The sequence below is a fragment of the Vicia villosa genome, linkage group LG3 (genome assembly GCF_029867415.1).
Source record: "Vicia villosa cultivar HV-30 ecotype Madison, WI linkage group LG3, Vvil1.0, whole genome shotgun sequence".
NCBI lineage: Eukaryota > Viridiplantae > Streptophyta > Magnoliopsida > Fabales > Fabaceae > Vicia > Vicia villosa.
In genome coordinates, this window is record NC_081182.1 from 202,779,180 (window position 1) to 202,840,127 (window position 60,948).

General features: G+C 33.1%; 2 protein-coding genes and 2 long non-coding RNA genes across 5 annotated transcripts; 3 read left to right on the forward strand and 1 right to left on the reverse strand.

Moving 5' to 3' along the window:
• The first annotated feature begins 19,441 nt into the window (after positions 1-19,441).
• LOC131657146 (uncharacterized) lies at positions 19,442-20,967 on the forward strand. Of its 2 annotated transcripts, none has more exons than XR_009300512.1 (2): positions 19,442-19,987; positions 20,074-20,967. It is a non-coding gene; the product is annotated as an uncharacterized LOC131657146 (long non-coding RNA). The 2 variants fall into 2 exon arrangements; XR_009300513.1 differs by having other exon boundaries at positions 19,442-19,978.
• Positions 20,968-22,128: 1,161 nt separating this feature from the next.
• LOC131657148 (uncharacterized) lies at positions 22,129-23,073 on the forward strand. The gene is made up of 3 exons (XR_009300514.1): positions 22,129-22,242; positions 22,507-22,782; positions 22,890-23,073. It is a non-coding gene; the product is annotated as an uncharacterized LOC131657148 (long non-coding RNA).
• A 27,517-nt stretch (positions 23,074-50,590) lies between these two features.
• Positions 50,591-52,385, forward strand: LOC131593323 (protein LHCP TRANSLOCATION DEFECT-like). Its single transcript, XM_058865787.1, has 2 exons — positions 50,591-50,962; positions 51,978-52,385. The coding sequence occupies exons 1-2, from the start codon at positions 50,684-50,686 to the stop codon at positions 52,230-52,232; spliced, it is 534 nt and encodes a 177-aa protein (XP_058721770.1). The 5' UTR covers positions 50,591-50,683; the 3' UTR covers positions 52,233-52,385.
• Positions 52,386-52,522: 137 nt separating this feature from the next.
• LOC131593322 (uncharacterized) lies at positions 52,523-56,951 on the reverse strand. Its single transcript, XM_058865786.1, has 8 exons — positions 56,664-56,951; positions 56,439-56,551; positions 55,606-55,684; positions 55,197-55,225; positions 54,426-54,519; positions 54,099-54,188; positions 53,758-53,956; positions 52,523-53,059 (listed from the first exon to the last, which is right to left on the reverse strand). The coding sequence occupies exons 1-8, from the start codon at positions 56,808-56,810 to the stop codon at positions 52,605-52,607; spliced, it is 1,206 nt and encodes a 401-aa protein (XP_058721769.1). The 5' UTR covers positions 56,811-56,951; the 3' UTR covers positions 52,523-52,604.
• Between the last annotated feature and the right edge of the window lie 3,997 nt (positions 56,952-60,948).

Genomic DNA, 60,948 nt, shown 5'->3' on the forward strand with positions numbered 1-60,948 from the left:
TACCACTAAGTTTGAAAATCTCAAGATGAAAGAGGATGAAACCATTTATGAATTTTACATGAATGTCCTTGAGATTGCAAATAACTTAGGAGCCTTAGGAGAAAAAATGTCTGAAGAAAAACTGGTAAGAAAGATCCTCAGATCATTGCCTAAGATATTTGATATGAAGGTGACTGCCATAGAAGAAGCCCAAGACATCAGCAACATGAAGCTGGACGAACTCATTGGTTCTCTACAAACCTTTGAGTTAATTATTTGTGAGTCTATTGAAAAGAAGAACAAAAGCATAGCTTTTGTTTTCAACACAGAAGATAATTCAAGAGAAAGCAATGATGGAAGTGATGAAAATTTATCAGAAGCCATAGCCATGCTTGGAAAACAATTCAACAGATTTATTAAAAGGGTTGATCAGAAGTCCAGATCCAATGTCAATAGCACTTCCAATGACATCAGCAAGACCTATGATCCAAGCAGAAGATTCAAAGCTAAGGAGAATCCCAATCAAGGAAAAGGGGTTCAGTTTCATGGATGTGAAGGATATGGACACATTAGAGTTGAATGTCTTACCTACCTCAAGGAGCAAAAGAAAGGACTGTCTGTCACTTGGTCTGATGAAGAATCTGAGTCTGAAGAAGAAACTGCAAAACATGTCATAGTTCCAACAAGATTCTATGCCTCTGATGATGATTCCAGTGATGACGAGCTAACCTTTGATGAACTTATTGCCTCATACAAGAAGTTGTGTATCAAGAATGTTGAAGTCTGTAAACAAGTGGAGAAGCAAGAGATAATCATAAGAGAGCTAGAAATTGAGAAGAATAGACATCTTGCAACCATAGACTCTCTCAGTAGTGAAGTAAGCATGTTGAACTACAAGCTTGATCAAATGACCAAATCCTTCAAAATGCTGAATAATGGAACTGATACTCTAGAGGAAATTCTGAAGGACAAAGAACAGGAGATATGTCTGGGGTAGGATTTGTGGCTAAAGAGGAATTCACCTCTGGGTTCAGGAGATCAAAACCTAAAACTTGTGTAACTAACCAGATGTGTAATACGGTGAACTGACTTTTATTTTTTATAAGCAACAGTGTTGCGGTGAGCAAGAGTCGCCACCGACTTTTATTTTATCCAATTAGGAAAGGTATAAAAGAACAGGAAAGACCTTCTTTGAAAAGAGATTGAGTTCGGGGCTAGGTTATGAAAAGGGAAGGTGTAAGCACCCTTTTCATCTGTAGTTATCTACGGGCTCTTAGTTGCTTAGCTCACTTTGATTTGTTTGGAATGTTTGAAAGAGTGTCGTGTGTGTTTAGAAAAACAGTTTAATTTTGAAATGTCTGAAAAGACAATGTTAAAAAAACATGGTGTGAAAAGCGTTTTGAAGTTGAATTGTAGTGAGCAAGCACTTAAGAGCTTCCTACCCTAAGTTCGGAAGATCTTTCCCATACTTTAAAGTTTTCCTTGGGCGATAGTACTATCCATACCATTTGAGGGTAGGTAGTCCTATACATTGGATGTGCGGGTCATCGAAGGATCATCGAATCGTCATAAGGGCCATCCATACTATAAAGAGGGTAGGAAGTCCTATGAGATGTGAATAGTCATAAAGGCAACCAGTAAGGATACCTTAGCCATCGAAGGGACGATCACCATTTAATCGAGGGACTAGATCATTTATATCGAAGGCGACATCAAAGGGACTGTGATCTTTAAATTGGAGGGACGTGGTGATTTTGAATCGAAGGCAGCAGGCTAAGGCATCCCTACGTTCGAGGGACTTGACTATTATTTTTCGAAAGGCAACGTAGAGGGGAAACCCTAGAGGTGTGTGGGTGCATCAATCACGTGTGTTGAATTCAATTATGTTATCTTGACTTAGGTTACCTAGCGATTTAATTTTAATCTTGAACATACAATCATAAGCCATACATCTAAGCAGTTTATAGGTGCGGAAAATTAAAATGCGGAAATTAAATCCTACACTATTACAAAAATACCCATGCAACCTATACATCGACTTCTAGAATTTAAATAAATAATAAAATAAAAGGCGGAAATTCGAAACAAACACACGACATTCATTGGAGTATGAGGTGAGAGGAAGAATCAGGATAGGAAATTAAAATTTAAAAGTTAGAAACCAGACTAATTCTAAGTTAATTTAAATTGGTTAAACTCTAATTGATTATTAGCTAAAAAAACTAATTAACTAATTAAATCTATTATCTAAAAATAATAATTGGTTAAGTAAAAAAATATGTCAAGAATTATTTTAATTAAAAGTTTAGAACTAATGTTTTTTGATTTATTTATTAAAAATAACTAACCTAATTCTTAAATTAAATTAAGGTCCTAATTAAAAATTTATATTGAAACTAATTAATTAAAAAAACTAAAGTTAATAAAAGCCTAAATTATTAATTTCACTAAACTAATGGTTAATTGGCTCTTCTTGGTTAGTTAGTGATTAATTAATTAATTAGTAAAAAAAATTAATAAAAAACAAATAAACAAAACAAGATTAAAAGAAAAAAGAAGAGGGCGCCTGATTGGGTGTGGTTTCTTTCTGAGTATCCATCATGAGGAAGCGATCCTGGGACCCTTGGATCTGAGTTTATAGAGATCCCATGGTAGATGGCTGATGGCACACCATAACGCTTTGTGGTGGCGCTACATGGAACTGTGAAAAGAAAAAAACAAGAAACAAAGAAAATAAAATTAGTGTGGGATACTGGGATCGAGCCCAGGTCCCTGTAGTGAGAGGTCTTCATGCTTGTCCATCTGTATTGTTGTTGATTCGCTGCAAATTGATCAAACGAAGAAAACAAATACCAAAATAAGGATTAGTAGGGAAAGTCAAAGAGCTCAGTACTGGGCACCTGCGATTTTTCTTAGGAATTTAGCTGCGGATTTTGCTTCCGATTCACCGGCGAAATTTCATATGGCCATGGCTGCAAAACTGAAGCTACACAAAAACACGTTAATGAAAACATAAAGGCAACCCAGATCCATTAAATGAACCCTTCTGAATCCAATGGCGGTGTCCGTTGGGTCTAAAACGGCTTGGAAGTGTGAAAACGAAAGCGAAGTTTTCTTGTGCCCTAGCAATGGTGTATTACGATCCAGGCCCTAAAGCTTCATGTTAATGATTCTAAGCTCTTCCAATTATCATTAGGAACATGTTAGCATCGTAATTTTGTACAAAAATATTCTGAATAATCAAAAACGAAAAAAACTTAACATGAGGAATATGATGAATATGAAGCATGCACTTGGAGTTGTTATGATCACATGTTATGATCCATACCTATCCTTTGGAACCTCACAAGAAGAATGAAACCTTTTGTTGGGGTTGATATCAGCTGCAAACAAGAAAACGAAATTGGATTTTATGTGAGAGTTTTTGAACTTTGAATGAAACTTCGGAGGCTAGGTTTTTTTTGCGGCTAGGGTTCCTTTTCTCGCTTCTGAACATATTGTGAATATATATTGCAAGCAATTGGATCAAAAAGATTGGAAAGAATCAAGCCCTTGATTAGAGAATATTTGATTTTTTCTTGTACCAAATTTTCCAACTTTGGTTCTAATCTATTTTCCACCTTTTCACGTGTTCTCTCACACCTAATAATGATTTTGGATTTGATTAAATAAATGGAGAATTAACCAAATAATATTTTCCCATTTAATTATGATTATTTGATTTAATTTGAATTTAAAAAGATAAATTCAAAAATAAAAGAAATGAAATCACAAAAAATAAAAGGAATTGATTTGTGGACCTCTTAAATGATTAGAATAAAAACTCAAATATTTTCATATTTTACTTGATTTATTTAGATTTTAAATGAATAAAATCACAATAAATAAATAAATTTATAAAAACAAGTGAATGTCGTTATGGGCCTTTATTTAAGTTACATTCATGCTTGAAGTTCAACACCTGGGCCCATTAATCCAAAAAATGCTAAATTGTTCAATGAAAGTATCCTTGCTCATTCTGGAAAGTTCATGTTCATCTCTTTGGAAAAAGATGCCTTTTAGTTGACTTTTGACCTTTGAGCCATTGACTAAGCATTCCTTTGAATCAGGGCTTGAAATTTGGCATGAGTATGATTTGAATCATACGGGAAGTCATGGAGTTCACTTGAGGCATTAGAAGTTGATTTTCTTTGATTAAATCAGAAACCCTAATTTTGCATCTTGTTGCTTAGGAGGGAGTAAGTGTGCTCAGTTCATATATTGTCTTGAGCAATTGAGAGTCAGGTGAGTTAAAATATCTTGGAATATGACGGGCAAATTTTGGGGTATGACAAGATGTCAACACCAATGTCACAACATCAAGGAAACAGAAGAAGGAGTCATTCAAAGAAGAAATTCCAAAGATGGAGGTGTCATCACTGTGGAAGATTTGGTCACTTAAAGTCATTATGTTTCAGACTAGTTGGATATCCAAACTAAACTCATCAAGCCAAACCTTAATATGATACCTGTAACAGAAAGCAACAGTGGGTGGCTAAGAATGTTGTTCTAGTAGAACAGACTTCTCTAAGAATGCTTGCCAAAGAAGATTGGTACCTTGACAGTGGTTTCTCAAATCATTTGACTGGGAGAAAGAACTCACTAGTAGACTTCAAACTTGAGGGAACCATCTATGTTACTCTTGGTGATGGAGAAATAAGAAAAGTCAAAGGTGTTGGAAGGACTGAAGGTCAGGGTGTTCCTAATCTAAATAATTTCTTACTTGCACAAGGACTTGATGCAAATCTTATAAGCATCAGCCAACTATGTGATGAAGGATTCAATGTCAGGTTCACTAAAGAATAATGTATTGTTACTAATGAAGAAATCATGAATGGAGTCAGATCTGAGAATAATTGTTACCTATGGGAGCCTAAAAACTCAAAGTTTACTTCTACTTGTCCCATGGCCAAAGAAAAAATTAAGGGTATGCATCAAGAAAGAACTATCAAGTTAGAGGTTCCTGTTCCCAGAACAAAGAACCAGATATAAGAAATGGATGAGTCTGACGATGAGTTTTATATTGAAGAACTCACTAGCGATGAACTTGTTGCTGGATATTCTGAGGTGTGTCTACTAAATGGAGAATTGAGCAAAAGACTGACAGTGTATAAAAATGCTTATGCCCTATTACAAGAAGAAAGAGTAAGTCTCATGATAAACTTTGTTGATCTGGTGAGAACACTGCGAGACACAAAGAAGAGAAAGAAGTTCAATCAATGGCCTCAACATCCGGGAAAACACACACCTGTCTCAGCCAAGAGATGCTATCAATATGGTAAGATAGGTCACTTGAGGTTCTCATGTCCTGAAACTCATACACCTACCAAAAGAAAGATCTCTCAACAGAAAAATCTGGCCAAGATAAAGCCACCTCAGCGGAAGTCATGTGTGGACGCTAAACACTCAAGCTGTGACAAAAATTAGGAGGAGGCTATAAAGAAAACAGGAAACTCTAGAAGAAGGAAACATAGACAAGATGAGAGTCGCAAAAAGGATAAGTGCGTTCCTGCTACAAGCAAGAACACGACAATAATGTGGGATATTGTAGAAGAAGGTGAGACTGCTACCTCAGTAGAATATGAAAATGTCAAAACAGGTGTCTTAACATCAAAGTATGCTGAGAACTCAATTGTGTGCATTAAGACAGACAAATCCTCTGGAATTGATGAACGCTCATCAGTAAATATCCAAAATGTTCTTCATATGGGCAAGTTAGGAATCTGCATCTTTGAGGAACCATCTTTGAGGAACCATGGGGAGAAGACAGTTGTTTGCTTTGGCAACTTTTATGGCCAAACAGGGGGAGAAGTAGTAATGTCACCCCAGAATAACAAGTATGTGGTGTTTGTGTGATTAATAATTCTGATGTGCTTATTTTGTGTTGATCTGTTTGTGCTGCTCTTGTGGTGTGGTTGGTTTAGCTATGTGTGCATACTGGTGGTGTATGTTGTCTGTACTGCATTAGTTCTGGTTGTGTTTGTTTTGTTTTTGCTGCAAGTGTTTCTCTGATATGGTGTGACAGGTTGTTTTAGCCAAAAATTTACCAAAGGGGGAGATTGTAGATGTTTTTCATGTTGGCTGCATTTGTGGTAAAATATACATGGGTGTTTAATGTCTTGACTGATGTCATGACATGATTTATATTGTGTTATGCATGTTGCATATGTGTTAAGCTAATACAGGTTCTGTTAGTGAATGTCATGACCGATGTCATGACATCCTTGTCTGACAGCAATGGTTGTTATATTTTATTATTGTGTTTCCTGATTTCTCTAAATCTACAATCTAGAAAACCTTTTATTGTGTGCTGAATATTTCGTCTAGAAGATTTCGCTGACAGCACATTCTGTAACAACCTGATGATGGCGTGTAAATTAGGTTAACTTGGTTAACCCTAATTTGATGCTTGAAAAGCCAAGGCCCAAGAGCTGCATATAAGAAGACTCCAATCCTAATTTGGAACGCAGAGAGAGAATTGTTAATTGTGAAGAGCCGTAGTTCTGTAGCTGTCTCTTGTACTCCAAGCAATTGTCTTTTGATGATTGTATTGGAATAGGTTGTTTATGTATTTTGTCACTCTAAGCTTTTAAGCACGAGTGTGTGTCTCTTGATTGAAGCTTTTAAGCAGATCAATGTGTGTTTTTGAAGTGTGTCTTCCCTCTCAATTTGTTTAATGTTTATTTGTAATCAGTGTTGTGATTGAGGTGGAGTGAGTGGAGATACTCAGGTTTAGGAATAGATTGGAATTACATTAGGCAGGTCTTAAGTGAGGAGTTGTAAACGGGAGAGTTTAACTCCAAATTAATACTGCTTATATTGGATTCCTTCCCTGGCTTGGTAGCCCTCAGAGTAGGTTGTTTGAACCGAACTGGATAAACAATTTTATGTGTTCTTTATTGTTTTTATGTGTTTCTGTTTTAACGTTTTGTGCTGTGTAATTGTGGATGTCATAACATCCAATACGACATCAAGCGTGAGTTATTAGAATTTTCAATCCAACCCAAAGAACAAAAATTTCTAATCCCAACAAGTAGTACTGAAACAGTATGTTCCGAAAACGTAAAAACGAATGAATTATAACCTTGTAAATTTGCACAAAACTCAACCGGCACAACTGGATCTCTAGAATGATTTAGTGCAGCATTAATGTGGACATTGAAAGCACATATTGAGCAAAAGTCGTCAATATTGGGACCTGTAAACAAAAAAATCTATATCGATTAAATATCCAATTTTTGAAAATGAAATGAACAAAACTAAAAGACTCTTACACATTCTTGAACTGTGGCAAAGGTACCTAACCCCTCTTGGAAAGGGTACGGTGTGAACCATAAGTTGCAATGTTGCTGCTAAACATGAACTTCCTAAGTTTTCAATTCTAGCCCTCTTTGAATTACAAAACAAAAACATCAAGACAGACAATAATTGAATTAGAAGAGTGTTTCGTTTTTCACTTTTTCACATTGTTGTTGCATGAAGAAAAAATGGATTAAAGAACACTAATGCAAAAAACAGAGAGAACTCACCACACATTTGGGTTTGATTGCCATGATTGATATTGGAAGAGTGAGAAAGTAAAGAAATGATCGAGGAGTGAGTGCGTGAGAAACGATAGTTGAAACGACTTCAGTTCTTATGTATTGTTCTAGATTCCAAGCAAACAATATAAACGAACATGTAACTAACTTTTGCTCTTGATTACACAGCTGTCAAAAAAACATTTTATTTTATTTTTAATTTGATAATACTAATTTGGGAGAAACTTGGTTAACAAACAAGTAGAAATATTTTATTGGAAATTGTATTTTGATCTTATAAAAAACTTAAAATTATTTTTTATTATTTTTTCAAACACAAATTTTTTATTTGTGAATTTCTTAATATGTGCATCATAACCATTTAAATGGATTAATTTAATAGAAATTGAAATAAAATTCAAATATTTTTAACAAATCAACGGTTGTGATTCACTCACAGTAAAATTTATTTACACCTTCAGTGTATTTTAATTAAATTCTTTAGGGATCAAACAATCGTCTTAGCCTGTAAACTTCTTTTTGGTCGGTCCAAAAAAGAGGAGGATGGTGTCTGTAGTACACTCTGATGTCAAAGTAAGGTTCTGAGTGAAAGCAAGTGAGTAGAATGAGAATAAATGAATTACCTAACCCTCTTGTGAAAGAGGGTATTTATAGCCTCCAGCGCTGAGCCAAGATCTGTTGTTTTGAGCTGGATTATTGGAGGTCGAAAATAATATACTGCCAGGATCATAAGTGGTAGGGCAGAGTCAGCACATGACTCTCATTCTGGATGGACTGCCTGCAGGATTCGGAGAATGAAGATCGAATATTCTGTTGGACAGTTGACCACGTGCTCTGCATGGGGAACCTGTGTTAAGGCTCTAACGGTCGTAAGCGAATGTATGTTTTATTAGGCCTTTACGCTCGATTGGGCCATGGCCGATGGGAGGCCTGCTCGCGAGCCCAGTCCAGAATAGGAGCCCATAATTCATTGCTTCTATTCAAAGGAGAAATGACTTTGAGTCAGTTGGGATGTCTGGAAGTACCGAGGAAACCCTGAAAACACGTTGTTTTAGTCGTGGGCATTATCTGATAGCTTTACTTGATCTGGGTAACTTCCTAATACCGTGGAGGTCTAAATGAGCACGTGAATCGATGAAAATGTTGCAATTGTGTCGAGGCGACGGGCTCGGGTATTCGTGAGTTCATCTTTGGGGATTTCACAAAATCGTGTCGAGGATAGGAACTCGGGCATGTAGGAGCTCTTCGGAATCAGGGTGAACCCACTCGAAGAGCCATCCTCAACTGCACACGAGCTCATTATTCGGACGATCGTAAGCCAAGTCGAGGAGAGGAATCTCTGGTTGTACATGTCCTTCAAAAATGTGCTTGCGGGGAGCCATGAGCTCGTGTATGGTTAAGCATCGATTCTGGGATGTGAAACGTTTGATTGACCTTGTAGTACGTTAGGAATAAGGAATGTTGCCTTTGGATGGCGAAATGTCACAATTTAATGTGCCACACGTGATGGCTATTAAGTGCGCCATCATGGCCTAAGACAACCTAGGGTCTAAGAATTTAATTGTAATACACTGACAGTATAAATAAATTGTACACTGTTAATAAATCCCTATTGAATCCCAACGATTAATTTATTAAAATTATTTGATTTTTATTAAAGTAATTCATTTAAATGCATAGTGTAAATTTGTGATAATGCATGGTGTAAATTTTTTTTATACTCATAATACATACTGATTAAGGGCCCGTTTGTTTTGACTTTTTTCAAAAATGATTTTTATAGGGTTACCAAATTTTGTAAAAAAAATTTTTACAAAGAAACTTTTTATAAAAGCTTCAAATGAAAATTTTGTTTGAATAGTTATTCTTAAAATGTGATTTTAGGTATTTCATCTATTTATGGGAAAAAAAATTGGATATCAAAATTTCAAAAAATTACTTAATTTTGAAGCTATTTCAAATAGATTTTCATAAAAATCATTTTTGAAATACAACTTTTTGAAAAATTTATGATTTTGACTAAGTTTTGGTCTTCAATTATGTATGTTTATGTTATAGGATGTCAAATTAAATGTTTCATTTTAGAAAAAACGAATATAAAAAAAATTGTAATATTTTAAAAATCGGTTTTAGAAAATCTATTTTAAAAAATACAAAAAAAAAAATCCATTTTTTTAAAGCTGAACATACGGATCGATATTGTAAAGTTTATATTGTCGAAATAATAAAAAAGCAGCGCCCTTTAAAAGAATCAAAATAATTAATAATAGTATATATAATATGTAGTTGAATTTGAATCATTTGAATATAATAAGACAAACAAACCCTAGATAATTCTTAAATCAAAACGAACATAACAGAAGCACATAGCCAGTATTCATGCACTAATTATTACAGAAAACAAAATCACACACATGATTAAAAGCAAAGGAAACTAACATCCGGTTTTTATAACAAACACCTAAGCGAAACACACACGAAATAACAATAGATCTAATCAATCTTCTCCATTTTAATTATCTTCTTCAGCTTGTTTGATGACAGTTCTCCATCATGTAATCCGTCCAAATCAGTGGATTCACTTGATGCAGCAGGAAGATGCCTCTTACCACCAGGTGCGACAGCATCAGGCTTGTGCTCAGATGTAATTTCCAGGTTCTGCAAGATCACGATGAAGACTATTAGTTAGGAATATTGATATAAATGTAAGTAGGTAAGTGTGTTGCAGTGAAACTTACTGTAACCAATTCACAGTCTTCATTGGCATCTGTTTTAGTCTCATCAACACTCTTTTTAATCTATATATAGTTAAACACAGTTTTCAGTATAATATAATCACAGGAAAAGTAAAAAAGGCATACACAGTTTAAAATTTCTACCTCCAGAGTCTCAGGTATTACAGTTTGGATTGGAATAGGTTCCTTGAGAATTTACCAAAGAAAATCAAAATCAGGCAAAAGATTGTTATAATATGAAGTCCTCTTTTATAAAACAAATGACAGTTTATAAGAGCTGACCTCATCTGTTCCCCATTTTTCCTTAAGTTGCTGGATAATAGGATCATTTTTTATAATCATAACGACAGAACAGTTCTTCCAGCGTGGATGCCACTTAACCTTCATAGCCATTTCCAACTTCAACAAATGATCAAATGCTAACGGAAAGTCCAATGAATCAGTAATTCCACCATATTTAAACAACCGGCCATATTAGTGCACGCAGAGTATCGGAAAGTACATTCTAATTCGTCTGCACAATATAAATATAACCTGAATAATAGTGTTACGAAGTTGGGATACAGATAAACCCAAAAGGATTTCACATTCTCTGTTCCAGAAGACAAAATTGCAGCTTTTGCCCCCCATGAGTAACCTCAATCTCAATCTTATACCTGAACATCATAAGAAGTCGTTCCGTTAAAAAAGCAGACAACATAGAAACGTCACAAACATGACAGAAACAACATATATTAGGTGAGAACAACTAAAACCTAAGGCAAAACAACAGCCTTTGAGAATAATTTTTGCACAGGAGTCAGCTGTTGATTTTCAGAACTCTGGGAGGAATATTGGGAATTCCCTCCGAGTTGTTCTGACAGGGTTACCCTGTTCTCCTCAGGCATTCTGCAGAGCATGGATCATTATCAAATTCATACATGAAAAAAATAATTGCACATAATGGATTATACTATCAACATACCTATCAATAAAGTCTTTCATGACAGGAAAATCAGCATCAACACATAAAAGGGTCACATTATAGGTGTTTGTCACAGACAGAGGATACTTTCCTGCAAATTCAAATTATACCATGTCAATGGATTTATCACAGATTTTGTAGTTTTAGTATTAATTTAAAAAATAAGTCATGGAATAACCCTAACTTTGTTAAACCTGATGAACTGATCCCCGTATGATTCCCATAGAGTACAGTTCAACATGTTGTTGCTAAACCATGATCACAACACATTAGGATATATCACACGATTCATATATCAGGGAGTCTTATGTATAAAAAAACAAACCTGTGGTCACGCAACATCATGCTAATTTGCTGCTTCTTTGCGCCCGACTCAGTCTGTGCATAACCAATACTATCCACCATTCCAACGACATCTGAAATAAATTTATTAATTTCACACGGCTAAAAGGCATCCAAACATGAGATAATAAAACAGCAAAAAATATACTCACGAATCAGAACATGTTTGTCAAACCTCCCTGTTATGATGTCCGAAAAACTTGTAAATAAAATCGATTTCGGGGGGATCTCATGTTATGATATGGCACCACCTTAAAATTAGATACAGTATAAGTATGCCCTAATAAGCATTTGTCGGTGAACACCGACACATATGGTGCTAGAACAACAACATGAATATCATCTCCCTGCACCAGAAACCAAAAAATGAATCAAATTATACAAACATAGGTAAATGATAAACATACTGAAACATAAACAGGGTAATCACCAATTTGTCAACAAAGATCATTTCAAAATGTTCCTTGTTGTTGGACACAACATTCCATCTGTGGTGAATCCTAACAACAATCTTCCAAAGCTATTTTCCTTCATTGATCTCTGTTATTCTCTCAACAGGCCTTGACATGATAATGCAAATTCACACTGCACTGAATTATAACCGCATAAGTTAGCAAGCATGGAAAGAGAAGAATGAAAGTGACTGATAAATAGGCAAGCCATTTAAACAGGTCATTACTGTGCATTGTGCAGTTTGGAACGTGGATAGGCACACAATGATGGACCTTACGTAACTGCAACAGCATGAGAAGCTGGGAGGGTGAAACTCCCACAGCAATAACTGCCGCAGCCCACCATGCAGATGAATGATCAGAAAATCAGGGTTAACCTCCAAAGCTGATGTGGAATTACCATGGAACAGATGCTGATGTGGATAGCCTAAGAATTGCTCAAATGGTAGACTTTTCTTATATGATAGATATTTCTATTTTTGGTAACATTACTATATATATATATATATGTTATGTTATTTATTATGTATTTTATTTTTTTAAACTAAATCATTATACAAAATTAAAAGTTATAAATGTGATTTTCTCGATATAACCTTTTTCTTCTTCTTTCTCGATGCAACGTTTCATATTCTTGCAATTTTTCCTTCTCAATGCAACCTTTTACTGTTCATCTTTCTCGATGCAGCCTTTCTCGATGCAGCGTTTTTTTTTCTTCAAATTTTTTCTTCTCAATGCAACCTTCTAATGAATCTCATCATGAGCGGCCTTCGGATTTAGGGTTTATAAATAGGTAAAAAAAACCTTTGCCAATTCACGCCTCCCTCCTGTTCAGTTCTTGCAATTCGAAATTTGTTGATTTCCCCTTCTCTTTTGCTAATTCACGTCTCCCTCCTTGCAGTTCTTGCAAATTTTGTTTTATTTTTGTCTTAAAAACTTGATTTTGATTGATTATATAAACTTAAAATGCAAATTGTTTATTTTTAGTTTGATTTTTACTATGGGAGTCTTATGATTGAAATTTAGGATTTTGTTTATTTGGGCTTTAATTTTAATATAAAAATTTGGTTGATATGTTTGTTAAGATGGATGTTTTGATAATTGTATAATGTTTTGAATGTTTGGTTATGGTGTACTGTGTATTTTGTAGGAAACATAACTGAAATAGGGGACATTAATGCAGAATAATTTTTGACTGGTTTCATGTGTTTTGTGTGGTTGTGGTCAAGTGTTGTGAGGATGATCTTATGTTGAAGGTGCTTTTGTTGAAGGCTATGAGTTTGTGACAATGCCATCTACAGAGAATCAGAGCTCTTTTGCTTCTTCATCTTTTTACTCCTTTGGCCCGTTATTTTGTATTAGGCATGAACAGGTTCATAGCTTCTTCATCGTTTTACTCCTTTGGCCCGGTATTCTGTATTATGCATGAACAGGTTCATTCTGTGGAAGCAAATCATGATTTGGGATAACTTGTGTATTATGCATCTATCATTTTTCTATACGGCTTTTGATTTGGGATAACATATATGTTGTCTTAGGTGTCATTCAGTAGTTATGGTTATTGGTTTGTTGTACATGGATATTAACTTGTGTATTATGGTGGATGATGGCACTACTTATGCGTTAGTCTTTTCTTTAATGATGATTTTTATTGGCTGTTCCAAAAAAAATTACTCTTTGTGTGAATGCAGATGACGGCAAATGTTTTGTTAAAGGGTGCAGAAGAATGATGTTTTGCTAATGGAGTAATGGTATGGACTCATGTGTATCGTTTATAGCCATTATATGTATCACTATTGGTGAATTGTCACAAATGTCTTAATAAAGTAATATAATTATTATTATTATATAGATAATATAGAATATAGCATGTCACAAATGTCTTGATAAAAGTAACCTTGAATCATTATAATTATATAATTTATTATGATTATTATTATATAGATAATATTGCTTATATGATAATGAAAAAGTTAATATCACAGTTGTTCATAGAAACACCTTCTGGACAATGTTTATCTAAAGAGACCTGAGCTCATAAGTCATCATGAAGTTTGATCATAAGTTTAAAATTTGATTTCGTATATCATACATAAATATCTTTTCACATCAAAATAAAATAAAATAAACAAATAATAAATGTAACGGTTAAAATATTTGCAATTTTAAATATGGTAATTATTAGATGTGTTTTTTCCTCCCAATTCAAAATAATTTATATAAAATTATGAGATTTAAATATTCTTAATTGCTTCACAATTATATTTATATACATAACTCTAAATTAAGGAATGAATTGACATTGTATAGTTATATTTGGATATTCAAATATTTCATTATTAATTTCAGTTTTTATTTTTATTTTTCAATTTAATATTTTTAATATTATTAATATTTTTAATATTATTAATATTTTTAATAATGTTGATTTACTATAGAAAATAAAATTTTGGCCAAATGATGTGTTTTCATTTTTTATAACACAAAATTAAAAACAACTATTTTCATTCACATTTTCTTATAAATGATTCAATATAAATATTTTCTATTTTAAATTTTATTGAAAAATTCAATGTTTGGGAAAGAAAAATTCTCATAGAATAAATTAAATATAATAAAGGAAAATGAGTTATTTGACAAGTTTTACTCTTGTTAAATTCTCATACCTATTACTATTTTTAAGTAATACAAATAATATGTTAAATATTTAAGTAATACAAATATATCTATTAACAATAAATACTTTATTATTTGTAGAATTTTTTTTATGTATACTACCAATATCAAAGACATATTTTAATAAATTATAATGTTACTATAACTTTATTTATAAATTATAAGTAGTTCTAAAATATATTTTTTTCTTAAAGAAATTTTAAGTCATTATTTCCCGTGCCTGTAAAATATTATTGATTTTGTTTGTAAAATATTTTTTTAAATTGCTTTATTTAAGTCATTATTATATATGATTTTTTTAATCAAATATTTGAAAATATATTGAATTTTAGAAGTAATAAATTTTAGAAGAAATGATAAAAAAAAATAAATATTCATTTTAATGGAATAAAAAATTTTCAATTGATTACGTTTGAAAAATTGAGGATATGTTGATATAATTGTTATTGATATAAAAATTGAATGTTTACGAATCAAAATAATTGTTATTGATATATCAATTATAGTAAATTTTAAAAAATTAGTTTTATATATTGATATAAGTAAGATTTATGAAATTGATTTATATCAACTATATTGATATAAGTAAGATTTATGAAATTGATTTATATCAATTATCAATTATATATTGAGAATAAAAATTGAATGTTTACGAATCAAAATAATTGTTATTGATATATCAATTATATTAAATTTTAAAAAATTAGTTTCATATATTGATATAAGTAAGATTTATGAAGTTGATTTATAATTAATGTGTAAATTATTTTCATTTAAAAGAATAATTTGTTGACATTGTAAACTATTTCTTTATTAGTAGCTTAAATCCAAAAATAACTCAATATATATTATTTGACATATTTTTATTGAGTTAGAATTTGCATTGATGATAATCCTTGACAATAAATTAAAAAAAAAAATTATAAGTTTTTCAATATGACACCGACAATAAAAATAAGAAATTGAATTGTAAATAATATTCGACAATAAATAGTGAAAAATTTGTTTCCATTTATTCTTTTTAGGATGTAAAATATTTTATTTACTTAAATTATTTGTAAATTTGTAATTACAAATTTATTTGTAAATTATAATTAGTTCTAAAATATTTTATTTACTTAAATAAATTTTAACCCGTGCTTGCACTTTTGTATTTATTATTGTTATCTAAATTTATTTTAAAGAGTTAAATAATAATATAAAAGATTAAAATAATTAACTTATATTTTAAATTACAAATGCAACTTATCTCAAAATTATTTATATAAATATATTTTTAATTATTTTTAAAAAATTATAATATGATTTATCTTGAGTGATTTTTATATGATTAAATTATTAATAAACTAAATAATTTTATAGATAAAATAGTATTTTTTATTTAACGAGTTAATTTTTTTTAAACTTACACAAATTTAATAAATTAGAAAAGCTCAAGGGTCTGTTTGGTAAAAATAGCGGTTGACTGATAAGCTAGCTGGTAGCTTATAGCTTATAACTGGTGGCTGATGACTGATGACTTATAACTTATAGCGGATGGTTGAGACTGATAGCTTATAAGCTAATTGAAGTGTTTGATAAAATTAGCGGTTCAATTAACTTATAAATGTAAAATGACATAAAAGATATTTAATATATATTTATTTTATTTTAAATTAAAATAAATTATAATGGTTAAAAATGGATTTTAATTAAAATAATAAGGATAAAAAAGGAAGAAAAAATAATAAGCTATAAGACATAAGCTAAAACGCTATTTGAAATAGCGTCTGGAAAATAAGCTATAAGCTAGTAAAATAAGTTATAAGCTCGTGATGAAAAGACCGTTACCAAACGGGTCTAAATTATCATATGAGCTTATAAGACATAAGACATAAGCTATAAGCTCGAAAACATGACTTACCAAACAGAGCCCAAATTGTTTTATAACTTAAAAAAATTAGTTAAATTAACTTTTTTATGTATACCATTAATAATAATGATATTTTATCTATAAAATAGGGGTTTGGATCCTCTCGTTCACTAATTTCTCTCCAACTCTCTCCTTCACTAATTTCTCTCTAACTATCTCTTATATTTCATCTCTCTTCTTTAAAATTTTATTAAGTGAATACATAAATAACATATTTAAGGAAAATGTTAGTTGTTGGTTGAGAAAATCTCAAGTCAACTTGTTTTACTCTACTATTTCGTCACGTGTGTCTGATTCTTTTTTTTTTTTGACAAAAGCAAACTTAATTCATATCATTAATCAACAGATGTTCAATACAAGGAGGTATCAAATGAAAACTACTACGCCTAGACCAAGAATTGGCCGCCTTTGCTAATGCGTGGGCAACCGAATTCGCTTGACGTTTTATAAACTTTACCTCAAAGTTAGAAAAAGAAAGCAACAAGGCTTTTAAAGAAGAAATAATTTGGTTAAACTCGGATCTACCCGAACTCTTATTTTGAAGGGCCTGGACAACCAATTGGGAGTCACTTTCAAAGATCACATGTCGGAGATTCAATACAATAACCCCTTGGATTGCTTCTTTAAGTGCATGAGCTTCCGCTTCTAATATAGATTGAGTACCTGTATCCCAAGCCGTTCCTGCAGATATAAAGCGACCAAGGTTATCCCGAACACACCATCCTCTATTAGTAGTACCACTTTGAGAGTTAAATCCTGCATCAACATTACACTTGACCCACCCCACCATAGGAGGTTCCCATCTCGTAAGAATTTGATTGGAATTGTTATTACTATGGTCCTGTTGTGCCGCAAACCAAGCCTGCCAGTTACTAATTGCCACTAAACCGAGAGTAGTGGCATCCTCATTCTCATTATTCCATAATTTATTGTTCCTATTCCTCCATAACACTTCTACCATAACAGCTACACGCCCGGCAACCTTCCTATCCTCCCGGCTACAAATATCAAGAATAATAGTTTTAGTATCAACAAAGGGCATTAACCGGGGATCGATCACTGAAGACAAACCTGCTGCCCGCCAACATTGATTTGTAGCATTACATCCAAACAACACATGCCAATCATCCTCAATATGATCTTCACAAAACTGACACCCTAACGGGCACTGAACGTGAAGTTGTTGAAGTCTTTGTCTAGTTGGTAAACAACCCTTGCAAATCCTCCATAAAAGATGCTTCACCCGAGGAGGTGCTCTGATGTTCCAAATACTACTCCAGTCTTCCGAGACCCCTCCCGGTAGATGTTTTGTTTGAGCTTCCCTCCAAATTCTATACCCCGACCTCACACTATATATCCCATTCTGCTCGGCCTTCCAAATCAAAGAGTCCTCTCCCACCTCCTCAATCAAAGGCACCTGAAGGATACTTTTTGTAACTGTATCATCAAAGAGATCCCTAATGAGATGCACATCCCACTGTTTAACATTAGGCAACATAAGATCTTTAACAGTAATATTATACGCACCTTGCCGTTGAGGGCCTTCTAAATATCCATCTTCCTCACCCCGGATCCAAGAATCATTCATCACTTTGATCTGACTCCCATCACCTATACTCCACCTGCACCCACGAGTCAGAACACTTCTGGATTGCCAAATACTTCTCCAAACAAAACTCGGATTATTACCAATATTAGCGTCAAAAAAGGAGCATCGTGGAAAGTACCTGGCTTTAAAAATTCTAGATACAAGAGCATGAGGTTTTGTTAAAAAATGCCATCCCTGTTTGGCAACCATAGCCATATTAAACGCTCGGAAATCTCGAAACCCCAACCCTCCATCCTTCTTGCTACAAGATAACTTATCCCACGCCATCCATCTGATCCCCTTATTATTGTGCCCACCTCCCCACCAGAACGAATTCAACATTTTCTCAATATCTTTAACAACCCCATCCGGAATGATAAAAATACTCATGATGTAAGCCGGGATGGATTGAAGAACTGATTTGATCATAACTTCTTTACCCGCTTTGGATAACGATCTACCCCGCCAAGCATTAATCCTCTTCCAGACACGATCCTTTATAAAGGCGAAAGTTGCTTTTTTACTCCTTCCCACCATAGACGGGAGTCCCAAATACGTACCAGTACCTAAAACATGGCGAACACCCATTATGTTAGCAAGATCCTCTTGAGCAGCTTTGCTAAGATTACGGCTAAAGTACACTTCAGATTTGGCCATATTGATTTCCTGTCCAGAAGCTTTGGCATAAGTATCTAATTTCTGCATAAGATGATGAACCTCCTCTAAATTGGCCCTGCAAAATAAAAAACAGTCGTCAGCAAAAAGTAGATGGGACACACTAGGTGCCCCTCTACATATTTGAACGCCATGGATGGCTCCTTTAGCCACCGACTCTTTGATAAGGGCTGAAAGACCTTCAGCTATAATAATAAAAAGGTAAGGAGACAGTGGGTCCCCTTGCCTTAGTCCTCTTCCTGGTTTAATAGGTCCAACACTCTCCGAATTCACAAGCACTGAATATTGCACCGACGTAACACACATCATCATCCACTGAATCCACTTCTCCGCAAAACCCATACGCTTAAGCATCCCACTCAAGAAATTCCAATCCACTCTATCATACGCCTTACTAATGTCGATCTTGAGAGCAAGATGAGAGTGACACATTCAATTGGTAATGTTTTTGACCACTTTCTTATGCTTTTTATATTCAGATATTTCCATTTCTAAATAACAAATTCACAATTAAAACCAATCTCATTGGTCAACGTGTCCTCCTCTCTTCTAACAAATTACAACGAACTCAACCGATAGTCCTTAGATGAATACTCTTGGTTTTCTTCTTCAACAACAAAACGACATAAAGACTTCAAAAACGACGATAACGAAGATGATGACCAAAACGACGATAAGCTTTCTGCGTTGTGATAGTGATTGCTCTGTTGCTACTACTGCGACTTCTTCGAGCAATCGTGAGATCGATCTGATACCTTCCGAAGCGGTTTCCTATCTCCGATGTATCGCCGATCTGATGCCTTCCGAAGCGGTTTCCGATCTCCGATGTATCACCGATCTAATACCTTCTGAAGTGGTTTCCGATCTCCGATATATCGCCGTTCTGATAGCTTCCGAAGCGGTTTTCGATCTCCTATGTATGGCCGATCTTATATCTTCGCGAATGTATTCAAGTTTACGGAAGTGAGAGAAAATCAGCTGTGGATTTGAAAATCAGCTGAGAAACTCGGATTTGAGTTCATCATAGGACTTACAGCTCTTCTATTGGCGACATCAACATTTAGGAAGAAGCTTGGTAAGCCAGGTGAAAATTTTATGATAAGTAAATTTCATGATATTCTACAATAGTTCAATATTATAACTATTATAATGTATCTTACAATATACCAGGGTATATAAAAAAAAATGATTCAATGGAACCACAAGAAGGAGAAGAAAGAGGATGACTTGCCAACAGTATTTGCTTTTTCAACCATCATTAATGTCAGAAATAATTTCTCTTACCAAAACAAGTTAGGAGAAGGTGGCTTTGGATCAGTATAGAAGGCAAAGTCTTGGTTACTACCATAGCAAGTTAATTTCTTACCTTAATTCACAAAAGTACTCATGCTAACTTAAGAATGTGAAATTTGTTAGATACTACGTGAAGTAAACTATTAGATTGGACAAAGCGCTTGCAAATTATTGATGGGATTGCTCGGGGGCTGCTGTATCTCCACCAAGATTCTTGCAGCGGATATATGCCTCCAGTCCAGAGTATGCAGTGCATGGATATTTCTCAACAAAATCTAATGTTTTTAGCTTTGGAGTCGTTGTACTTGAGATCATTAGTGGTCAGAAGAATCGCGGATTTTGTGACCCTCAGTATCAGTATGGCTTTAGCTTACCCTAATTATATAACTTTGATTTTATTTTAGGCATGGAGGTTATGGATTGAAGAAAGGCCAGAGGAGTTAATGGCTGACAAATTATATGATGAGGCCATAAGTTCAAAAATATTAAGATTTATTCATGTGGGTCTATTGTGTGTACAACGGAAATCGGAAAATAGGCCCAACATGTCATCTGGGATTTTTATGTTAAAGGGTGAAAAGTTACTCCCAAAACCATGTGAACCCGAGTTCTACAAGGAAGAGATAATACAAATAGCACATCTTCTTCAAAGAGGTGTTCAATAAATGAAAGCTTCAATCTCATTGTTAGAAGCTCCATAGAACGTCCACTGATATTGGTTTTCCCAAATGTTGAGATAGATAGAGCATAGAATAAATGTTGAGATACTATGCAGGGGCATTGGCTAATATGCATAAGGATTTTCCTTATGCACCATGCATAAGTCAATCTAAGCCATTGGATCATGTTTTTAATCCAGTATTGAGTATTGAGTATTGAGTATTGAGTGATGAGTATTGAGTTTTGAGTAGTGAGTGTTGAGTATTGAGTAATAACAATTGATCTTTAGAATTTGATCTAATGATCCAAGGGTCCATAATAATCTATGCACCGTGCATAGATTTTTATCTATGCACGGTAACTGCACCCCTATGCAGGGTCTTAAGTCTCACGTTAGTATTAGTATTATGCATAGAGGGATCTAGAAATTTTAATTAGTGGGTCCAAATCATATATTAAAAGTATTTATATATTAGATACTATAAAATCTATGTTATCTACTTTTAATATAATAAAGTAGAATACATATGAAATTCTATAATTATCCCTTTAATCACTATTTTGAGGGTGATAAATGGGGACATAGATGTAATTGCATCTCCCTTAATATTTTAATTAATAAATAAATTTTCTAATCATGATTACATTCCAACATCCAATTTAATGCAAAACTTCTTTATTGGAACACGCTTTTTTATTGCATCGGTGCATTTTCATTGGGTCATGCAGACATAGAGCCAATAATCAAAACAATTTTAAGGGAGTTTATCATATCCCTAAACGTAATTCCACAATAAAATCATTCAATTACCTTTAACCCTAATTAATTAGAATCTTTTATTGGAATGTGCAATTTCCTTTTACTTTTTGCCTTGGAAACTATCCACGTGATCTTTGAAACCTATTCTTCTTCCAACATATCTTCTAAAATGCAGAAAATAAGTTATTGGAAAACGAAAAACAAATCTTTTAAGTTTCTCTTCAATCATCCAGATTTTCCCATTTATTTAAGCAAACAGAAGTTATGAGTGATCTCATTCTTCACCTTTTCGTTCCATCTTCCACCAACTGCAACAACAATTTCCTCTGTTCCTTCTTCCTTCAGGTCCTTGCATAGGTTCCTTCCATCTCTCTTTGTATTGATGTTTTGATTGTTTCTTTTAGGGTTTTTAGATCACTTTGTTTCGCTCAATGGGTTTGCTTGAAGTATTCGGAAATTGTTTTAAAAAAATCATCTTCCACGAAGAGTTTTAGGTCTCTGAGTTTCTTGATGTTAATCATTTTTTACGGTCCTGGCTGAAACCGGTCGTTGTCGTCGCCATCGAAGTTGATCTCAATCAAATCAAAGTCAAGCTCTTCAACAGATAAAGCTTCGACGATGTTCAGGTCTTCTATTGAACTTTTCCCCCATTTCGATTTCTTGATGTATATGTTTAAATTCCATATTTTTATGTTTGTTTTAACATCATTTGAAAAGGATTGGTCACTAGATTAGTTTCAATTATTTATGTTTATTTGTACTGTTGTTATTAGATGTTTTAAATCTGAGAATCTGAGAAATTAATAGGCTTTTTTGTTTAGGTTAGAAAGTGTACATTGTGTTTAGGTTAATTTGAAAATTTTGTTAATTTTGTTATTTGGTTTTACCAGCTTAATGATGTGCCTCTTGGAGATTACATTGGAGTTCAATAGTCCAAGAATGCTACATATGTGCCTCACACTGCAGGTAGGTACTAAGTGAGGCATGCCATGGAAATCTTTCACTTGCTAACTGAAAATGAGGATTTATTGATTTCTTATTGGTTTGATTTCCTGGATGATGGCATTTTTGTAATAGCTTTTGGAGTGGTTTTATTTGAACTCATTACTGGAAGAAAACCAATTTAAACCAAAAGATTTCCATGAGAAGAGAATTTAGTATTACGGGTGAGTTATCATAACACTTTGCAAAACAGATTTGGTTCATTTTGAGTCTTTTGATAGATAATGACCAAGTTAACATAACCCTAATCACATCAAATGCTCTTTCTCAGCCATATTATCTGAAGAGTGGCAACACAACTACAAGGCAGACTGGAGGTTCCCTTGCTTCCTCAACAAAATCATTGGCGTCCCAGATCATGGACTTGATGTTTGGATTCTATATCAAACTTTATCATCCTTCCTATTTTATTATAAGCAATATTTTTACTTGGTTATTCATACTCTCTAAAGAGGTTCGGCGTGTTATGTTTTTTTGGATTTGCGTTGGAATATTTACTCATTGGCATCTTAGCATTGTGATCTTATGATCGGTTACTTAGTTTTGTGTTTGTTGGATTTGAGTTGGAGTATTTACTCATTTAATTGAATTCGATGACATCTTAACATTGTGATCTTATGAATGGCTACTTAGTTGGCAAATGTTTTGAGAAAGGTTCATAATTTATGGATACCGGTTGATCTATGTTAGTCTAATCATTGTGCAGATACTTTAGTTTTTGGACAGAATTGAAAGTAATGTTGATTTGTTGGATATTCATGGAGTTTATCTCACTTTGATATATGCATGCTTTTGTCTATGCACTTGACATATTGATGTTCATTTCACATCAGAAAAACTTAGTAAAAGTTTTGACAATCAGTTATATGATCATTTCTTCTTTAGATTTTTTTTAGATTTTTTACATTTTGAATTAGTTTTTACATATGGTCATTTCTTCCTTGACAATTGCACGAATTGAAGATTTATTTTATAGTAAACAATATAAACATATAATCTTATTTAAAGGATCCATAAAAATATTTTTTCCAAAATATTTAACCTCAAATATATTAAATATTTTAAAGTAATTAATTGAATTATCAATTTAAATTTTAGTTTTTTTTTTGTTGTATATGAAACATTAGAAAGATTGTATTTTTTTCTCATATATTTGCATTTTTTTCATATGTTAAACGAGTTGTATTTGCATTTAATTAATATAATTGAAATTCACAATAGTATAGTTAATTTGATACAAATTTTAATTTAATACTACTTATCACATTAAATTTATATAATTGATATTGTTAATACATATTTTACTATGATTATGGACCATTGGTTTTCCCAAACATTTCTTCTTAGAAGACGTAAAGTCCCTCATTTTGTTCATTTTTTGATACATGTATCCCAATAAAAATAATAAAAATAAATTTTTTATTTTATTTTTTAATACTGTATTTCATCCATATTCAAAATCAACAATAATCAATCCTTACATTTACATTTAACGTAATCAACAAAATTAATAATGTGATATGGGGCCAATAATGATATATTTACTTTGTATTAAATAGAATGAGATCTTTATCATATCTTTTTTATTCCATTTATTAGTATATTTTTTATTTACTAATTATAAAATCATATTAGTATTATTGTCAAATTCAATACAATATTCGCACAAGATATGATAATGCCCTTAATTGTAATTTAATACTAAATTGCTAACCAATTTTCAAAATAATAAATATTATACCCTACATTAGAGCCCTTAATTGTAATGGCTTTGGTATAACACCCTTAATTGTAACGCTCTTAATTAGGGTATAATAACGCCCTTAATTGTAATTTCATACTAAATTGTTAACTAAGTTTTATTAGGCCCTTAATTATAATGGCTTTGGTATAACGTCCTTAATTATAATTTCATACTTGCTAACTAAATTTTAGAATAATAAATATTATACCCTACATATTAGACTAATTCGTTATCTTAGAATGTTTTTTTAGACAATTCATTATATTAGAATGTCACATTCTAAGTTAACATTTTTTGGGCTAATTTTTAAAATTTATTAAAAATTTGATCATTATAATTGATCATGCCATTAAATCTATAAAATATTAAATCAATTAAAATTACCAATTATTATTAAATGAATCAATTTTATTAAATTAACAATATTTTGGAAATTATACCTGGATCTTCCTTAATCAATTTTCTATCTTCTTTTCCAATTATTTTTTAATCTTTAAATTTAATTAATTATAATAAATGTATTATCAATATGTTTTATAGTTATGTAATTTTAGATTTGTAATAAATTGAAATAACTTTTGATATTAAAGAATGCAATTTTAATTTTATAATTTAAATTTGTACTATGACTTTATTTTAATATTTTATAATATAATAAAAAATAAATTTGCAAGCTTAGAACAGTTATTTTGTTTTTATTTTGTTTTTTTTACTTTGAGATCATTTTTTATGATTAGATTCAAACTTAGAATAAAAACTTAAAGGGTTTGTGTTTTTTTTCTTATCATTCAAAAAATCCAAATTTTTATCTCTTTTTGTTCCTTAATTACCCTAATCACAATCAATTTAAAATGGTTTTACATACCCCTGAGAGTAATTACACCCCTAAACTTATTAAATTACAGCAGCCTAATTATTTTAAATATTTTATTGGAATAATGCAGCCGCCAATATAATTATTTCATTGGAATATGAAAAAAAATTACAACACGCTTTACTCTCATTTCCTCCACCTTCCTCATACTCTCTCTTTCTCCTCCGAAAAAAAATTCCCAAATCTCATTTTTCCTCCATCATCATTCAACGCTGCACCATCCTTCATTCTTTTTAATTTTATTTTTGAAAACACTGTTTCTCTCTACAGTTTTCCTTCATCTTCATCCCTTTCATCTTTGTTGCTTTCATTTTCTTGATGCTTTAATTTATTCGTCTATGTTGCTTTTAACCAGATAATAAGTCGATAATTTTCCTCCGTTAAGGATAATAATGATTATTAACATCATTTTGAAATATTTGTATTTAAAAAATAACATCATAGTTATTCTTATCTTTATATAATAATAATAATAGTAATAATAATAATAATAACAATATAACAACAACAATAATAAAAATACTTTCTATAAAAAAATAAAATAATAATATTATTATTAATAATAATAATAATTTATTAGTATTGTAAATGGTGAATATTTATAAAATTTATTTTATATATTTATTACATATTAAATATTATAAAAAATTCTTAATTTGGAGAAATTTGCATGTATTAAATTGATAAAAAAGATGGATAACACAATTTTCTTATGAAAAACTCAAATTTGTTATTATTTTTATTTAATTTATTTTATTATGTATTCAATATTTATAAAAAAGATGGATAAATTCATACTATATTTTTGCATATATAAATTCGTAATATATAAATTTTATATTCATATGAATTTTATACTCATGATATCTTTTACAATTTACTTATCACATTGCATTTTATAAAAACTTTTTCTTTTAAATTTTTCAACAATGATTATTTGTTTAAGATTTGTCAGAGATTCCTTATAAAATTTAACTGTGTTTAAATATATTTTCTATTATATGATAAAATTATATATTATCAATAGAATTAATAAATTTACAATACAAAAAATTTAAAAATTATAGGCATGTCTGACGGACCTAACATATTATTTTGACGGGCCGACAAAATATTTACTTAAATTGAACAAGTATAGAGATCATATATTAATGAATTCTGAATTACTATAGCATATAACTTCTAAATTACTACACAAATTTAACAAACATAATCAAATTGTGTTATCCATCTTTTTTTGGTGGATATTTTTTTATTTTACATTAAATCTAATCAAATTATTAAACCAATATATTGTTTTGTTGTATAATATATTTTATTTTATATTATTGATAGAAGTTGTAAAATTAAAATTATAAACAATTATAAAAATTATTGGCATGCCCGACGGGCCAAACCTTTTTTTCCACCATATATTTGGTTTAATAGCAATTAAACAATCTATCTATATCCTAACAACTACTACATAATAAATTAAATTAATATTTATATGACAATTAATATTGATTTTTTCTGTTAATTCGTATAAATTAAAATACATTTTTTAACCATAACCATATTATATTTATTTAATATTTATACCGACTTTACGTGACCCGTGCGGGCGCACGGGTCCTTTACTAGTTTTATATCTGAAAATTGATTGAAGACAACTAAAATCTATTATACTATATATATATATATATATATATATATATATATATATATATATATATATATATATATATATATATATATATATATATATATATATATATATATATATATATTGTAGTATATTTTAAAGCTGTTGTTTATTTACTTCTTTTTCAACTTGAATGTATCTTTTTTAATGTATGTGAAGAAATAATCATTCAATTAAAAAATCAATCAATAATTTATTTTTATATTGTTGCATATTATTCTTTTCACAAATGAAAATATTTACTAATAGTTTGTAGGAGCAACACTTAATTTTTTATATTGAAAAAAAAATTATTAAAAAATAGTAAACAAAATAAAAGAGTGAATGGGGGCAGGTGCCCCAAATGCATCAACTTCATCCATCTATGCTAGTATGGGATGAAATATCTTTTTATTAATAAGTTTAATGCACTACGCCAAAATTAAGCTACTAAAGCGCAGCTACTAAAGCGCTTTTACATAAAAGCGCTCTCGTAGGTTTCGCTAAAAACAAAATTAATAAACAAAGGGAAAATGATGAAAAAAGCGCTCTGGTAGGGGGGGTATGAGAGCGCTTTTGAAAAGCGCTCTGGTAGGGGGGGTGTATGAGAGCGCTTTGGTAAGGGGGGGGGGGTATGAGAGTGCTTTTCAAAAGCGCTTTGGTAAGGGGGGCTATGAGAGCGCTTTTCAAAGCGCTGCTATAGGGGGGTTTAATGAGAGCGCTTTTTAGTCAAAACCGCTGGTATAGACCAGGGTATGAGAGCGCTTTTCAGAAGCGCTTTAGTAGCCTTTATTACTAAAAATTAAAACCAAAAACACGCGTTACTGTTTCTCACTTTCTCTCTTTCGTTTTCTGTTAGAACCCTTCCGTCCACCACTGTTCTTCATCCACTGCACGCGAACCCTTCCGTCCACCACCATCGGCCACCACCGTCGGCGTCCCTCCGTCGGCTTCTCCTCCGTCACTCGTTTTCTCCACCGCCGGTGAGTTTTAGGCGTCACTTATTTTAATTTTCAGTGAAAATTTTATTTGGTATCAAAGATTGAACTTCTGCCTGCAACTTGTTTGATGAAATGCCTGAAAGAAATGATTTGAGTTGATAATTGTTGAAATGATTTGAGTTGTATAGCTACTGTTTTCAAGGTTGTTTATTTTCATTTTATTAGTTACAATTGTGAGAGCCATTTGATTCTTCTTCAGCCAAAGTGTTGCTGTGGGAGATAACACTCGGAACTGCGTATTTCTTGGGGCTCAAACGAACTTACAAGCTCGCTCTCAAGATTCAACGGAAACTCGTTAGCCCTAAGTACCCGAAAACCCGTCGATTTCTTCACAGGTTCGTTTCTTCTCGTTTTTCATCAACTTTTCGGTTATGGGTTATGTGATATTGTTGTCGAGATTCTTGATTCTCTTGCGAAATGATTGTTTCGTTGTGATTTTTGCTGAATAGAACTTCTTGAGGTTAAAGATTATTAGTTTTTGATTATTAGTTTTTGATTCTCTTGCTGAATAGACAAGTCTGTATACAAATTTATTGTCATATTTCTTCATAGCTAAATACTATACAGCAATGTACCAACTCCTTTGAATTATTTTGTACTCAAACTTAAAAAACAGACAAACTAACATATGTAATGCCAATTTTGCTTCTGAATTAAGGACTTGTTGATCCATGAATCTTTGAATCTTTGAATTGGTCATCTTAGCAAGATTCATATATTATTCAATTGTATCAAGTATCTAAGGTAGTAGTAATGTATTCTATTATACGATGACTTATGATTGTCTCTTTGTATCTGTAGAATCTGAATCTCTAAAAGAAAATTGCTTAACCTTGTTCCCAATATATCACCACTCTTCTTTCTCCTTAGTTCAGGTTTGTGCTCTTAACTATACTTAAGTATACTTAAGTTAGGTTGTTATGCTTCAGGTTTTGTTGACTTATTGGAACAATGTTTCGTGAGGTTTTATATAAAAGTATAAGTTTTGAAGTTCTACTGTTATTTTGATTACATGAAAACTTTGGCATACTATTTCGTGAGGTATATTTATATATTTACTTATTTGTGGGATTGAGAATGAAAATGCTATCTTTATTCTAAACCATGATCGTTGTGCACTATGAGCATGTTTGAATGTAATACAAACATTTTAACTCTTCCTCTTGCTATTTTGTAAATTGAAAAAGGTGTCTTAGTTTGGTCTTGGATTTAATGTAAGAGTTCATATTGATGTCTCTACTTTATTGCAACTTGGTTTATGGAATTCTACAAGTTTTGAAATGGATTGAACTATATTAAAACATGCTCATATATTAAATTGACTTTAAGAGATAAGAAGGAAATATCTATATTTATTTCTGAAATGAAATGAGATGGGAAACATTCACATTATTCTCTTTCAAATTTTACATTATTCTCTTTCAAATTTTTACTAGTGATTTCATTTTCAACCAGTTTTTTGGTTTGTGGACTTATATTACCTTGAAATAAGGTAATGTCTTCTTTAAGAAATCGGGTATTCTGATTAGGTATTCTATTATGATGATAGCTATTTATTATCTTGACAGAATTCCTTAGTACCTGATAGAGAAACCAAGAAGCATTTGTTTAGCTTAATTAAGACATGGATAAGACATGGATGAATTCAAACCGATTGTCGAAACAGTACGAGAAAGGGGTATGGGAATTCGTTGAGTTTGCGGTTAAGCACTCCGAAGACCCGCTTCGAATGCCGTGTCCTTGCTTGGGTTGCTGTTATGGGGATAAGGTTGACGGGGAACAGTTGGGATCCCATTTACTACGGTTTGGAATTGATAGAAGTTATACATGTTGGACAATGCATGGTGAGAAAAGTAACGGGAATGCTGAGTCGAGGTGTAATAGGAAGTATGCTTCAAACGACGATTGCACAGACACATACGATTGCGATCGAGTCGAAGAGATTGCAGAAGCGCTTGAAGAAGATCTTGCGGATTGTCCCAAAATGTTTGAGAGGTTGGTAAGCGATGCAGAGAAACCGTTGTATGATGGTTGTTCAAAATTCACAAGATTGTCTGCGGTGTTAAAGTTGTACAACTTAAAGGCGGACAATGGATGGTTGGATAAAAGTTTCACAGAGTTATTAGCCCTTATGAAAGATATGCTACCAGAGGATAATGTTCTTCCCAATCGAACGTATGAAGCCAAAAAGATGTTGTCCTCTATTGGCATGAGCTATGATAAGATACATGCATGTCCAAACGATTGCGTTTTGTTTCGAAACGAGTATGCAGCGTTGAATGAGTGTCCTAAATGTGGTGCCCCTCGATATAAGAAAAAATTGTCTCCTGCTAAAGTCTTATGGTATTTTCCTATAATTCCGAGATTTAGACGCATGTATCGTAGTGAGACCGATTCAAGACACTTGACTTGGCATGCAGATGAAAGAATTATTGATGGAAAGTTGCGACATCCGGCAGACTCACCACAATGGATGAAAGTTGATACTGATTATCCTGAATTTGGAAAAGAAGCAAGAAACCTTCGGTTGTCATTGTCTACTGATGGAATGAACCCGCATGGTATTCAAATTATCTCGCATAGCACATGGCCTGTGATTCTTATGATCTATAACCTACCTCCGTGGCTATGTATGAAGCGTAAGTACATGATGTTATCTATGCTAATTTCTGGGCCTAAACAACCAGGGAATGACATAGACGTATACTTGGCACCGTTAATCGAAGATTTAAAGTTTTTGTGGGACAACGGTGTGAAGGTTTACGATGGGTATAGGAAGGAAAGTTTCAACTTGAGGGCGATGTTGTTTGGAACAATTAATGATTTTCCAGCATACGGAAATCTATCCGGGTACAACAATAAAGGTCAAAAGGCGTGTCCCGTTTGTGAAGATGAAACCGATACGACACGATTGGAGCTTTGTCAGAAGAATGTCTTTCTCGGCCATCGTAGATTCTTAAATTCTAATCATCACTACCGTGGGTGGAGAAAAGCATTCAACGGAAAGGCCGAACATGGTACAGCCCCGCCTTTTTTGTCAGGTGATCAAATTTTTGAAAAGGTGAAAGATGTGAGCACTCAGTTTGGCAAGCCTTTTGCACATTCACTTGTCAAGGGTGGGTGGAAGAAGAAGTCCATTTTTTTTGAACTTCCATATTGGAAGTCGTTGTACGTAAGACATTTCCTGGATGTTATGCATATTGAAAAAAATGTATTTGACAGCGTCATAGGTACGTTACTCAATATACAAGGAAAGTCTAAGGATGGCCTTAACATAAGGAAGGACATGGTAAACATGGGGATGAGAACTGAATTGGGACCCGTGACGAAAGGAAGACGAACATATCTGCCACCTGCTGTTTACACTCTATCTAGAAAGGAGAAGAAAACATTGTGTAAGTTCCTCAGTGAAGTTAAAGTTCCAGAAGGCTACTCTTCAGATATTAGAAGACTTGTGTCCATGAAAGACCTCAAGTTAAAGAGTTTGAAGACGCATGATTGTCATGTTATAATGGAACATTTTTTACCAATAGGTATACGTTCTATTCTGCCAGAAAAAGTAAGAAGCGCAATAACTAAGCTGTGTTTCTTCTTCAGGTCAATTTGCAGTAAGGTGGTCGATCCCGCGATCTTACCAACATTGCAAAAAGAGATAGTTGTTACTTTATGTGATCTTGAAATGTATTTTCCTCCCTCGTTTTTTGACATAATGGTTCATCTAGTCGTTCATCTTGTGAAAGAGACACAATTGTGCGGACCAGCTTATATGAGATGGATGTACCCTGCTGAACGTTATATGAAAATATTAAAAGGGTACGTGAAAAACAGAAGTCGATCGGAGGGTTGTATTGCCGAACGATACGTTGTTGAAGAAGCGGTTGAGTTTTGTACTGAATATCTGTCAAATGTTCAATCAATTGGACTCCCCAAATCTCATATTGTCGAAAAAAAAGAAGGAAAAAGGCTAATTGGAAATAAAGTTGTGACAGTATCAATGGTCGAACGGGATCAAGCGCACTTGTATGTTCTGCACAATGAGATTGAGGTTGAGCCGTATGTTGAAATGCACAAGGTTGTTCTCCGAGATTTAAATCCAAATAGAAATGAGAACTGGATAGTACGAGAGCACAATCGAAGTTTTATACCGTGGTTTAGGGATCATATTTATTCAAAGTATCGTTCAGATCCTGCTTCAGTAACAGAAAGGTTGAGATGTTTAGCCTATGGTCCAACTGTAATTGTGCTTTCTTATAGCGCATACGCTATTAATGGATACACATTTTATACCAAAGAACAGGATGATAAAAGTACTATGCAAAATAGTGGTGTTACCTTGGTAGCTGAAGCAATGCACATATTAAGTGCGAATGACTTAAATCCGAAATTTGCAAATTTGTCATATTTTGGGGTTATCGAGCGCATTTTGGTGTTTGATTACGCGAAGTTTCAGATTCCTATATTTGGTTGCAAGTGGGTTGAAAATAATAGTGGCATACGAATGGATAAGTCAGGATTTTTGCAAGTGGATCTCAATAGGGTAGGGTACAAAGATGAGCCTTTCATTTTAGCCTCTCAAGCTAAACAAGTGTTCTATGTCAATGATCCGACAAGTACGAAATGGTCTATAGTGCTTTTATCTAACAAAATAGTAGATGAAAACATTGAAGATCAAGGTGATATTGGTGTTGGCATTGAATCTTGTACAAGAAACGATCAAAATGAGAATGAATCTTGTACTAGAAATGATCATAATGAGGGTATTTGGATCAATCCAACCGTCCGCGTTGTTAAGAGACGCGTAGAACACAATCCTACCAAGAAAAGAAAGAGACGTTAGTGATAAAGGTAATAGTATACATATTCCGACTAATTTGTTTTATTCAATTTGTACCGATTGTTTTAATCAATAGTATAGTACTTATTCAATTTTGGTGCATATTCTCGTTTTGTACATAACTTTTGAACCATGTATCCGTTTGTCGACTTCTTTACATGTAACTATACTATTTTGACGATTCCGGAGCTGCTCATGCACTTATCTTTACATTTCGGGACTGTTTTTTTATCGGTTTTGCTTCTGCCCGTAATCAAAAGTCGGGCTTAGGGTCTGAATTTCGGAAAACCGACTTTATTTTTGAGTCCGTGGGGACGTTTTACCATAGCCATGTAAATTTCGTTCAATTCCGACAACTTTCTTTTTTGACGCTTATTTTGATTTGTACCGATTTCGTTTCCGATACACTTGTACATGCATGGTTTGACTTCCATTTGACTTGTATAGATTGTTAGCTTATTAATAGTGTACTAATGTGCTTTAGTTTGTTTGATACAGGTTAAATGGCTCCGGATAGAGATGCTCCACCTGAAAACTCACAAGAAAACTCACAAGAAATAGATGCCCAAGAAAGAGATGCTTCGGATACAAATGCTCCACCTGATACTGAAGCAAAAGAAGTTGCACGAGGCATCACTATTATGAAGGGAATCGTTCGACATAGAGACCAAGGATTAGTATACCCTTTGGATTGGAATTCTGATAAACAAGCAATTGGTCCTAATTCTGCAAAGTTGACAAGCTATATTGGTACACTTGTTCGTATGCATATTCCGGTCTCCACACCTAAATGGACTCTGAAAAGCAAAGCGTTGGAAGAGAAAAAAGACGCGATTTGGGACGAGCTTCAGGTATATATCATATATGGTTAATTGTTGTTATTATCTTGACGATAAATTGTTTAAATTACTTATACTAACACACTATGCGTATGTTTTTTTGCAGAGGACTTTTGAGATACCAGATGATCGTAAACGCTACATACTTAGTTTGGCCGGCAAAAGATATAGAGGGTGGAAAGCCTTTTTGACAAACACCTATCTTAAGGATAAAGATGGAAACTTTCTTGAAGAGGCACCGGGACGGCCAAAAAAGTATGAGATCTTCATTGGTGAAAAAGATTGGGCTGAGTTTGTAAATCAAAGAGATGAAGCTTTTCGGAAAAGGAGTGCCACGAATAGTGCGAGAGCATCCAAACCCGCGTATCCATACAAAAAAGGGCGTATGGGATATGCACGCTTGGAGGATAAACTTGTAAGTAAATAGAAATGTGTTTTAATTAATTGTCTAAATGTGTTGTATTTGACGATTTTATCATTTGTGTCAATGCATAGTTAGAGGAGACTAAAAGTGAGGAAACCTCACTTCCTGTACATGTGTTGTGGAGGGAAGCTCGTGTGGGCAAGAATCAAGCTGTCGATCCCGAAGTTCAGAGAGTTTTTACTGAATGTGTAAGTATAATACTGTGTCTTTAATTAAATCAAATGTTTTTTAATATATAAATTATTTTTTAATGTAAATGAATTACAGGAGACCTTGTCGCAATCGGCATCCACCGGTGAGGGGAGCGTACTTAGTAGAGCACTAGATGCTCCTGAGTATCCCGGTCGGGTGAGGGGTAAGGGTCATGGTGTGACTCCAACCTCTTTTTACAAGATTCCTAGGAGAAGAAATCCTTCAAATGAAGAAGTGTTGCAAAAGTTGGCGGAATTGCAAGCACAAGTCTCTGAATTGCAAAGAGATAAAGAGATGTATATGAGAGAAAAGTGCAACACTTCATCGGTGAAAGAAACTAGTGATAAGGCTAGTATCAACTATCAAAGGAAATTTCCCGAGGTAATTATAATTTTTTTTCCTTTTAAATTGTTCTATTTTATTAATGATAATGACTTTATATTTACTATTGGTTTAGGGCATTTCATCTTGCCAACTATACTTATCGGAACCGAATTATCGACTAGTTGGCAAGGGAAAAGTGCACAACACTTTGGGAGATTTACTTCACCATAGACCGCTCCCGGATGGACACCTGAAAGTATCGGTGGATGTTGTAGTAGATCATGATGCGATGCTACCGGTACCTGATATGGTCTCAGAGACGACATTGCTGCGAGATGCAATAGGATCATTTGTTGCATGGCCCTCGGAGCTCATTACCATTAGTGATGAGGTATATTGAAAACGATTATGAATCATTTAGTTTTCGAATGTCAATTCTAAACCGTTTATTAATTATTTTTTACATTTTAATTTTAGACTGCTCCTATAAAACCCACAGTTAAGGGTAAAGGGATTTTACAGGAGGAGGAGTCCGTTGCATCACTAAAAGAGGTACATTTAAAGTGTTAATAATTAATCTGAATCTAAATCTGCATGATTTTATATTTTACCTAACTTATATGATTTTTAGGCATCCGCTCGGGAGTCACAACAAGTGACGCAGCAAGTTCGTACCGTACCACCCACTGGTCCTCCGAAGCCAGCGGGAAAAAAAGGCGGTTCTTTTGTGGCTCGATACCGGTCGACGCTCGCAACAATGGTTGATATGTCCGATTTGAAGGATGGTGCTTTACGTGAAATCGATATGGATGAGAGTGTCTTCGGTATTGAATTCAAGTCACATATTACAATTGAAGACTTGGAGGAGATTTTTAGGCATGATCAACTAGGCGTCAGTAACATGCACTCATATATCCGGTAATATTCACTCATCCGATATATTATTTAATTAGTCCCACAATATAATTTATTTACACATTTCAATGAAAATAATCTAATGTTTATTATGTTTTTATTTAAGGTTGTTGTATGACAGAGTGTTGCGCGGGAATCCATTGTCTAACAGATTCCGTTTCGTGTCTTCCGCCCATTGCAGCGGAATGGCAATTGCTTCGGATCCGGAATCAGTTAGACAGCACTTAGTCGATAGATTCATGTCCACCGGTGTCATACCCCAAAATTTGCCCTATCTTTTTAAATGACCAATTATTCTAGATAAGCCATATTACTAAGTTATTTTTATATGTTTATATATAGCTCTTTTTTTTTTTATTTACTATTTAAATTTATTCTAAAGGGGGTGTCTATTAAATTAGTGGGCTTAACATTTAAATTGTTAAGCCCATTCTTTAAACCATTTAATTATAAAAAGAGGGGTGCATTTTATTCTAGAAAGTCATGTTGGATTCAAATGAACCTTAAGTCCATTAGAACTAATTAAAATCCTTATGTCACAAAAATATCTAAGTGCTTGTTTTTAATTTACTTTGGGTTATATTTAACTAATTTGTCATAATGATTTTATAAATTAAATATGACTACAAATATAATTAAATTATTTATTATTATGATAATTTGATGGTAATTATTTATGATTAGTATAATCATCGTCACTAAAAAAATAATAAGAGAAATGTTGTTCTTTTATTTTTAATTGAACTTGCACATCTTTTTCACTATGTACTCTCTCTCACTATTGAAAATTAACTTGTTGTTCTAATCATTGCTAATCGTGGTCACTATTAATAAAACAAGTTCATTATTATATTATTATTATTATTATATTATTAGATATTATGGTTGGCTAAAAAATAAAATAATAATAGTTACTCTTAGAATATACTGTAATCACGTTTTACAAATTAAGTGGCTAATTAAAAGGGTTATTATTAGTTGTTGATCATTATTAATAATACCTCTAATGTCGTTACTAATTAATTATTATCATTTAATTAATGTCACTAATTTATTACTAACTTTTGTCTTTTATGGTTTCTTTGACCAAGTCCAAATAGGGTTTAGAGTCCTTTCTTCTTCATCTTCCTCATGGCCGCCGCACTACTTTTACCATCCAAACACAAACCCTAAAAATATTCCATCCCAGATACAACAAAATTCAAGCGAAATTAAGATGCAGATGGAAAAGGAAATATTTCTATCAAATTTAATACAAATTATTTCAACAGATATTACAACCAAACCGAATTTTATTATCGAATCAAAACGAAAACTTTAAACAAAAATCATATCTTTCCTAATCAAATCGGAGCAACACAGTAATTGCTAAAATCAATTTTTGAATTAAGACTCTTAAAACCTATTTCCTAATCTAAATAATTTTGAAACTATATAAAGCGAAAACTTAATAATCTAAGGGGGGACGAAAAAATACAAAGAAAAAAATGAAGAAAGGAGGAAATTAACGAAAAGAGGAGGAGGAGTCGGAAACCTTCATCGCGCCGCCACCTTCAGCACCTGAAACAAAAGAGAAAAAACAAATCGGGATCGGAGAAGAAAGGAAAACGTAAAGAATTTCTGGGAAAGGTGAGAATGAAAAACCCTTAGCTTAGAAATTATTGCTTGTTCATATACATGTTTCCTCTGTTTGTGTTCTTTTTCTGGAAATGGGTATTAGATTTCGTTGATTTTGAGATAGGATTTGATATGCATGTTGTTCTTGGGTTCTGTTTTGGGGTTTTTTTCTGTTGTTTATGAAGCACAGAGAGGAAAAAGATGAAGATCGTGGAAGATCTTCATCTGGGTTTTCATATTTGGGTTTGGTTGTTGTTCACAACAGTGAGAGAGAGAATGAAGGATAGATACAAGGGAGAGAGAGGAACGAATAAGAAAAAAAAGAAAATGAATCGTTACCACTTGCCATCCTTTTTTTATTTTTTTATAAAAAACTGCTTTTTTTAAATAAAATGATCTTATGCGCAACCCTTACCATACTCCCTCGTCCAAAACCGCATGCAGTCCCTTAAATTGTCATAGTTTGAATCTAAGTCTCAGATCTTGAATCTGCAGGCCATTGGATTTGACTGACGGTTAAGATCTTGCGTTCACACCATAACACCATACACTCACCCACGTAATGTCTAATGGACTCTAGAAGTCTGTTGGACCAAACCCAATAGCTATTAACACACCTTATAATTACATATAAACATAAAAATACACCCTGGCCAAAATATGCTTAGTTTTTTATTTTAATTTTATTTTTATGATTTTGTTTGTACATATAAATAAAAATCGTGATTAATAATTGGAAAGAATTTCCAATATTTGATTTCGATAATTAATTTAATAAAATATAGATTATTTGCTGGAGTTTAATTTTTGTTTCATAATATTATTCTATTAAATGAATGGTGTTCGAAATAAATAACTTTGGCTTAAAAATTTATAATTGTGTACAAATTAAAATACTCGTGATGTATTTTAATATACAAAATTCACAAATATACTTAACCTACCCTTTATTGTCAATTAAATTGATAAATATATATTAATAATTATTATAATGTAACATAAAATTCTAAAATACTTGTCTTTCTTTCTAATTATACAAAAAATATTTAAAAAAGGGATTGTACACAAAAATACTTTTTCCATAACTACGAACTACAGTAAAACATACTTTTTTCCATAACTACGAACTACGGTAAAACTGCGAACTACGTAAAACACACTCAACATACAAAATAACGTACAATCCCGTAAAAAACACCAACAAATAACTACGAACTGCGTTGACTCTGATCCTCCATTAAGGAGGTACGTAGGCATTCGGATAACCGAAACGAGTCCCCTTTCCCTAAAATTAAGTAGGTTTGAGATTTTATTCTCTACCCTACTGTGCACTTTTAACCACAACTTTTTATAAACCTTACCATAAAACTCTTATCATAAACCTTACTCTACAGACACTGTAAACCTTAAGGAAGGGTTAAGGGTGCCTAACACCTTCCCTTGACCCTAATTTCTCAACTTCCCCAATTTCTCTAACATTAGGTTTTTCTCCCGTTTTTACCCTTATCTTAGGATAAAATAAAAACATAGGTGGCGACTCTGTTATTTAGGTTATTTAACTTAAAATTTAAAGCCGGTCGTAACAGCTGGCGACTCTGCTGGGGACCCTTAGGACAGAGAAGCACTTAAGGTTTAGGGCATGTCTCTTTTTGTTTTTAGGGTCTATGGGGTTATTTATTTTATGGGTTTTTTTTTATTTGACAAAAATAAATATTTTTATTATATTTTGTTATATAATTGACTGCTTATGTTTATATTTTTTCTTATTTAATATTGGGGAATTATCATATATGTGTTTGTTAAACCTTAAGTGTGGGAAGTGTCACTAAGTAAGAGGAGACTTGCATCGCCTACGAGCTTTAGTGACAATTCCACTCAGAGTGGGTTGAATTTTGAGAAATATCTTAGACGAGGCTAGACCTTGTCGAGGGTAGGATGCGGAATTTGACTGATCTCTCTGGGAACCTACCCCTAAAATTCGAACCTCATGGACAAAAGAGTCCTTCTAAAAATCCAAAGAAACAAAAAGTTTCGGAGGATATGAAGGGCCCCATGAGACCCTTAGAATTAAACCACCTTTGGGAATGGTAGAAAATCCGTAGGACGAACTTATGAACCCACATACTAAGGACAACTTTTATCATAAGAAGTTTCCCCGCGAGGGACATTATTTTTGAAAACCTAAGTCAACGTAAGGTTACCTCCTACGAGTATCATCCCCATAGACTCGTAAGGTATTATTTCGCTTAAGATGGATCCCTAGCCTGTAGGGATTCCCTTATAATCTGACATTTTCTATAAGACCTCTCAGATTTTGGTTTAAGTGGGCGTCCCTCCGTCCCCGAATGCGCAACATGTGGCCTCATGATGGCCCCGTGATAAGGAGACCCTTGACGGATCCCCAAGCGCTCGCATACCGTATATCCTTAGTTAGTATGCAATCAATATTCAAACCAAGTCATTAGTTCATTAGACTTTGAATCTACGCCCTCGGATATTTATTCTAAGGGCCATCAGATTTGAAGCAAACAATCCATGGGATCTATAGACATCAATATTCAATCCTAGTCATCCGTTATTAAACTTTGAATCTATGCCCTCGGATATCTATTCTGAGTGCCATTATATTTGAAGCGAACGACTCATGGGACCTGGTGACTGTCTTGAACGGTCACCACATGTTCTTTTCCATGCATTCCCTAGCCTGTAGGGATTTTCTTAGTTTATTACAATCCCTAGCCTGTAGGGATTCCTTTTTGTCTGTCTTAGTATTTTTTATAAGATCTTGTTCTTCCTTCAAAGGACATATTCGTTAATGCACGTCACATGGCCTCTAGATGCCCATGGGATCTGGTGACTATTAAACGGTCACCATGTGCTCTCTTCTATGCATTCCCTAACCTATAGGGATTTCCTTCGTTGTATCATAATCCCTAACCTGTAGGGATGTCTTTCCTCGTACTCACACATTGTCATACACTCATACATTTGCATTTGCATTTCCACCTTCGCCCCCTCTCTAATCTTTGCTATGCTGGCTGATTTCCCGAGACCCGTGAAGAACTCAAAAAGGTCTTAAACTATTGAGAGAGGAGAATTAACTATTGGAGATTCGAATGAGCTTGGTCCTAAAAGGAGAAAATGCTACCCTTCACTAAACAAGCTATGTACCTACTCATGTGCCTACGCCTCGGATTCAATTATCCTTGGGGATCCCATACATCGAAATCAACTGCCTTCTCAACAAGATTGGTATACCCAAGGAGAGTAAAAGATCACCCTTTGCTTCTACAAGTCAAAGAACAAAGAAATAAAACAAGGTCATTGAATCAACAAAGGAGAATGTCCCTAGGATCAATATGTTTTATCATTTCAAATTGTAATTTCTATGATCGCTAAGTGATATTTGGTATAAGTGTTGTACCTTTTGATTAATAATTCTAATAAAATAATCATGCATGTTTTGAATGAAATCCATTCGTTTCACTCTTTTATATCTTTGAATATCAATACTTTTCCATTTCGATGATCAACTTTCCATTTCCAATTTTTAACAAACTTTGAGGGAGAATGACGAATTAAAATAACTAAATTGGTTGACGTATGCTTTCAACGTAAGACCGAGCTGATGAGGTAAGGCATTGTTTGAATTCCTAAACACTTGGAGAAATAAGGAGATAATCCGTAGTCAACCCCCTTGAGCCAGAAGCTAGAGTTGTTTCTATTTTTCAAATAAACCTTAATCTTAACCAGGGGCAGGGTAGACTTCGATTAATTCAATGATGCATTCTTATCTCAAGTGAATCAGTCTATTTAAGCAAAGGTTCAAGCACACTCATTCTCTCGCAATCATCATATAAAGTCAAGGAAACCACGAAGATGAAGTTCTAAAAATCAAACATGGCAGTCAAAACATTTAAAATGAAAGAAAAGCAAAATTTCAAAAGAACAATTTCAAAAAAGAGGGCCCGCTAAGTCAAATGGAAAGTTCCATAAATAAAATGAACTTGACTTAGGCAAAAGTTAGGGCAAAATCCCGATGGATCAAAATTCAAAAGAATTGGTCCATGCAAAAATAAGGGATTAAAAACAAGGAAATTGGAGAATAATCTCGTGACTGCCATCTCAAGAATCATTGAAGCTTCTCATCTACGCTTGAACCATATCTACGCACACGACTACAAAATTTCTCTTGGAAATTGAATGCATCCATTGGATTAAACGAATTTTAGGATTGGAGAAAATCAAGGAGAATTGGGTGGGTTTATATAAAATTTTGAGCCTTATATCATTTGTTTCTTAAACCACGAACCATGGCCATGATACAACCTTTAAAAGTCCTAATTGAAGCAAGGTCAACTATGAAAGCATACTAAGCATAATTGTAATATAGGACTCCTATGTTTGTTAAATTATTGATAATCACTTTGTTTCTTCAAACATCCTTCTCTAATCATCCATTTCTATTTCACAACGAACTTCAATTTCAAAACTGGCATGTGCATAACTAAGAGTTACTTTGCAAAGGGTACAACTTTATCTACGAAGAAATACTTAGCATCAAGGAGATCTCAAATTTGGTCATTTCCAATAAACTCCTAAATAGGGGAACCACATCTAGAGGGTTCTCCTAATCATGGGCAAAATCCCAATGATTATAGGGGCACATAATCAAAAGATCCTATTGACTAGGGGCATTCATTCTATGATTCAATCAACATGAGTCACATCTCTAAGCAATAACAATCAGGGGCATATCTTTCAAAAATCCAAATATTGGGGCAGTTTATATTGAATTGATATCACACCATGGTTAGCCCTCCATATCCTAGAGATTGAGGGCAGACCTTTCAACTATCAATTGTTGGGACAGTGCATATCAAGTTCGTGTCATGACATGGTAAAATCCAAGAACATTTCCTTCAGATTAAGGGGCACGTATTTCAAATGCTGGGGCAATCACTACGAGGCTTGATCCAAAGTAGTTAATTCGAAATAGATCATCAGATTGAAATCATTCCAAAAGTAGTTTAATCAAGGGGCATTAAGCTATGAATTCAAATTAACGGGGTTAGCCATCTTAAAATGCATGCTACGATAAAACTACATCCAATCTCATGTCAAGGAAAATCTCTGCGAAGACCCAACAAACTGGGGCAAGATATACCGTGAAGGAGAAGGCGTTCTCACACTTTACAACCTCAAACAAATCTTCCTCCTAACTACGATCTTCAAAATGCAAAAACAAGGATTGGGAAATCATGCTAGCATAACACCCTACCATTGTATGACAAACAACCTTGTTACATTAGTAACCTCTCTACGCCTTTATTATCCACGACCCATCATTGGGGCATCATTCAAACATACTTCAATCATGCATTCATCAAAAAAGACTTCGCCCTTGCGTCAAGTCGTACATATCATTTCATTCATCTGATATAGCATAAACCTAACTTCGTAGAGCCCAAATCTTTATCGGCACTTTAATATACATGCCCAAGTCACACAATTACATACATTGGTCGATACATTACACCACACCTCTCTAGGTAGTCTTCTTTAAGACAAATCTTACGATCCTTTCTAGGAACCTTTTCAGGTGGTCTTCTTTAAGACGAATTGTCATCCTTTCTAGGAACCTCTTCAGGTAGTCTTCTTTAAGACATTATTTTTCTGAGAACCTTTCTAGGTAGTCTTTTCTAAGACATTCATCGTTCTTTCCAAGAACCTTTTTAGGTAGTCTTTTTTTTAAGACATCTTTCATCCTTTCCAGGAACCTCTTCAAGTAGTCTTCTTTAAGACATTCCTTATTCTTTTCTAAGAACCTTTTTAGGTAGTCTTTAAGACAAATTTTATCCTTTCTAAGAACCTTTTCAGGTAGTCTTCTTTAATACAAATGTTCACATCCATTCCGGAAACCTTTTCAGGTAGTCTTATAGAAGACATTATTTCATTCCACTCGTTACATCAATCAACATATGCATGAGCATAAGCATTATCCAATACATCAGAACATCCAAGTCATTACTCTGGTGCTAAACCACATTGCCCATCTGCTTCCCGGTAACCTTACCGATGACAGTAACCTTGCTGTTGGTTTATTTCCAATCACCTGATTGACGTATCCCAGTAACCTTACCGATGATAGCAACCTTGTTGTTCATTTCACTCATAAAACATATACATACGCATTAGCATATACATATCATCTAGCGCATTCACATTCTACAAAAATCCCAGTTTCTAACCCTCGTGTTGTGATTGGTTTGTTTTCCGACCCTCGAGTCGTGAGTTTTCAACCCTCGTGTTGTGATTGGTTTGTTTTCCGACCCTCGAGTCGTGAGCTTCTAAACATATCGTTTTCTTTCCGACCCTCGAGTCGTGAGTCTCCAAGCAAGTGAATCTTTTTCATGCAGGCAAACGTGCTAGAACTTGTCCAAACCGGGGCAAGTGGATCCCATTGGTGCAGGTGAACTTGCTAGAGCTATAGCAAGTGATCCTTGTGGGATTACTCAAACTACGATAGTAAGTAGGTATGGCTAACTGCGACGACTTACTAGAACTATAGTAAGTGGGTCATACCATCTACGATAAACTTACTGAAACTACGATAGTAAGTAGGTGTGACCAACTGCGACGACTTACTAGAGCTATAGTAAGTGGGTCATACCATCTACGACGGACTTACTCAAACTACGATAGTAAGTAGGTATGGCTAACTGCGACGACTTACTAGAACTATAGTAAGTGGGTCATACCATCTACGATAAACTTACTGAAACTACGATAGTAAGTAGGTGTGACCAACTGCGACGACTTACTAGAGCTATAGTAAGTGGGTCATACCATCTACGACGGACTTACTCAAACTACGATAGTAAGTAGGTATGGCTAACTGCAACGACTTACCAGAACTATAGTAAGTGGGTCATACCATCTACGATAAACTTACTGAAACTACGATAGTAAGTAGGTGTGACCAACTGCGACGACTTACTAGAGCTATAGTAAGTGGGTCATACCATCTACGACAGACTTACTCAAACTACGATAATGAGTGGGTATACCAACTGCGACGACTTACTAGAACTATAGTAAGTGAGTTACCTACAAACTGCAAAACCTTGCTAGCACTATAGCAAGTTAATTATCTTCTCCATAGCAAACGGCGAACCTTCGCTATTGCTAGCCAGGTTTATGTATCACGTTAGTCCCTCGGCAGTGATCCTCTTTAAAACTTCAGCGATAACGCACAAAGGTTTTATTTTTCTTTTCCAAAGATAATAACATACTTCAACTAACATAACTAGCAGTCATGCATCATTCAATCACATACATCATTCATACATAATGCATATACATACATTGCTTTCATTTATTTTGAGAAGCTCACTGCATCATACATCACATGCATCATGACATTGCATAAAATTAAGGCTTGCCTTTTAAGGCCATGCTACAAACAAAACACGTGGTTCCTTAAAAAAAAAGCATCTGCTTAACATTCTAAAAAGGGTATTTACCTTGGATGGCATCTTTAAGCCCATCTCCCACGGAACTTCTTCACAAATGCAAATTTTAGGGCATTTTAGTGTTCAATCATCTTCTACCTTTAGATCACGATAGGCAGACGTGCCTATCTGACTCTTAAGGTTTAAGAAGATTGAACAGGGGCAGTTGTCATACCCCAAAATTTGCCCTATCTTTTTAAACGACCAATTATTCTAGATAAGCCATATTACTAAGTTATTTTTATATGTTTATATATAGCTCTTTTTTTTTTTAATTTACTATTTAAATTTATTCTAAAGGGGGTGTCTATTAAATTAGTGGGCTTAACATTTAAATTGTTAAGCCCATTCTTTAAACCATTTAATTATAAAAAGAGGGGTGCATTTTATTCTAGAAAGTCATGTTGGATTCAAATGAACCTTAAGTCCATTAGAACTAATTAAAATCCTTATGTCACAAAAATATCTAAGTGCTTGTTTTTAATTTACTTTGGGTTATATTTAACTAATTTGTCATAATGATTTTTTAAATTAAATATGACTACAAATATAATTAAATTATTTATTATTATGATAATTTGATGGTAATTATTTATGATTAGTATAATCATCGTCACTAAAAAAATAATAAGAGAAATGTTGTTCTTTTATTTTTAATTGAACTTGCACATCTTTTTCACTATGTACTCTCTCTCACTATTGAAAATTAACTTGTTGTTCTAATCATTGCTAATCGTGGTCACTATTAATAAAACAAGTTCATTATTATATTATTATTATTATTATATTATTAGATATTATGGTTGGCTAAAAAATAAAATAATAATAGTTACTCTTAGAATATACTGTAATCACGTTTTACAAATTAAGTGGCTAATTAAAAGGGTTATTATTAGTTGTTGATCATTATTAATAATACCTCTAATGTCGTTACTAATTAATTATTATCATTTAATTAATGTCACTAATTTATTACTAACTTTTGTCTTTTATGGTTTCTTTGACCAAGTCCAAATAGGGTTTAGAGTCCTTTCTTCTTCATCTTCCTCATGGCCGCCGCACTACTTTTACCATCCAAACACAAACCCTAAAAATATTCCATCCCAGATACAACAAAATTCAAGCGAAATTAAGATGCAGATGGAAAAGGAAATATTTCTATCAAATTTAATACAAATTATTTCAACAGATATTACAACCAAACCGAATTTTATTATCGAATCAAAACGAAAACTTTAAACAAAAATCATATCTTTCCTAATCAAATCGGAGCAACACAGTAATTGCTAAAATCAATTTTTGAATTAAGACTCTTAAAACCTATTTCCTAATCTAAATAATTTTGAAACTATATAAAGCGAAAACTTAATAATCTAAGGGGGGACGAAAAAATACAAAGAAAAAAATGAAGAAAGGAGGAAATTAACGAAAAGAGGAGGAGGAGTCGGAAACCTTCATCGCGCCGCCACCTTCAGCACCTGAAACAAAAGAGAAAAAACAAATCGGGATCGGAGAAGAAAGGAAAACGTAAAGAATTTCTGGGAAAGGTGAGAATGAAAAACCCTTAGCTTAGAAATTATTGCTTGTTCATATACATGTTTCCTCTGTTTGTGTTCTTTTTCTGGAAATGGGTATTAGATTTCGTTGATTTTGAGATAGGATTTGATATGCATGTTGTTCTTGGGTTCTGTTTTGGGGTTTTTTTCTGTTGTTTATGAAGCACAGAGAGGAAAAAGATGAAGATCGTGGAAGATCTTCATCTGGGTTTTCATATTTGGGTTTGGTTGTTGTTCACAACAGTGAGAGAGAGAATGAAGGATAGATACAAGGGAGAGAGAGGAACGAATAAGAAAAAAAAGAAAATGAATCGTTACCACTTGCCATCCTTTTTTTATTTTTTTATAAAAAACTGCTTTTTTTAAATAAAATGATCTTATGCGCAACCCTTACCATACTCCCTCGTCCAAAACCGCATGCAGTCCCTTAAATTGTCATAGTTTGAATCTAAGTCTCAGATCTTGAATCTGCAGGCCATTGGATTTGACTGACGGTTAAGATCTTGCGTTCACACCATAACACCATACACTCACCCACGTAATGTCTAATGGACTCTAGAAGTCTGTTGGACCAAACCCAATAGCTATTAACACACCTTATAATTACATATAAACATAAAAATACACCCTGGCCAAAATATGCTTAGTTTTTTATTTTAATTTTATTTTTATGATTTTGTTTGTACATATAAATAAAAATCGTGATTAATAATTGGAAAGAATTTCCAATATTTGATTTCGATAATTAATTTAATAAAATATAGATTATTTGCTGGAGTTTAATTTTTGTTTCATAATATTATTCTATTAAATGAATGGTGTTCGAAATAAATAACTTTGGCTTAAAAATTTATAATTGTGTACAAATTAAAATACTCGTGATGTATTTTAATATACAAAATTCACAAATATACTTAACCTACCCTTTATTGTCAATTAAATTGATAAATATATATTAATAATTATTATAATGTAACATAAAATTCTAAAATACTTGTCTTTCTTTCTAATTATACAAAAAATATTTAAAAAAGGGATTGTACACAAAAATACTTTTTCCATAACTACGAACTACAGTAAAACATACTTTTTTCCATAACTACGAACTACGGTAAAACTGCGAACTACGTAAAACACACTCAACATACAAAATAACGTACAATCCCGTAAAAAACACCAACAAATAACTACGAACTGCGTTGACTCTGATCCTCCATTAAGGAGGTACGTAGGCATTCGGATAACCGAAACGAGTCCCCTTTCCCTAAAATTAAGTAGGTTTGAGATTTTATTCTCTACCCTACTGTGCACTTTTAACCACAACTTTTTATAAACCTTACCATAAAACTCTTATCATAAACCTTACTCTACAGACACTGTAAACCTTAAGGAAGGGTTAAGGGTGCCTAACACCTTCCCTTGACCCTAATTTCTCAACTTACCCAATTTCTCTAACATTAGGTTTTTCTCCCGTTTTTACCCTTATCTTAGGATAAAATAAAAACATAGGTGGCGACTCTGTTATTTAGGTTATTTAACTTAAAATTTAAAGCCGGTCGTAACAACCGACAATACAGAAAGTCTGCATCTTTGGGCGTATAATACCCGACCAATAGTGTTAGTTTCTCATTCTTTGTTCATCTAATCTCTGTTTCTTTTGTGTATAGCAAAATTTTCATATAACCTATTGTTTTAATTTATAGAGCACACTGGTTGCTGCTTGCTATCAACCCTATAAGGGAAGTCGTGTATTATCTGAATTCGGTAAATGGTGAATGGACCAATTATCCGGCCATGAAGGACATCGTTGATTTGTAAGTGGGATCGTTCTAAATATATATTCGTGTATATTTATATATTTACTTATTTGTGGGATTGATCTAAACATATGCTTTTATATATTTGTTAATTAGATCAATACAAGTGTTCCGAAGTCAACGGGACGCACAGGTATCCCGAACTAAATCTAACAACATTACTTGGATCCAAGTGCAGGTACATTATTTTTCACAATGCTGCTTATAATATATTTATGCTACTTGATAAAACAAGACAACTATAGAATCTTATTTGTTTTTCTATGTAGTGTCCGCAACAGCGAAACAGTTACGATTGCGGATACTTTGTATTGAGGTTTATGAAAGAAATCCTTCAGGCAAATCAATTAGAGATTCCGCTCACGGTATGAATTTATAACTTAAGATAATTTCATATAATTTATTACATTTAACTAAATGTATCATTCATATTTTGTTTTTGTTTTGTAGTACCTTGACGAATTCCGTGTTGCTGGGTACCCGAAACTTAAGTTGGAAGAAATAAAAGAGGATTTGTGTCAATTTTATATTAAGCGCTTTTTCATGTAGGATTTGTGTCGATTTGAACTATAATATTATTGATGTTGTAATGATGTATATATATAATTTTGGATATTATAATGGTATTATATTAGTATATATATATTGTCTTACTGATGGCTGAAATAATATCGTCGAAAATAAATTACAGGTCAAAAATATTACAGGTTGAAAACATATTACAGGTCGAAAATATTACAGGTCGACTGGGAGGATTAAATTACAGGCTGCACATTAAAATAACTCATTTAGCAACGAAAGCGCTTTTAAAAAGCGCTCTTAAAGGCCCACCTACTAAAGCGCTTCTTTGTAAAAGCGCTGCCAAAGATTAATAAAAAAGCAAAAAAAATATAAAAAAAAAGCAACATACGAAAGCGCTTTTGGAAAAGCGCTCTTATAGGGGGGCTATCAGAGCGTTTTTTCCAGAAAAAGCGCTCTTAAAGCCCACCCTATAAGAGCGCTTTTCCAAAAGCGCTTTAGTATGTTGCGTTTTTTTTTGTTTTTTTTCTCACAGGGCGTCCTATCACAGCGCACTTAAAGGGGGGCCTACAAGAGCGCTTTTTCCAGAAAAGCGCTCTTAAAGGGGGGCCTACAAGAGCGCATTTTCCAGGAAAATCGCTCTTATAGGGGGGGCCTACCAGAGCGCTTTCAGAAGCGCTTTTGTTAGCTACGCCAGCGCCATCTTTCACAGCGCTTTTAAGCGCTTTTAAAGCTCATGAAAAGCGCTTTTAAAGCCCTTCCGTGTTGTAGTGATGGTTTAGTATGTTATTTTTATTATAAGTCCAATAGTAGAACATATATCATAAATGGAGAATCAATGTAAATCATTCTATTTATAATAAAAAGTATATTTTTAATTGATTTTTTAGAGTCTCTTTAATTTACAAGATATATAGTCTGTTTCTTTCCTTTTTCTTAAAATAGTTTTTATAATATTATATATTTTTATTCGAAAAAAATGTACAAAAAATTTGTTGAATAGAAAATTAATTTAAATAATTATTCTTAAAATTTTATTTAAATATTTAATTCTTTTGTTATAATTTTTTTGAATATTAAAATTTTAAAAAATCACTTCAAATTAAGGATATTTCAAATATATATTTTTTAAATTCATTTTTGAGATACATATTTTTAAAAAAATGTAATTTTGACTATATTTATATTTATTTTTTTGGTTGTCGAAACTAACTTTTTTTAGAATCAATAAACTTCATATATTGATAGCCAAAAAAAACAATACATTCAAAACAATTACTCGGATTCATCTAAGCAAGAGTATTTATAACCCGGACCTGATCAAACTAAGGCAACAAAAGTTTTTATATATACTAAACTTTGGTTTGGATCACATCCTGCAATCAATAATATCTATTATATTAAATTTAAAATACAAAAACAAATTATTCTTTAAAGATAAAACAAATTAGCTCATAATAGAGATAAAAATAATAAAAATTAAATAAAGATAAAACATAATAATATTATAATAAACTTATTTTATCATTTGATGCACATTTAATAAAAAAATAATATTATTATTATTTTATATATATTTTATTATCATATGTATATTGATTTCAAGTCCGTCTTAAATTTTTGGAGGCACGCGTAGGTTAATCGTCATGGTTTAACCGTGACAAGACAATTAGGAGTTATATTTAGTCATGGTTTAACTTTAATAAACCTATCATGAGACCCTATTTAGTCACCATTTAACTACAATAAATTTGAGATCCTGCATTAAAGTCGATCTTATCCACCCTCAAAGACGGCCCATACTAATGCCGAACACAATCCTCCCTGTATAGTTACACAAGACAAAACAAATTCCTAACAAACTAACATTAGTCATTCTCAATCCTTACTAGTTACTATAAACTATTATTTTATATATTTGACACACATTATTTTTATCATATGATAATAAAATATATGTTATATTTAAATTACAAAATCACTCTATAAACATGTTTCTTTGAATGTTTGGTGTTTTCCATCAATCATAAGATAAACGGTCAAAAGTATGCGGGTGTAGATACATGGATTAGATGAGAAGCAGTGAATCATTTCCTTATATACGTTTCAATTTCAGACATGTGGATGGATAGAACATGAAACAGGATTCCCTCCGATAAAACAAACACACATACATTAAACCGAAACATCCTTTGTTGTTGAACTCAACACAACACAACACAAAACACAACAATGGCTTCAACTTCAATCACATGCATCACTCACCAACCCATCATTTCAAATTCCAAATCTCTAATCACTTCAAAAATCTCAGTTTCTTCTCGGTTTCTTGGCGTCAGAGTGAAGAAACTTGGATGGTCAAGCTCAAGTATCACCTCTAGAATTGGACCTTCGAATGGTTCAAGATTCACAAGCTGGTTCAAGTTTGGGAAGAATGGTGTTGATGCTGAAGGGGCTGGAATTTATGGTAGCCAGGCTCGTGATGATTTTGATAGAGATGATGTTGAACAGGTAAATGGGAAAGTAGAAAAATGATAACTTTACTGTTTGGTAAGGTGGAAAATTTGTGATTGCAAGTTTGTCATAGTTTTGCTTTTGATTCTAGCATAGATAGTCATTGTTGTTTGTTTTGTTCTTTCATTAGGAGTTTATAGTAACTAGTAAGGAATGAGAATGAATGGTGTTAGTTGTTAGGAATTTGTTTTGACTTGTGTAACTATATATGGAGGATTGTGTTTAAGCATAAGTGGAGGACGGTCTTTGAAAGCGTGCAAGGCGGACTATCGCATATCGCATAGGGTTTAAAATTTGTCACGATTAAATTGTGGCTAAATAGGACTCATATAATACTTGTCACAATTAGACTATAGTTAAACAAGGTCCATATTTATTTTGTCGGAGTTAAACTCTGGTTAACATACATAGAGGGTCTCAAAATACTTAAGACGGCCCTGCATAAGTGGTGTGTGTGAACCCTGAGAGTTGGCCTATTGGTGTGAGTGTGACATGAGAGTGTACTCCTCTTATCTCTCATATTCGAATCCTTATAAGTGCTAACGATCGTTGTGTTGAATCAGTCTATACAAGCTTTAAATGGCCTCCGCGAATGGACGGTGAGATTGATCCCTTTAGATTAGTCGACGTGGACCGTGAGATTGATTCTTTTGGATTAGTCGGTCTCAATACCCCGTTACCAAGTTTTCAGAAGAAAAATGGTGCTGAAATTGCTGTGAATCATGATTTGTATTAAATCTGTTTGCTCCCAACTCAAAATTACCACTGATTAGACCTTCATTTTATAAACAGAAAATATCACATAAGAACATCTATAAGGATCATGTTAAATTTTTCAACACTAACAAATGATTTAGTTTTTTTCTCAAAATCATACTTTTGTTTCTACATGAAACCATGAGAGAGGATTAGTTCATCTGCATGTTGTGTCATTGACAGAAATTTTCTATTCTGAATTCTCTATACCAATCCAGTAAAAAAAATTATATTTATATATGATATTCTTTTGCAGTACTTCAACTATATGGGAATGCTTGCAGTTGAGGGAACATACGATAAAATGGAGGCTCTGCTAGGCCAAAAGATCCACCCTGTCGACATCTTACTGTTGTTAGCTTCAACAGAAGGCGACCTGCCGAAAATCGAGGAACTCTTGAAAGCGGGAGCGAAATATGATGTGAAAGATGCAGATGGAAGAACGGCGTTGGATAGGGCTAATGCTGAAGTTAAAGATTTCATTCTTAATTTTTCAGTGCAAAAAGCATGATTAGTTTAAGTTAAAGATTTGATTCTTGATTTTTTTTTCAGTGCAGAGAGCATGATTAGTTTGTTCAACTATATGTCATTTGAGCTACAGGGTTGTTTAGATTATGATAACTTTTGAACTTTGTTATTTCACATGTTTTGGCCTTTGGATTCATCATTAGCATGAAGTTTATGTCACTGATCATTCTCATGATTATCATGAACATACTAATTAAGAACAGATAACATTCATAAGTGCCCCTACAATTTCAAGGGAAAATATGGTGATTTACTCTATTGGATTGGATATAATGAAGAGAAAAAACTTCTGCCAGACAAATATTTCATCAGATATAAAGTATTTCATTGTTCTTGTACTTGAAAAGATTGGCGCTTAAAAAATACTATCCTTTGGATTTACATCAGTAAATATACTAGCAAGTGAGTGTGGTTTGTCATCTTTTGTTTGATCACTTTCATGTCCCATGAAATGGAATGCCTTAGTATTGCTAGTTAACATAGAAGCACTACTTTGCACACTATGTGATGCTAATGTAGGATTCTTTATTGACATAAATGCCACCTTCTTTGAACCAGAATGAAGTTTGCCACTGGTTGAAGACTTCGGTAGTGCATGCAAGTCACCCTCCGGTGAAGATTCGCAGATAATGGCTTTTGTGGTAGAATGCTTTTCTCCTCCTTCCTCACTACTAAACACAGTCGTCTCCTTAACCTCTTCAATTTGCATCGAGCTTGTCAACGATTCGGTATTCATATCCTTGACATGAGGAGGATCCTCTTCAGCTGCAGCTGCAGTATCAGCTTCGCCCCTCTCAGGCTCAAGGTCATCTGCACATAACAATTTACCATGTTTAATCATATCCTTGACATTCTTTTTCTCAAACTCTCAACTTATTGAACTTACTGAACAATTTAATTATAAAACAAGACATTTATTATAAAACAATGTTAACAAGACATTTGTTACAAAACAATTAATTGTAACCAATTGAACACTGCACCAAATAAGTAAATTATTCATACAAATAAAGAACACCAAGTGGTTATGGAATCGCGGAAATGAAACACTGATAGGAATGGATTGGACCCCACAAGTGATGATGGGGATGTGTTAGTTAATAGAGACATTGTTGGGCCTAAACAATGGAGGGTGTATGTGAGAAAGAATAAGAAAGTGAATTAATTGGGTAATTGGCCCAATTAATTAGTATTCTCCATATAATTAGGAGTTGGCTCAATTAGTTAGATTTTATTCCGCAAATAATTAGGAGTGGCTTAGTATGTTAGTTTTTATCATCCAAATAAATAGGAGTTAGTTCAGTTAGTATTCCCCATATAAATAGGAGTGTATGGGGCAGTAGTTAGGAGGATTATTATTTTCTGTTTTCTTCATTAGGGTTTAGGCAGTGAGAGAATTATTTCTCTGACTGAGGAGCAGCAGCTCTGGAATTCTGTTCTGTTTTCATATTCAGTAATAAAATAACTTTCTCCATTACCTCTGTTCTATCAAACACCATGGTTCTTACCCCCAAGAATAGACTCGATAGTGTTGTAGTTGACACCTGATGTGTGAACAGAAAGATTTCCACCAGAATCCCCGTTTCCTTGACTTTCATTCTCTCTTTTATGCTTCCTTTCGTGTAGTATATACTTATCTGATTTCCAGACACACTCTAATGTAACGCAATCATCATCATTACTAACAGGATAGTACTCTCTAAACACCTGATTCAGTAGTATACATCAGAACAGATGAAGAAATAATAGATTAGCATGTAAATTATTATTTTCGATACATACTCGTGTATATGCAAAAGTATAAACGGCAGAGAATTTAGTGGTACTGGTACTACAATTTCAAACTAACCTCTATTCCGTTATGAGTTATTTTTACTGATTGCTTCTTTTTGGACAGGGAAGAAACCATGTTGAACAAATAAACAACATCAAGTAATATCTGCACAAGGAGATCAAAAAGCTCACTCAAGATAAATGCACAATTACATAAATAGAACATAACTTCTTCAATAGCACAAATTCTTCAATTTTACAGGATCAAATAATATCACTTGTACTTTATAGGTAAATTACAAATAACCTCAGCATCAGAGTTCCACATTAAACAACCTTCAATTTAACTAGGATGGAACCTTGATTAAATTAAATTATAATACATAAAACATGGGAGACTTACTTGTTGAACCAAAACACGTAGACGAGCTAGCAAAGCCATAATTGTCACAGAAAGTCCCATAAAAAAGGATCGGGCAAACAAAACAGATATCTCACTGTTAAATTGTCAAGGAAAGAAATTTTACATGGAAATCTTAACAGATTACTCAAAAAAGATGTTCAAGAAGCATGCACTAAATGATACTGGAACTGGCCGTGGTAACAATTTCTAGCCAAAATATACAGAAAAAATATGTGACTCGATGACTAGTAATTGAATTAGATAACTATAGCCACAAGTTTTGGAAAATGCTTCAGAAACTCAAAACTTTTGCGATTTTTTCTACCATAAAACGTTGAGGTTATCAAGTATGAAATAAGGAGATTCTGTTTCCAATTTCAACAAAGTTTTGTAACAAATAACAGAGATGCAAGGGGGGAAACATCAACAAAATGGGCTAAAAGAATGAATCAGCTTATAAAAAATCTACCCATGGAAAAAGAAATTAGGTAATACCGCCTAAATTTAAGCATGTAAAATCCTAATGTTGGATATTGCAATTACTGAGAAAAAATATGAAAAACAAATAATAAACTCGTACAAATATGCACTTTGTAAGACAAATTGGTACCTAATTACATATATTATGAAGTAAATGCAAAAGGTTTACGTTCCTTATTATACCATGATCAAACTTTTGCCAATCAATTAAACCCAGAGCATATAGTATAAATGAATATATCATTATAATAGAAACCACATGATACAGATAGATCACATGAAGAAGGATACGTTGCAGCCTTCAGCATTGGTTCAACCATCTGCACAGAATAAAAAACAAAACATGGATTGACATAAGAGAAAGAAATATGGAAGAAATAAGCAATCCAATGTTAAATATATCGTTGCTCAAAGGGGGGAAATCCTAATTAGCATCTGATAGGGACTTGAGTATTATGAGGTGTTCAAGTCCCGCTTCAAGGGAGGCTTTGCCAAACACTTGAGCACCACATTATATGCAAGCCTCTATCAACATCAATTAATGTGTTGAATCATCAGTCATATACTCTATGCATGAAAAAACGTAAGCAGATAATGAGCCAGCACAGTAGAAACACGACGATCTTAATACACTACTATTGAGCCTTGAATCTTGAAAACAGCAAGAGAACAACTTAATAATATTGAACTGCAATTTCACCTCTTCTAGTAGTCGTGCAGATCCTAAAAGACGCTCCAAAAAATTCAGCTTCTCATCATTATATCTTCTTCTTTTCAAGCTGTCATGAAACAAATATTATAACCAAACCAACAAGACCAGACCTATAATAACCTCACATATTGATGGAGAAAATTCAGCAGAAACACATTTTAGAAGGCAAATAACAATATGAACGGAAAGAAAGAAGCAACATCGCAATCAGTTTACTCATGCTGTCATGCAAGAGAGTTTTCCATCTCTCATAAGACTATAATTTTGTGTGATAATCTTGTCTATAGTATGGGTATCACATCGGTTTACAAGAAAACAATAAATTGTCACTTCCAATTTTCGTAAGACCTTGTACAATGAGAATTTACAATTTTCCAAGATTTTCCACTTTGCCTTGCATGCTATTGAAACAGGAAGAAAAAGACATACTACACAATATGAAACAACAACAACCACCCAATCTTATCCCACTAAATGGAGTCAGCAACATGGATCAAATTCTGCCATAATGTTCTATCCAATTTATTAATCTTGACTCTTGAGAACTTTTTTAATAGTTTCTCTAGTTTTTTGTCTTTCCTCCATCTGATATACTCTCCTTATAACAGAATCTACGGGTCTTCTCTCTACATGTCCAAACCACCTAAGTCTATTTTCCACCATCTTTTCTACTATAGGTGCCCTCCCCTACAGTCTCTAATATTGTCATTTCTAATCTTATCTCGTCTAGTTTTGCCACACATTCAACACAACATCCTTATCCCTCTGCACACAAATTTTGGAAAAATCGAAAAAACCTGAAAGAAATAATATAAACCTACCTCTCTAAAAGATGAAGCTTCTGTTTCGGTCTATCATCTTTGATAACATTGAAACACGATGCTACAAGCTCCTCCAAGTTCACCAACCGCAGAAGCTTCAAATCCCTCCTAACCTAATAACCACCGCAAAATCCACAATAACTCGTAAAAACACATCACATACATGTAAAAGCAAATTGTAAACACAAATTTCAAATCCTTGAACACTGACTCCAGTGTGCATACCTTCAAAAGATGCTGGAAGTAGGAACAACGGCGGTGCTGATTCTTATTCTTGTAAACCAATCTTTCAAGGATACCGTACTCGCATTGCAGCTGCGGGAGCATTGATGTTAAGCGTCCCTCAACCGTTTCGAATTCAGTGTTGTCCATAGAGTCCTGGTCGGTCGAGGAGTAAATCTTCAGCGCCTTCGTTTTCCGGCCACCGTGTGCCGCGCCGTGTGGTTGAGTTCAGTTGTTTTTCGTTTTAGGATGCTACAGTTTTTTTGGTTTATCAGGGTTTTCAATTGTTATCATCAATCAAACAATGTTTTAAAAGTCGGATCGGTTCGGCCGGTTTAACCGGGTCGACCGGGAAGATGGTCTGATCGAGTCAGTTTGGACTAAGAATAAAATTTTATCCCATATCTCATCATTTATCCTCCTATTCCTATAAATTATGAATTTGGATCAAAATATTTATGTAAATATTTAGATCTTAAAAAACATTTACTTTTTACTCATTTCATTTTAAATATTTATTTGAAGCAAAAATTATATATTTGAATATTGATTTTAATTTTTTTTTTTTTATTAGAAACAAATACATGCAAGATGCCTATAAAAAAATCTTACATTAATTTTTTTCAAGATTCAATAATTTGAAGATTTAAAATCTAGATCTTCATAGAATTTGATTTTTATTTAAATCTATAGAAAATTTGATTTTAATTTTAATTTTGAAATTCTAGATAAATAATGTAATATTTTGAGTAAACAATATAAAAATTAATTTTGAAAAAAAAAATAATTTTATCCATCGGTTTTCTAGATAAACTGAGATATAAAATATGTTAGTTTTGAAAATAATAAAAGTGTTGTAGCTGAGGTTCAAACTCATGTGCATATAACTTTATCACTTGAATTTTAAATCACTGAGGTATTAAGTAATAACTTTCATGACGCTCTTCGTTACCTCGCTTCTTTAGTTGAGGCTAAATACATTTTGCGTCCGACATATTATGTGTTTTTTTAGTAGTGTTGACTCCACCTCCTTATTTTACGAGGTAGGAACATAAGTTAATTGCATTCTTTTTATAAAAAAAAATTTTATGTTTAAGAATCACAATAGATTCGAATTCATGATTAATGCTTAATCTATAACAATATCTATCATATCATTTCATTAATAGTCTGTTTGGTAAGACGCATTTTTGAACTTATAGCTTATAGCTTATTTTGCTAGCATATGACATACTTTTCAGACGCTAGATTGATGTTAAGGAAGGTTGAAATGGTGTGGTTTCGTGTGTTTAGATTATATGGAAAGCGAGAAATAACAGGTTAGAAATTTGTGTTGAAAAGATGGCAGAAGATGCTCCCTTTGAATTGGTTGTGAATTAAATGTGATAATATCCATGTTAAGGTTTCGCAATGGTTCTAGAATCCTAAAGCTTGTTTTGGAATTAAGAATGAATAAAGATCTCATATCAATAAAAGGTTGACTTAGGCTGGGAGTAACAATTATCTCTTGGCTATTTGGTCTAACAGTTCGGTTGTCGACTTTGCATGTTCAAACTATCTGTTGGCTTGGCGCTTCACCTACTTTACAAATCGTCAGCGTGTAGAATTCGAGTGAAGAGTCAAAGTGGTCGCATTGGAAGTGTCTTCGTATAAAATCATATAACATTATTGGAGTTTGGATTTGTTTCAATAAACATGAATTCATGGATTTGTACCGTAGGGGCTGATGCTATAGCAGGGGGTTTATCTGTGGTTCTAGAGCTGTTGGGATTTGTACATCAATCGAGTTTATCTGGTTAGCATCGACGTTATGGTTTAGGTTGGTGTACTGTGATACTTAAGTTGTAATTCATTCATGTTTAATTCAACTGTTATTGTATCTTTGGCATGTCTCATGCATAGTGTTAATAATATTTTGATGTTTCAAAAAATAATCAATTAGACCACTGTAATTTTAACTAATTACACAATAATTCTAAGACATACAATATTATATTAGTGGCCCAAAATTCTAACATTAGATATTAATGTATAATATTTTTATTTAGTTTTCAATACTTTTTAATATGTGTGAATTGCTTAATTATTACGTGGGGCCAAATTTACCTTCAAAGGGTCAAAATAAAAATATCTGAACCTAACTTTGAAGCAATCATTACGAGGGGCAAAGTCATATAAATGCATTTATTCAAAAGCTGGAAAAGTCCAAACAAATAAAACAGCCAAGTATAAAAACTTATATTCACACACACATATATTCAAAATTAAATTATACCAGCCAAGTATTCTCTCTACTCTAAATTCTAAATTGTTTAGAATTTATTTCAATATTAAAAAAAAACGTACTTGATTTTATATAAAATTATCCCTTTATTCTAAAAATATTTTTATTAATAGTATATACAAGAAAAACAAAAAGAAATTAAAAAAAAAAAAAAAAGAGAGCTATAATATTAGAGATAAAGTATTAATATTTTATTTATATTGTAAAATAAGTTAAAACAATTTTTTCATAAATGACTTATAATTTAAAATTATTAGAGACTCTGTTTGTTTCAAGGTTTCAAATTATATTCCTTAGAATAGTATTTCCAGGATTATTATTTCTAGGATTATTATTCTCACTTATGTGTTTGGTAGAAATCGAATTTTTTTAGAAATAATTGTAAATTTGTTTAATTTAAAATTACAAAGAAAAATAAAAATAAATGTGATTAGTAGTGGGAAGTTATAGTTGGTTGAAATTATTCCCATGGGAATGTTATATTCCCAGCCTTTAAGCCTTAGAATAAAAATAAAAGAATCATGTGTAAATAAGATTCCTTGGAATAAAAAGTTTTTTGGAATAATTTTTTAAACTTGAATCAAACATAGGAATCTTAAATTTCCATAGTCTTATTTCTGGAAATATTTTTTCTAACCTTAAAACAAACGCACCCCTAAAAAAGAAAGCATTTTTACCCTAACACGTCTCGTCCCGTTCCAACCAAGAAAAGATTAGTTATTTATCATTGATCATGAAGATAAGGAAAATTTGTCAAGACCAAAGGTCGGAGTCATTATTCCTAATCCATTCGCTCTTTCATTTGATTTTGTTTCATTTGTTCCAAATTTCTATGTGATTCTGCCATAACTGAAGCATCATATTTTAGGAGATGATTATAAGAGGAATCATGAAATGTTCTTGAACAGAAAATGTGCTCAGAAATAATATATGTTACCAAGGAGGCTAAGACATCTTTGGAAAAGAATTTTATGCGAGCTTTTGAAAATGTTAATCTACATAGGTTCAGGGGTTTGAGTAAGAAGTATGATTTATATAATTTGAATGCATTTTATTATAATGCAAAGGGCAAAACAATTGGTGTGGAATACGAGTTCAAAGGAAAATTCGTTACATTCACGTATGTGGACTTTCTCGAAGTTCTTGGGTCGTAGAACAAAGGTGTTGAGATATATCCTCAAAATTATATTGGTGAGTTCAAGGATATTGTGTTTGTGGAATTCATATCGAAGACATTGTTCAGAGGTCACTTAGACGTTTAAAATTTCCAAATCAGTTGAATGAAATGCGAAATGCGAATGCTCCACTAAATTATAGGCAAGATTCTCTATTGGAAAACAAGAAATTGGGCAAGAGCAAACGACACTGATTTGTTCTTAATGTGGATTTTATTCATTCATCCAAAGGTCAACCTGGTAAAATTCATCATCGCTAGATAATTATTTGGAAGGCAAATTCAAATCGTCCTCTTTTTTACACATCCTTGATTCAGATTATTCTTGAGAGGAACAACGTATCTTCTACTAAGTCTAAGCTCTTGGAAGCTCTGGAGTTGTTTGAAAATCATGTCGTCAATAAAATGTGTTATTATTGGGATAATGAAAACATATACTATTATTAGGATAATTCATCGCTGCTAAAGAAGCTCTTGAAAGTTTTGTGCCTTTGAATGCACCCGTTTCTTCATTTATTGCTACTTATGATGGGTTGACTCATGCAGTCAAAGCTTATTTTAACAGTTGTGTCGATCAGATTATTATTGATACCCGAGATATGGAAGAGCCCCATATTTCGTGTGAAGTGTAAGTAGTTGCAAAAACTTGTACAAGGGAAGTCAGTTAGGAAGAAGCTGTGAAAGCTTGAGAAGATCGGCTTACTACTTTGTTAACTTCAGGCAAGGAAGCAATATCTTCTCCAAATGGTTCAAATTTGGCTTTTGACTTATCTAATTATCCAGCTGATGACCAGTTCCTCTCCGACCTACCTCCATTTTAGCATGCATAC

Bases quoted from the DNA above. Each gene is read 5' to 3' on its own strand.
- LOC131593322 (XM_058865786.1), bottom strand. From the start codon at position 56,810: ATGGACAACACTGAATTCGAAACGGTTGAGGGACGCTTAACATCAATG. The intron at 55,685-56,438 runs GTAGGTTTATAT...GTTTCATGACAG, and splicing joins AAGCTTCATCTTTTAGAGAG to CTTGAAAAGAAGAAGATATA. The intron at 53,957-54,098 runs GTTAGTTTGAAA...CTACTGAATCAG, and splicing joins TAACTCATAACGGAATAGAG to GTGTTTAGAGAGTACTATCC.
- LOC131593323 (XM_058865787.1), top strand. From the start codon at position 50,684: ATGGCTTCAACTTCAATCACATGCATCACTCACCAACCCATCATTTCA. The intron at 50,963-51,977 runs GTAAATGGGAAA...ATTCTTTTGCAG, and splicing joins ATAGAGATGATGTTGAACAG to TACTTCAACTATATGGGAAT.